Genomic DNA, 72,089 nt, shown 5'->3' with positions numbered 1-72,089 from the left:
GTTTGCTTTGTTTTTCTGAGAATGCAAGCCATAACCCAAGTCTTATTTTATGTTTTTATAGTGAAAAAAAGTAATACATTTATTGTTGTATCTATAGCTAATACATTTGTATTTTTAGAAAGGTCATTTTTCATGCATAGAGAGGACTTATGGGACATATTACTTAGGTGACAAAATATTATTTGAAAAAAACAAAAACAAGATGGTTGGGGTTAAACCACGACACTTCCATTACTGTTAGAAAATCACTGCGAATTAATGGAAGAAAAACTGGAGTGAAGAAAGTTGATTCCTGAGTGATCCCAAAACATTGCTATAAAAGTTGAGAAAAGATTCTTTTAAAGTTAATATCTTTCCACTTGAATTTACATGTCTATTTTTAAAATAAGAGCATAATAGCTGTATGGAATGTTTTTGTCTTATTGCTTAATAAAACATAAAGTATATATAGTCTACTGAGTACAGCTATGCTAAGCTAAAACTGATTAAATTATGAGAAAAACCTAAGTGCTCAGCATTCCTGTATAAAGGAAACTAGAGAAAAACTTAGGATTTTTTTTTCACACAATTCCAGAAGACAGTAAAAAAGAAGACAATACTTTTGAGTCGCTTTGTTATACTAACAATTTAAGGCTAAATCCTTTTTCTTTGATGTTTATATTTTGTGTAGTATCTGTAAATCAAAAAAAAATACCTTAAGCCAAGTTTAGTATCAAAGTATAGTAACAATTTCATAGCCTTCCTTGTTGCCCCATTGACTTCAGCTTGAAAATTGGGTGTATATAGAGAAAGAATTAACCCTAAATCTTGAATACTTATGGTTTCTTTGTTTACAAAATTATTTTCTACATGAAGATCATTATTCTAGCAATCTTTCAAACTTAATAAAATGTCTTTCATAATGAAATACCTAGTTTTAATTAACATATTTAAATGTAAAGCATTTACCAACATATTGCGCCTTAGACATTATGAGCATTGTTTTTCAATTGTAACCTTAATGGTTTTGTAAGGAAGCTGCAAAACATGAATGGCATACACTTTTAATGACAGTTTTACAGAGGGATAATGAATGGAGGTTGTTATTTATGAGAAAGCACCAAGTCAGTTGGTACCATAAACCTTTAGTTATTACATTGTGTGTGTACAACAAAGCTGATTTACTTTCAGACCTCAAACAGACAACTCTAATTATTCTATTTTACTATGTGATGTTTTTCCTTTGCAAAATAAAACATTACTTTTTTTTGTTTGATTTTTGCTTTTTTCCTGTTTCTTGGAAGCCATTCTGGAAGGCAAACTTATAACGTTGTCCTTTTCAGTCTATTGCTATGGCTATTTTGTTGACATCTAGTAGACGTTCCTCCTTCCATTTATTTGGAAATGAAATTTCACAATATTTTTCAATATGTGCAGTTCATGGAAATAATGGCAGACTAGGAAAAATACAAAATGGCTGGATTTTTGTAAATTCATGATAACTGTCAGTTTTGAGTCAGGGCAATAGAGATGATTCAGTATTCTTTACCAGGAACTATAATTTTTAAGTCTAACCTCTGTGGTGTACTTGATCTTTTTATCAGGCTCTCAGGCTCTAATCACAAATGTTGTCTCCTTTTTTTTTTTTTTTTTCCCTTAAATGTCAGATGCAGTTACTTCTTTCATTTACAGTACTGATCTTAGGATATAGTTTGTCAGTTTTCATTCACTGTTCACATATCTGTACCATCCTAGACTGAAGTAATCAACCTGACTTTTGGCATTTTAAAGTGTATTTTAGATACTGTATAGCCATCAACAAAACATGAAAGACTCTTATAGTACAAGAAAATATTGATGGTTTTAAGCAAATGTAACTCTGAGATTAGTAGCAAAGTGATGCAACTGTCACTAGTCAATTGTGCAAGGAATGTGACTGCTTTAAGGATTGTTTCTATATTTGACATTAAATATTGTTTTCAGGATTATTTTTTTTTAATAGCATGATAAGGCTTCAAAAGGGCAAAAAGTGTTCTCTGTAAGCAAGACATAATATAGGAAACAGAAACAGGAATGAATAAAGCTCATTGGGACATGGATAGCAGCTAGCCTGCACAGGCTGAAAGTAAGGCCACAGCAAGAATGACTGTGTTGCACAGACATTAGGAATGGGTTTCACATGGATGATGGCTGGCATCTAGAAGTTGTGAATCTTGGTAAAGCTAGTTACCTAGTTTTTTTTCTACAGCCAACAAAAGAATATAATCACATCTAACAGGGATCCCCTCCTCAAACCATGCATCCTTAAGTGTCTATGTAGCTATCTAAATCTCTCTCTCTTTTTTTCCCTCTCTCTCTTCTCTCTGTAATAAAGTGCTGAGTAAAGGCCTAGCCATCTAGATTTCAGATAGCTAAAATGAAATAAAGTGAATGCCACCCTCAGTGACTAGCCTCAGATATTATTTTTCAACTTTTCACCAGCTTCTTCTGATGCACAGAGGAATTTAGAAGCTCAGACTTTAAAAGAAAGAAAAATTTCTTTGAAATGGGACACAAACTGTGGATCTCTATTATAATTGCGCTGAATATTGAGCTATGGTTTGATCATTTACTTTTCTTGAAAGACCCTCCTAAGATGGAAAAGACTGGACTGTGTTGGGAAGTTAGTCTGATCATTCATGATGTGAATGGCTGCATTGCCTTCATATGTAAGATGATTCAATGAAAAGTCTAAGAGATCAAGGACAAAAGTTGGTTGATTCAGGATATTGAGAGCAGGAGTATTCCAAGTGTTCTGTCACAGTGATTTTTGGCATGCCTTGACACATCATAGAGTCTGCTGTAGCAATTTGTGCAGCATCCGAAGGGAGATCCATGTGCCAGAAGTTTGATTGGTGACAGATACAAGTTTTTACTTCTCTAGTTCTGCATATGAGTTCAATACCATTAGCTTCTCCAGATCCACCTGCACACATTGCAAGTCATTTGGCACTTTGAACAAACAGCACTATATATACTTAGATAGTAACTGATCTACTTTGCAGCTTGAGAGGTTAATTATGAAAAGCTGAAAGTGTACTGACATTATGAAACCCAGAGAGAATTAGCATGTATTCAAAGTGGCCATACAGATACATGAACTTTCTATTATTCATCCTCCTATATATTATCTAGGAGAGTCCACTGCTGATATACGGTTTAGCATGTTTCTTCCAGCAGGGGGTACCACTTGTTTGTCACTATTATTTTATTAAAAATATACTTACCTACCCAGAGATGCAATCAACATCTTTCTTAGCAAAAGGATAGTCTCACTAGCAAGTGATATAGACAATTGGATAAAACCTTTTGCCATGTTGTCATAAAAGATATCCAGAACAGTTTTTGAATAATTATAAAATTAAGAAATCCATTCATACTAAAAGGCAGTAGACATCTGAACTCTGATACTTTATGCAATTATTGAGTCCTGTATGAAAGACACTCATGCTATCTGTACCTTCAGACAGGTAGTGGAAGTATATGGTGAAAGCTGATGGTCTTGTTCGGCGAGAACACGGCAGCTTCTGCTATGCATCCTGTGATTGGGTTACACAGACACAAAGAGCAAAGCACAGAGAAAATCCTGAGATCTCTTGTAATCTGTTCAGGCTCAGATTTTCACTCTGCAATAAAGACAACAGCAAACTCAACTTTAGCTAGTTCCTTCGGTACACATAAGGGTGTATCTTAATTAGTAGATGGAATTTATTGAAAATTTATGACTGCTGCCCTGGGAAAGTGGAATGACCATTCTCAACCATCCATTCCTTGGCCTCCAGAGACTAAAGAAGGCCCCTCAGTCCCACATCAAAGTTTCATACACAGCTACCTGTGCCATCCCCAAAAAGCACATGAGCTTGGAGAGCACCTAGAGCTTAAAATCTCATCCTGGCTTTTGATTTTTTTTTCTTCTGTTTACCAATCTGCTCCAGATCTTGCCTGTTCTCTGTTACAAACTCTGATGCACAGATTCCTCTTCGACTCTACTCAGCTCTGTGAGCTGAACGTTATGGACTTTATGGCACTCTGAAATTTGCCTGGCATCTGATTATGTTGTTGCCTCAAAAGCTGTCATCTCTTTTGCTTTTCCTGATTCTTCCTTTCAGCTTAATATGAGTATGGCATTTGAATATTTTCACCATGAATTTTCACCATGAATCAATCTGTTCTCTAGGCCTCCCTGCCTCTTTCCTGGTCTCTGCAGGCATGTATATAGCCACTGATGCATGCTGTTGAATATACTTGAGTGGTTTTGCTGATTGCCTGCAACACATCATTTCCCTCTTGCACGCTGCCAGCAGTCACAAGATTAGGCTTTAACTCAGCACTGTGAAGAGAGACAAACTAGAACTGGTAAAACAGAGAACAGGCGGTGTCAAAGTGGGAATCTCATGGTATCATGTCATCACAGTGCAAAGACTGGGACTGAAGAGGTGAGGTGGATTGAAAACTGGCTGAACTGCCTGATTCAGAGGGTGCTGATCAGCAGCATGACATCCATCTGGAGGGCAGTCACTAGTGGTGTACCCCAGGAGACCATATGTGGGCCAATTCTGGTTTTACATCTTCATTAATGACCTTAACAATGGGGTGGAATGCACCCTCAACAAGTTTGCAGACAAGGCAAAACTGGGAGAAGTGGTTGATACACCAGATCGGTGTGCTGCCATTCAGAGGGACCTGGACAGGCTGGAGAAACGGGCAAACAGAAAGCTCATCAGGTTCAGCAAAGGGGAATGCCAATTCCTGAACCTGAGGAGGAATAAACCAGAGCACCAATGCAGGCTGGGGCCCAGCTGGCTGGAAAGCAGCTTTGCAGAGAATACCCTGAAAGTCCCAAGGGACGAGTCAGCCATGAGCCAGCAGTGTCCTTGCAGCAAAGGCCAATGGCATGTTAGGCTGCATTAGGAAAAGCAGTGCCTGCAAGCTAAGGAAGATGATCCTTCCCCCCTGCTCAGCACTGGTGAGACAGATCTGGAGTGGTGTGTCCAGTTCTGGGCTCCCCAATATAGAAAAGATATGGTCTTATTAGAGTAAGTCCAATGAAAGGCCACAAAGATGATTAAGAGACTGGAGCATCTGTCATAGAAGGAGAGTTTGAGAGAGCTGGGGTTGTTGCTCGCTTCATATTAGAAGGCAAAGCTGAAGAGAAGACCCAGGGGCATCTTTTCAAAGTGTTTCAATACATGATGGAGGCGGTGAGAGGAGTTAAGAAAATGGAGCCAAACTTTCCTCAATGGTATCCAGCAAACCGACAAGAGGCAACAGGCACAAACTGAAATACAGGAAATTTCACTTAAACATAAGAACCCCCTCTTTTTTTAACCATGGGACTGGACAAACACTGGAACAGGTTTCTCAGAAAGGTTGTGGAGTCTCCATCCTTGGAGATATTCAAAACCCGACTGGACATTGTCCTGGGCAACCTGATCTAGGTGACCCTGTCCTGAGCAAGGAGTTTAGACTAGGTGATCTCCAGCCCTCCCATAATACCTCAACTAATCTGTCCTTCTGTGATTGTGTGAACAGCATCATTGTCATCTTCTCTCTTTAATTTCAAAGAGCAATGGCAGTGGCCAATCTGCTACCTCTGTGTGAAGCTCAGTGCTGCATACATTAGGTTGCCATTACCTAAGGTCCTCAGAGGCTCTGCAGGAAAGAGCACCGTGTTTCTGAAATCAGTTCAGCTAAGGTGTGAACTACACTACTGACCCAGCCTTGTCAACATTGATGAAGAGCTTGGTATACACAGACTTGCAATTTTAGGCAAATTTAGAGTACCTGAACAGCTGTAATAGAATTTCAGGAAATCCACAGTTACATAAAACGCATATCATCAGGATGACTGATCGAGACTTGTTCCCCAGATTCGATGCAGAACTTATTTTAGATTACTAAATCTTTTACTGACCTGTAAAATAATTTCCATTCAGAAAGGGTGGGATGTGAGGGATGGTAAATCTGAGCAAAGATGATTAGGTCCTCTGGGAGGTTAATAAGCTATGAAGTTGGAAACCACAGAGCTTGGTTGAGACCACCACCATGGTTCAGCGAAACTCTCTGGCGTATGGAGTATGAGGATCACAGTGTGAGGAGTTGAATTGAATACAGAGAGGCAGCAGTGTCAGCCAGTTTTACACCTCTTCTGTCTGATGTTTTTCTCATGGGTAGCAAAGTAGGTTAGTGAGTTTGATACCTTTCTGTGTTCCCCCAGCAGGGTTCAGAGGGCTCTGCTTTTGCATTCAAAAAAGTATAAATCAGAGTACATCTTTTTGTGAAATTCATTCTGGCTTAGGAGACAACAAAATTATTATGTTTTCTGGATTTTCTTCTCCCTTTTATTTTCTTCAGCTTCAGTGTTCCTCCTCAATGCACTTTTATTATGTTTTCTGAATAGGAACTAAAATGGTGATTTCTGAAATACCCATCTGATTACCTTTTAAAGGTTTTACTTATAATGCTGTGTGCTTGATGTTTTTTGTAATGCAAATAGCAAAGGATGACAGAAACTCAGAGATGTCTTGTGAAAAAAGTATATTTAATAAATTTATCTTGGTAGGTCGTCTTCATTTTGATAAGTCCTTTGATTTCATGCAGATATTTTGCAGTGAACCGTAGACTGTCCAAACATAAAAGGAATGATTTCGCAAAAGAATAATATAGAAAATGTCTTAAAGAAACATCAACATCTTTCAACTGGGTCAGAATCACCATCCACCAGATTCTTCATTAGGGTAACAAAGTAAGGATGTGACAGCTAACATCCTGTATCAACGTATGACCTTGCAGTCTTGTCAGCTAGAAGGTAAAAGAAAGCCAGAAAATTTACCTGTTCTCTATAAATGCATTCTGGAAGGAAAAGTCAACATTTTAAAATCACAAATGATACTGAGTAACCCAAAAATACAGATTAAGATCAAATCAACTTTATCTAAGAAGAATAGAAATGTCTTATGAGGATGAAAGCAGAATTGTTTCAAGTTTCAATGTAATTGGTTTCTTTTACAAAAAATGTTTTAAAAATCTTATTTATATGTAACTGCACAATGCCCTACCTGCAGCCTCATTTCACAAAAAATACCTAATGAATTAAGAACTATTTAGAACGTATCTTGTGGCCTGAAGCTTGGAAACAGTGAGACAATTATGGTAATTATAACAAATAGTTATGATAATTTTAAAGAGTCTATATAGGTTCTTACACTGCACTCTAAATGCTTGCTATTATTGAATAAAATGGCATGACTATCATCTTGTATGAGTTAGTTGTTCTTTCATCTTTTCTTCAGAAAGAGGACTTTGCATCAGGTTTTATTTTAGTAGGGATTTATTTTTTTCATATATACTGTTATAGATATTGTTACATATAGTTTAAGGGTGTTGCATATAGTGCATGTGTACACATGGTCCTGTATGTATTAATGAAAGCAAGCTCACATGTATGTATGCTATACTTGGAGCTGAAAATCAAGTTGCTTCCTGAAGAAATTAATTCCTTTATTTCCTTTAATTTCCAAGGAAGCACCTTTCCTTGCAAAGGTAGAGGTAGACTTTTACCTTTACTGTAGAAAACTCTGTTATGCAAATTGCTCATTCTAGCTGTTTTGCAGAGTTTCAGACATATTTAGCTATTCCGCACACCAGTTTTAAAGGTAAGAACATGTTTTGAACTTGATAAAGATCTGGTTACTTGAGAAATGTAATAAACCAAAGAGAGAGAAAGAATCTGGGGCACTTAATCAATGGGAAGCAAATAACTGGAATGCAGTGATGTCAAAAAAGATATCTAGTTGACTGAAGGTAAATTGGTCTAAGGTTCAAGTATTATGTGGAGGAGTAAGAGGCTACATGCTGAATATTAAAGACCAGGAATACTGCTCTACATGGAACTGTTGTGAATCCAACAAGAGGAAATGGGAGAATAAGCCCATAGGCCAAGAAAACTTGCCTATAGAAGGGCAACTTCAGTGATTCAGTTATGGAGGGAAAGGTTTACAAAACAAGGACTAAGGGCTGACTGATAAACATTGATGGAATTATCAATGAAAGAACAGTAACATGCTATATATAATGTGCCCACCTATTTGACTGCTGTATACACAGGCAACGGGGACTATTACTCTGTGATAGGATTAAATCATAGGAAATAATAATTTGAAAATAAGCCAAATTGAAGTTAGGCTTTCTATCATGCAGTGATGCTTTTCAAGTGAAGTCTCTGACAAACTATAAAAATGTCACTGTAGAGGTCTTTCTCCTCACCTGGCCATACACTTCTATGAAACTTGTAGGAATTTAATATTTTTACACCTTTCTCCCACTGTAAAATTTTTCAAAGGGAAGGCAGAGAGATACAAAGACAGTATGATATACTGTTAAGTAGTTTTTGTAGAACTGGGTAGTGGCATTCATGTTTTATGCCATTTTTCTACAAGTATCCCAAATTACTTTTAAGGTATTTTTCTGTACTGTCATGGGAATTTTTTCACTTTGGTTTTCATGTCATTCCCAAATGACATAGCTAGCCAAATATTTTAATGCTTCTAGGACCTTAGTTCAATGATTATTCAAATTGTGCTGTCAGATGATTCAGCGGTATTTTCCTTTCATGGCAGCCCGATTTTCTTGAGATTTGTTGTCAAATATCAACCAGAAAATCTTCAGTTAGAGAAAGGGAAAAGAGTTTGTCACAATGTCATTGATCCTTCTCTGGTTTAAACATAGTTACAGAATAAGGTCTGCATTTCATTGGGATGCTAGACCACTATGCAAATACATCACAAGTGTAGTATTCTGCTTCAATTATGCATGCAAAGTCAGTTCACTTTTCCAAATCCCATTACGCAAAGGCAAACCCACTGACATCAGTGGAGATATACAGATACAAACCAGAACAGAATTTAGCCTCAAATGTTAAAGCTATTAAACAGAAGGAAAAGACAAAATTATTTCTGTCAAACATTTGGGTTCTTCCTCATATGGCCATTCTCCAACCTTATCACAGCAAAAGCAGTCTTAACCCTGTTTAGAGAGGCAGTAATTATTCTTTGTCAATTAGATTCTCAATCACTGAACTATAAACAGCTGGTGGTGCATAACCATCATCCCAGTTTAAAATTATAGTACCCTTTCTTCTACTTTTTTTTTTTATTTCCACATGTTCACTAAATTTCCTGCCATAAAAATATCTTATTCTGCCTTTAAAACTGCTAAATAAAACTAGGAGAAATGGTACAACAGTCTGAAATTATAATGATGGTTATGCATCACCAGCTGCTTGTAGCTCAGTGATTTAGTGTCTAATTGACAAGGGATAATTACCTCTTCCCGTATAAGGTGAACTGTGTTGTCAATCTCTCAACACTACTCCTGCCTCTAAATATACATTACAAAATAAATTTGAGGAAATTATTTTATTTTAATAGTTTTCTGTATATTATTGTCCTGAATGTATAAAAATAAACAAATTATTTGCTTGTTTTCAAAGAATATATTATTAATAGTAACTTTTAATGAGATTTTTACATCAGTGTTTTTAAAGTGTGGGCTAACTATTACAAATTAAAATATGCATTTTTGGCTCCGTAGTTTATTCTGACTTTACAACTTAAAAATCAATGTTGATTATTTTACATACTTTTTTTGTAGCAAGCATGGTTTTCTGGACAAGACTGACAAGATAATCATCTCTAGAACTCATCTGTCAAAGCAAACGCAGTGAAAACGCCATGCTAACCTGTACATTCAATACTAGTGGTTAATTGCATTAACTGGGTAATTTTCTAACAATGAGCTGTCATCTCTTTTTGCATTCTGTTCAACTCTCGACATTTCATTTTGAGCAGGAATACCATTTAGTTCTTATTACACATTACTGAGAGCAAGCAAGACATTTAAGCTAGAATTCATTTTGTTGCCTCAACATATACCCCTGTAATTATATGATCTGTACCAGGTCTTGGCCAGCAGCTCCTCCCAGGAACTGGCACCTCATTTCCAGCTGTTTCTGGGCTCTCTCTCCACAGCCCCACCATTTCTGTAAGCACCACAGTGTATGAAGAATGCTGAGAAATGAATCCGTTTCAAAACTGGGTTTTGGCTGCTGCTGCTGCTGAAAAAGGAACAGCATACAACCAGCTCGTTGCAAGAAGTGATCCTGCCCTCCTCAAGCTCAGGTGGGGGAGCTGCACAGCACTAGCCCCCTGACTTAGCTGAAGAACAAGCGCTTCTGTGGATTTCATTTTCAGAAAGACTTTAGATTGGATATTAGAAAAAATTTCTTTACTGAAAGGGTTGTCAGGCATTGGAACAGGCTGCCCAGGGAGGTGGTGGTGTCACCATTCCTGGAGCTGTTCAAAAAACGTGTAGACGAGGCACTTCAGGACATGGTTTAGTGGGCATGGTGGTGTTGGGTTACAGTTGGACTCGATGATCTTAAAGGTCTCTTCCAACCTAAACAATTCTATGAGTCTATGATTAACAAACTGATCTGATTCAGCAAAGAACTGTGGGACTGTTGGTGTCACTACAAGGGAGAAGGTGGAAAGACGTAGCCAGAGGCAGATGGAAAATGGTTGCAGAGCCAATGTAGTCTTACCTCAACTTACGTTGCTTCATGCAACTGATGTTGCTATGAAACCCACAGCTAATACCAGACATCTCTTTTTTGGTGACACAGTCTACTTACCTTAGACATGTAATTTTAGGCTGAGATTAATCAGCCTTTAGAGATTTTTTTTTAATTCATTGCTTCTGTAAAGAACTTAGACTCCCTATGACTTTATACTTTAAAATGCCTGTTAGACAAGCTAAATCTCACCTTATGTGTATATAGGGGTTTTTTTTAGTTTCCTTTTCCTGAGAACAAAATGGTGAAATCCAAACATGTAGTTAAATAATTTTTGGTGATCTGCAACATCCACAGGTATCTAATAAATACCATTTATGTCATTCCAGCTTTGCTCCCTTTTCTTGCTGTCTTCACAAACTGAGTTCGAAGGGCTGACAGTTATACAGACAGTGGTGACCACAAAGACAGAACAAAGAGAATGGGAAGGCAAACTAGTAATTTTTTTAGCCAACCGAAAGAAAATTAACTTGAAAGACCCCTGTTACTGCACAAAAAAAAAAAGGAAACTACTTGAAATGGAGCTTCTTTAGACTAGAAACTATCTAACAAACACAACACAACTTGCTTCATTATACTATCATACCACTGACCCTAGGAGAGCTGGGGATTTTGGAACGCAGTGGAGCACCCAGACTAGGAAATCTAAAATTTCACAAAATCTCAGATGAAAACTTAAAACATAGGATCAAATCCAAGAATAACAACAGTGTGATTGTACCTTTAGAGGCAAAGACACTGATTGTCATATTCCTTATACCAGTTTCAGTGAAGCAAAGTAACACATGTCTCAGAAGCTAATTGAGCTCAAAGTCTGATTGAGGTTTTCATGATTTAAGTAATGTATTTTCATAGAACTGATAACTATAAGACAATGATAAATGTGACTCATTAATGTGATAAAAAGTGAGCTCTCCAGAAAGCTCGCTTCATGTATATTAGTGACCTTTGCACTAATACAGTATTCTGGACTCATGCTCCAGCATTAATAGGAGAATAAACAACTAGATCAGCTTCTCTGAAATTCTTACGCTCTTTCAGACCTTTGCTAGTTTTAAGCGGGTTCATATCAAGTAAGTTGCCTACTCATTTTGGAATCCAGGCTTTACAGAAATAATTAGTTTTCTCTTAAACAAAATACCTGTTTTAACAATAAAACATATGTGTGGGTTTCCTTGTATTTATTTTCTTGTTTTGTTTGCTTTGCTCTGTTTTTCTGCCACAGGATTTTCTCATTTTGACACTGCTATGATTTTCCAGCAGCATTTTTCCCCTATAAAAGATGTAAGGACTGCTGAGTTTTTACTTTAGTTCCTTCTTTTAAGATAATTTCCTGTATCTAAAAAGTATCCTCAAGCTGTGAGCTATCTCAACAGAAATTTCAAGGACTGCATTCACTAGAGATTTTTGTGAAGTAAAAATCTGCTAGCCCAATGCAAACTAGCATGAAAGTTCCTGAAAATAAAGAAATATTATGTTAGTATTCTAGAGTCTTTGGTTGTCATTTCATATATTGCCTTTGAAAATATTTCTTTGCTATTAAAACCTGTAATTACATGTATCCACATACTCATGCAGAAGATATCCAAATACTGCTAATTGGAACTGATGGATTACAGCTGAGGGAATTGAAATGTATTACAGGTCATTGGCTCTGCCCCTTGTTTACCATGAACAGCTTTAATCAGTCTTCAGTATGTAATAACCATAAAGTATTATTTTGAAACAAAGAAAGGATTAAACATAAAAAGACAAGCACAGCAATGTTAACAAGGGAAAAAAATGTTTCCTGGACTTGATATTTTCTTTAAAGTATTCTTACACAAATCTCTGTGAAGTCTCGTATACTCATCTTTCCATACGAAGTAAGAGCATTTTTTTTACCTCCATCATTAAATTTTCCAGACATAAAAATCTATAGATTACTGTGCTTTACACCTGTAGATTTCCCTGTATGCCACTTTCTTCTTGACAATATGTATTTTAGGAGCTGACCCATTCCCTCTGTGGTATAATGAGAGGCATTGCTGTTGAAGAGATCGCCTTCTCACTGGGGAAGATGTGTATGGGAATGCATATGGTTCACAGTTCCTGATAACAACATAGTTCCAATGGGTCACTGAATGGATATGGTCACATTTTTGCAGGTCACATTTCTAACCGCTTCTGGCAATTTTTTGACTAGTGCTGAATGATAGGTAATCTCAAGAAAAGCATAATTCTATCTAAACTATGTACTCTAAAATGTTGTGGAAATCTCTGATACTTTCTTGCCATGGAGGAACAGATACTGCAGAGGGAGTTCCTTAGGAAGTGTTTAGTGGCTCTCAAAACTTCAGGCTCTACTTCAGCCTAATCATACAAAAATATGAAGCTGTATCAAATTTGAAGGAATGGGCATGCTGTGAAATACAATATTTTCCAAATTTTATGACTGTGTAGTGATATGCTGGTAAGCTATTTGATTTTTCCCAGTTTTATAGAACGACATCATGCGAGACGTTGGAATCAAATGATTCAACTAATCATAATGTCACTGTAAGGGTATGTGGAGGGAAAGAGCGTCTGCTCCTTTAAGGGTGTCTGGTCAAGGAGCTTTTTAATGCAAAAGGGATAATAAGAAAAGAGGAAATCCATAAACAAGAACATATAGAAACACAAACTTGATGGACAAATAAGGGAGGCAGTAAAAAGAACCAAACCTGGTCACTCACACTGATCGATAAGTGTATGTGGAATATGGGAATGTTTATTTCATTAAGATTGTCTGATGAAGGTTCCTGTCAAATGGGATACTGAGGAAAAGGTGGAAGCCATAAACTAAATATGCATAGAGACACAAACCTAACAGACAAACATAGCAGAAACAAAGACAAGAAACAAACCTGATCAGCCATACTGATTGATGGGCAACCAAGAAACTGCAGGCAATCCCGGACATCGCAGTTGGCAAGGATGCGAACCTGAGGGTGCAGGATGTTGGAGCTGGGGTCAGTGGCACTACGCCAAGGGAGAGCCAATGTGCAGGGTGAGGAACAAAAAGGAGACCAGACAGATAGGGTATAAAAGGGACTGGTTGCATGTAAAAATGGCACTCTTGTGTACTGATGTGTAACTGATCCCTGGGCTTGATCACCGCAGTCTGTCCTGTCTTCTTATTAAATTCTTCCTTAGTTATCTGTCTGTGTAATCTCACCCTCTGTCCCGTGTGTGTGAGTGTTGCAAGGACTGGCAGCTACTGGGGGACTAGCGTACATGGACTGGATGCCAGCTACTGGAGTCAGACCGGGTGTGTAGGTGCCCCTGGCCTGTCATGTCAGCTACAGGAGTAAATGGGGTACCAGTGTCAGTGACTGGAGTGGGTGGGGGTCTTTAACCTCCAGCCACTGTGGGGGAATGGTGTGTGTCTCAAAAACCAGCTCCTGGGAGGGACCAGCATGAGTGAGGTGAGTGAGGGGCTCAGCACCAGTGGAGCGGGACCATGGGCCACAGTCCATGTGCCTCATGCCGGCTGCTGCGGGGGGGGGCGAGTGTCTGTATCACCCCCGAACTGGGTGTGCGTGGGGGTGTGGTGAATACTCTATACCCAGCAAACTCTAGCTGGACTCACCAGCAAGTAGGAGGGACTGGATCTGGGCAGGGGTATCAGGTGGGCAGAGGGTCTGTGCTGGTATTCAGGGGGATCCGTGGGTGTGGGGTGCCCACGGGACTAGCGTGTGAGCGCATGTGTCTGTCTGCAGTGAGAACCAAGCTGGACCAGACGGCAAGTAGGGGACCTGTGGGGTGGTAAGAGGGTCTGGGGTCTGGGCAAGGGTGCCAGGCAGACAGAAGGGCTGTGCCAATACGTGGGGTTTCCACAACTGTACATGTGCTTGTAAACCTGGAGAGTGTCGTATGTGTGCCTGCACTAGTGACCTCTGCCAGCTCAAGAGGAGGAAAGGACTTGGCTGGCTGTGCTTGTGTCTGGTGGGAGTCCTATATGTAGGTGCTGTTGACGCAGTGCCTTCTCTGTGACCATCTGTGTGACCAGCCATGCCACCGTCCTCTGTGTGTGGGTCTCTGGGGTACGTGCTCGGCTTTCCTGCTGGAGGAGCCTGCAGGTAGGAAAGGGACAGCCGTGTCCCTCAGCCTGGGCAGAGACCTCAGGGCACCTGGACCTGAGTGCAGTGGCTGGGTAGGAAGGAGTCCTGCATCAGGTTTGCTGGAGGTGGTGGCCACGCTTTTAACATCCCTTAACAGTTACAAAGTAAATAAGGAGATTAAATAACCACCTCACTTTAGATATTTACCATATAGCCATCTATATCTCAGCTAACTGTGTCAACTAGCCTCGTGTGTCTGGTGCCAGCTGTTGGGTCCAAGTGTCTGTATCATTCCCAAACCAGGTGTAGTGTGTATTCACCAGCAAACTCTTTATAATCTGTGAAATGAAACAGTCACCTTGGGAAGTTAATTCATCTCACCTTAATGTGGATGTCTAAACTAGCTCAGATAAAATCTTACCTTAAAAGGGCCTATTTCTCTTTATTGACTGTAGGGAGATTCCAAACAGTTCAGCTGTAGCTGCCTGCACTGCAGATGTCTACAGTTAGGTGAGATTAATTTCATCACAGGTACCTTGCAGTATTTAGCTCCATGTACATGATGCTTAAACACCCTACTCAAACATACGCTTCAAACATCCTTGCATTATACAAGTGCCTAAACCATGGTAACACGCTTACTTGGATACAAACAACCTGAAAACTTAAAGAGAACAAATATAAGGAATTCTTCTCTCATGTACATTCTACAAGGTTCCTATGACACAGATAAATGGGACAATTTAATGCAGAATATATATTTCTATCAAATGTTTGAATTTTTTTAGGCTAATTTTGTCTAAACACATCTTAAGTTATCACTGAGGACTTTAATACTGCACTGTATATACCTATTTATGTAAATTCTCAGCTGTATGCTGTCTGTAATCATGTAATTCGCACCATTCGCATCAGCAGGCTCAGACACAGATGACATTTCACAAATATGAATCATCAAATATATTCTGTAACATATCTGTAATTTCTATTTTGTAACTTTAGCAATGTCAACCTGAGAATCTCAAGTTTGCCAAAAGCAACAAAGAGGTTGGAAAGAGGTTTTTAGAAATTACTTTTATTAAATTTGGTTTCTTTAACTTGTGTAAAACAATGTCATAGTTTCAAGAATACTACCAATCTTCTTCTGCATAAAGCATAGAGGCTCGGCCCTGCTAACCATTATTGGAGAGAAATATATATAAATTAACTAAATGTAGAAATGTTTTGAATATTTTTCATGTTTAGCTAGACCTCTTCAAATAACTCACTGCTGATGAAAGAATTTGCCCAGGCCAACTTAGAAATGCACAAGAATTTAAGTTATCTGTTAGGGATAATTCTTTAAACTACCATTCTCTATTCAGACAATCTTTCCATTATGAAGGGAAAAAAAAAAAAAGGCGGCAAAAAACAGTAGAAAAGAGAGGGCTTTATTGCACTACCTAATTATTAACTATGAAGATATACTAATTATTATTTTTAAATGCTCTGAAAATTAGCTGCATCAGTCTTTCTGTTACTGTTTGGATATAGATTCTTAGCATCACTGGCTTTCCCAAGTATGTTGTCCTCTATGCTGTATTACTGGTTTTTTTTACAAAAACACTGTGTAGCTATTTCTCAACACTGATATATTTCCTCCTAGTGTAATTGGCTGAGTGGTTGAACTAAGTGACAAAATTGCAAGGATTTGCATGGTAATGACACAATTACTTTTTAAAAGCTATGCAGTCTCTATCTATTTTGATCACTTTTTGATCACCTCTGTGCTTTGAATAGCCCATGTGCCCAGAATATTTGTCACTAGCAAAGAAGCTATCTTCACCTAGAACCCCTTTGCCTGAAATAAAAATGTCTATGTACCTGAAAGAGAAGATTAAAAAGTACTTTTCAGCTGGAAATTATCGGAAACCTAAAACCTTTTATATGATTCCTGCTTTATGCATTTTTTCCCACTTACTTGACATTTTTTTTTCTCCTTATAAATAAAAAATAATGTTCCAGAATAAGCATCATATATTTGGGGTTTCACTGATTTCTGCATGGATCTTTTCTGTCTCTTGAAAGTCCTTTTAAATTATAAAAACTTCAGTACCTCTGAAAAATGGATTAAAGACACATGGAGGGGCAGTTCCTTCCATCTAAAGAAGGTAGAAAGAGAAGCAGTGGTGTCACAAGCATGCAAGTGAATGCAGAAGCAATGTTATCACAGCTATGATATTCCTTTTTTCTCATTTCTCCTTTCCTATAGATCTTTAATTTTCTTAAAGCACTGGGTGTGAGACTAATATTATTAGCCAGATCATCCATATCCACATGTTTATTGACCTCTTTAAAGAGCTTCAAGAATATTCTGAAGCACGACTTTGCTTCACAGAAGCCATGTTGGCTTTCCCAAACATAAGTCAAATTTATCCAGGTGTCCAGTAATCTTTACAACCCTCCAGTTACTTTGCTGTACACCTCAGGTTTTTCTTAAGGTTAGTGTCACATATGCCATCCTCCAGTTTTCAGACATAAAGGGAATTTTAAGTGAGAGGTTCAAAACTATCTTCAGTCCTAGTGAAATTTTACTGTTTGTTCACTCTTTTGTACCACAACGCTTCCACAATAACTTTGATTTCAGACAGATCTGAGTCACACCCTAACCTCCCCACTACATCCCAAAAATATCGTGCTTGAGAACCTCAAGAGTTTTCTTCTACAATGAACAACTCAGATAATTCATTTACATTCTCTGCAAGGGCCTTGTCTCCTCTGAGTGTCCCTGTAGGGTTCAGGAAACTTAATTACTGATTTCAGGCCTCAAGCAAAGAGCTGGCCATGAAGATTCAGACAATTTTCCTGACTTTCCACTTTCCACTGTGTCTCTGCTGCCTGGAATTAGAAATGAATCCTTCCTAGAGGGATTCTGCAGGAGAACCAGGCAGCAGAGCTTTGCTACAGGAAATAAAGTAAGATGTAAGTGTGGAAAGAAATATGAGAAAGATATGGACATACTGAAACAAATCCAGCAAAGGACCACAAAGGTGACTAAGGGACTAGAGCATTGGTCATATGAGGAGAGGCTGAGTGAGCAGGGACTCTTTAGCTTGGAGAAAAGAAGGCTCAGGGGGGATCTTATCAATGTGTACAAATACCTGATGGCAGGGAATGAGCAAAAGGGAGCCAGACTATTCTCAGTAGTGCCCACTGATGGGACAAGAGGCAAAGGATACAAATTAAAACACATTAAATTCCATCTGAACACAAAAACCCCATTTATTTTTACTGTGAGGGCGGACAAACACTGGAAAGAGGTTGCCCAGAGAGGTGGTTGAGTCTCCATCCTTGGAGAGATTCAAAACCTGACTGGACACAGTCCTGGGCAGCCTGCTCTAGGTGACACTGCTTGAGTAGGGAATTCAGACCAGGTGACCTCCAGAGGTCCCTTCCAACCTGAGCAATTCCATTTTTCTATAAAAGGTCTTTTTGTTGATGTTTTCTTGCTGGTGCAGACTTTAAATTTTACTGTGTAGCTCTCCTCTTCTTTCAAGTTAATAGAGTGCCTCTGATCTCTTTGGCATGAGTAGCAGAAGTAGTTCAGCAGTAGCACAGCATTAAATTCAGGATGCTTGGCATGCTGAGTTTTTTCCCTAGATGACTGTAGGCTGAAGGAGACCTAACTCAACATTTGTGACTTTGGTAGGTTCATCTCTAACTAGTTAGTCTGAAATTATTACCACACAGTCACAGGTCCATTAAATAAAAATGGAGATATAAGCTAACAACAGTGCTGCAGCTGTCTCCAGCAAAGACTGGAGCACTAATGAATTAAACACTACCTTTTTCTTACAGACTGTCTGAGATACTCATTTACATTTATATCAGTTCTGTACCACTACTTATGATCTTATTACTGTGGTTGTTGTTATTACAGTTTAACCTTGCACTTTGTTAGTCACTCAGAACCATCCTAGCAAATAGCCTGAGGAATTCTACCCTAGTAAATTTTCAACAGACACCATAATAAAATATTATGGGAATTATGCTAAATTTCTTGTATCAACAACACTCACAGTTCATTAACTTATGTCAAATAGCTCCTAGTATCAGGGCCAAGTTTCTCTCCGCTCTTTTTTCTCAAAAAACGGATAAAAAAACCCCACAAAACCTTGTTAAGTTTAGCATTTTCAGATTTTAGCCCATTCTCACTTTTCTGTGCACAAACACATTATATTAGAGAAAGTACTGTACTGATGGACAACTTCTGTAGTGACCACACTCCTCTTTATCCCAAGAATCACAGGTTTGAGGAGTCTTTATAGATGACATATCTTAGTGCATTTTTCAGTCAGTCTTTGAGTCCGTAATGCTGGTTTTATCTCCCATTTTATAAGATTTTACTATATTTATCCATTGCTTTGACTTCCCTTAGCTAAGGGCGAGCTTACCTGTAATAAAACTGGTATAATAAAGAAAATGCTGTAATTATAAGTTCATGTTAAAACACCTTTCCCCTTTGTGTCTTGTACTGTTTTCTCTTCTATGCATTTCTGATGTGGTTAAATTTACAGTTATATACATCAATAAATTGTTTTAAACTGTATTTATTATCATTTTTAATGCATTTCAACAGAACTATTTTTTAATCAATTTGTGTGACTCCAGATTAATTTTAAACTTGGCCTTAACAGAATCAATACTTAGAAAGTTTCTTAATCTTTCACAGAGAAAATACTCTTTCCACCATTACCTCAGAGGTAATAAATGCCACTATTATCAGGAACTGAATTCTGAAAGTAGACTTTTCCTTGCAGAGAGGTGGTAGAAACATGAACACATCTCCCCATTCCTTATACAAACATATCCTTATAATCTTTTTATCAAGTTTCAAGACTTCACTTAATACTAACACTCAAGTATTTATTTTATAATTCCTAATGCTTGAGTATTTAAAACATCATTTTTTTTTCATAGTGGCTGAATTACATTATTGTAATTTTTGTTTACTGAAATAAAAATGAGATCTCAGATTTTTTGAAAAATAAAGCATAACAGTGAATGAAATTCCCTTTTTTCTGCTTTCTTAGGATATATTGAAGAGAGGAGGTACATTTACTACCAGAAGATTTGGTTAACAGTTCTTTGTTGCAATATATCCTTCAGGGAAATTATTTTATAAAGCCCAGTACATATAAAAGTCTTTTACCCTTCTTCATTCTACTTTTAATTCTATATCACAAAATAAATGAAGCAAATAAAGAAAACAAAACAAAACATTTTGAGCCTACTGCCAAGGACTTAAAAAAATATTCGTGATATCCAGTCTTTGAAGCTGTTGCCACCATTTGATATTTGATATTCTCAAAGAATTTTTCATTTTATATTCCTCATCTGATATTCAGAAATAGTGGCTAACTATTGAAAAACACATTTTCAGATGTTTTAAGAGGGTGCAAGCATTCATCTTTTAGGAACATACTTCAGTACTCCTTTATATTCAAAGATGGGGAAGTGAAATAATGAGTAATTATAAATGCTTTTAGCAGATGAAGACAAAGATTTATAACATCTTTTACATAATCTTCAGGATGAGATGATGAATTATCAGTAGTGTATTTTGCTCTATGATACAGTCTATAAAAAATTGGGAAATTAACTAGAAGAAAATCACTGATTTTACATTCACTACTAAGCACAGCATTCTCTTCTGCAAGTGATATAATTAAATTTCATATCATTTGTTTTCAGGATCTTTTTACTTTCTCAGGTATTTCTATAACAATTTTCATTTCTATTTTGAAAACAATCAGGCAGATGATAGATTGCTCTCCTATGACTATACAGTAGCAAATGACTTTTTGAAACATTTTGGAATTCCTATGTTTTGAGGTATTAGTGCCATAGAGAAAAATATGCCATTTTTCAACTGAGACTTAATTGTTTCTTCAGTTGAAAGAAGATGTAATAAACTATTAGTGACACATGAAGCTGTAGTGTTACCAAGAGGTTTCACTTCAGCTAAGAGTGAATTCTGGAAAGCAACATTACTCAATTTGCTGTTATAATCAAATGATCTGTGTGAATGACTATGGGTAATGCACTGATACTCATTTGTTGCCTCCACTTCAGTCTGGTTTTTCTCTTTCGTGTTTCCACATTTCTTATCTACAAAACATTCTCAAGTCTCCTATTCCTAGACTGTATGTTAAAATAATTTTTATGGTTTTTTGCCCTAGTTGCATGCTGTCTTACAGCTGACAGTCTATCATGAACAATGAGGAACTTCTTCCTCAGAAACTGCAGCATGTTTAGATACCCATTACTATCTTTGCTCATCCATATAAAACCATGTGTCTGTTCAGTTTTTACTGCCACTGCCATTTTCAGAGTGAAGATGTAACCAACACGATCTTATTAACAAAATGACAATACACTCATATCAACATAAGCATTTGTTAAATTCAATCTTAAATAGCTATCACTGTGTCTGTACTGCATACTTACCTGTTGAAGTCTGGCCATCAAAGTGTCCATATTGTAAGATAAAATAACTTTTATGCACAAGTTTGACTATATGCAGTAATACATTCTGCAGTTTTGGCAGATAGACTAACCGCCAACTACTTTCCAAACTTGCCTTTTGGCATTGCAGGGGTGCTGTAATTATTTCTGTAGAAAGTTTGTAAAAAAAAAAAAAAAAAAAAAAAAAACAAAAAAAAAAAAACAAACAAGGAACAAAACCCAGCAAACTCTTGGTTTAACGCTGCTATATATATTACTGTTGTCTGACATCAGGTCTGGTACACAAGTCAGTCTGGAGAAATAAAACAGCCTTTAGCTAAGATAGATGAGAGCTGATCATTCAGAAATCCCCCCTGGGAATGAATGTCCTTACATCTTCTTTTACTGATTTCCAACTCTTTTTTTCTCACTGACCAGATTTCTCAGTATTCAAGCAGAAGTCTTATTGTAGGACCCACGATAATTTTTGATAAAGCCTCAATTCTCACCTCAGTTCTTCCCTGAAACTCACACTTAGCTCTCCTCTAAACTTTAAAGGCCCTTTTCCACCAGCCAGCAGTCCTTCTGCAATCTTCTCAAAACACTACAAAAAGAAAACACAGCAAAGTTCCTAAGGATCAGAGTCATCTATTTTCTGAGTGTTAAGCCTGAATAAAGATTTTCAGAAAGCTTTAATAAGGCTTCTTGGGAGAAATTCAAGACACTGATGACCACCTTGCTTCAAAACTCTATCCTGTAAATAGTACTCAGAGGTCCTTTGAAGTAAAACTTATTAGTGACAACACATGACAATCATTTATTCTGTGTACCCCGTGAAGTATGTTTAGTTTCTTCCTGCATTTAACACTCACTCACCCGACTTGCAAATGCAAAAAACAGAAGCTTTGATTTTTTCCCAGTTTTACATAGAAAATCTCAAATATTCAAAATGTTTATTTCAGCTGTGGAATTCACTCCAGTCTCAAGACAACCTGAAATGAATTTTTTTTTCTTTTTTTTGAGCCTTGTGTTTAACTTCTAGGGCTCTGATTTCACATGTATTTCTCTTATCTAGAAAGCTGGCTTACATTGGTTTTCTTTCCCCTCATTCTGGGAACCTTGACTGCCCATTCATACCTCTACATCTTCTTCTCCATGTTGGTAAAATTATTTGTCCCATAGTGAACCAGAGTGATGAACTCATTTGAGTTGACCACAACCCTTGGTTTTGGTGTAGAATGGGGAAATAGGAAATTTGCTCCTGAGAAAACTGTCAGAAGAGCAAAAGTTTAGGTCTATTCAGCAAGATTTCATCCCCTAAAAAAAAAAAATCTTTGTGTGCATGCTATCCATTTCAACCTTTCCTTTACTCACGTGACACACAGATGAAATATGGGAAGTTCCTTAAAACAGAGGGAGGGAGAAGGAAAAAGGTTATCATTAAGAGGCAAATATCCCTAGTATTCATCTCAAGATGAACTCTTGTACTATTTTGACTTTAATTTCTATATAGAAAATGCTGGATTTCATATTAAAACTATCATATATGATTTGTATTTAACTTCAAATAGTGTGCACTGGATCAAAATTAGTACTATGAAAGCAAGATGATTCATTTTTAAGCTTTAGCCTAGTAAGCATAAATGAAATAAACACATTTCCTTTATGTTTAGATAAGACCAATTAAGTTTTTTATTAGTCTTTTTATGCCTTAATGATATGTGCAACAGAATCAAGCAGAAGTTAACTAGTGTAGAAAAAAACCCCCATGGTTCCATTTTCCAAGCTTTTTTCTTTACTAAATAGAAATGAATTTCCTTCTCCAAACACTTCAAAATCTAATTCTGCTCTGTTCATTCAGGCAAAAAGCTTCATTGAAGTGACTGTACTGAGAATTTCACTTGCACTGAGACCAGGATTTCAGACATAAAATCTACCTATTCTAACAACCCTATTACTGAATAGTAAAACAGGTAGCTGAACGGAGAAAGTACCAAAATAGGTTCATGGACAGATATGACAGAAGTCTATAAAATCATGAATGACATGAAGAGGATGGTTTGGTAATGATTGTTCTTTTTATATGAGACCTAGGAGGCATCAGACAAAATTAGTAAGAATCAAGGTCCAAAGGAGTCAGAGAGAAATAGTCCTTACTATATCAAGACACTGTGGAGCTCCTTGACTGAAGGTGTAGTAGATGGTAAAAGTTCACAAGGTACACTGAAACTGGATGAGTTCACAGAAGATAAATCTTCTTCATATTGCTAGTACATGAAATACTTAATATCAATAGGTGTCTGCTATTGGCCACTTTTGGTGGCAAGATCCCTTCAAAATATACTTTTGTTCTGGCTTATGTTGGTCATATCTATGTTCTTATAAATTCTGCTGTAAGAAGATCTATTATAGGAAGTTATGCAGGCACAATCAAATTCCCACCTGCTAATACTCAGTTTCCTTTAAATCATGTCACACAGCATTTCTGTTTCATAAGCATCATAGCAAGTCCTCCTTAACGGTAATTTGGCGTTATTTTTTAAAAGATCTCTGCTCATATTTGCAATGAAATGCTAATTTTTCAATCCACTGCCGTTATATACTGGCCCACCATCTCACATCTACCCTTGGAAACCATTCTTCCTCCTCCCATACTAGGTGCACTGCCAGTCTCACAGGTCTTATTTGTTTTCAACATGATCAACAAACTAAAGAGGTGTAATCTAATTTTTTTTACATCCTCTTGATCTGTTCAGAGTGGATAGCAGAGCTCAACTGCCAGCAAAATATAAATCATTTGGACAATTTTTGAGTGTTCTGGTCACCTCATACCATTATTCTCACCTGACCCTGTGTCATCTCACTTTCCTTGGATATGGACAAACACTTTATGTCTTCATAACCTTTAGAGAAAGATTACCTGTCAAGTGATGTTCCTACCTTTCATGCCTGCAAAGGAATTGGACAGAATCTTTCACTTCAGACATTTACTTCATTTTTCAAGAAGTTTTAAAGAGCAGCAACTGTAGCTATGGGATTGTCACTGTTATGTTTGGATTTTTTTTGATACCTGATAATGACTTCTCCAGGGACAGACTATTGTGAATGCTTTCCCTTTAGCACACTACCATCATACAAAAAGCCTACATCCTGCTTGTGTACTATTATAATGTGGTGGTTATTAAAGCTGCTTTAGTGTTTCAGATCCAAGGCAGATTTTTTGACCTGGAGTTATTAGATTTTCCCTCATTTATAATAATGATGCAGTGTCATTTTAGATGGAAACAGCAAATAATCTATTACTGGTATTTACAACAAGCAGTAACTATGTGAAAGAAGATACTGCATGACCTAAGGCATGGTCATAATCCATGCTTTTCATCATTTGTACAATACTTTTATACAAGAGATTACTGTTCTAAATCATGCTATGCTTTCAATCTTGTAGTCCTGAGGGTCACGTTGGAAAAGGTTTGTCAGATCTACAGGATTAGTATTTTACTATTCATCACCTGGATAGCTTAGACCACCAGAATACTAATATGCACTCTGCTAGGCCAGATTTGGTAGACAGTCACAGACAATGTGATGAACATGAAAAGAGGAATCAGAACTGACAGTAATGAACACCACAGCAAACAGCTGCAGCTGCTGAGTAGCAAACAGCCAAATATAACAAATTAATGTTCTGTATGCCCCAAAACTCTTTCAAAAAGATTTGGGAGCTTAGTATCATCCCACTAAACCCAGTTCCAAAGAAGTTAAACTTTGATGATGAAATGCCTTAATTGCTTCCACTGGGAATACATGGAATTGGCCAGATTTGCTAGAGATGAGGCCCTTTTAGAAAGGAAGCAAAACAATCAGAGGTTTTTGCACTGTACTGACTGATTGCGGACTCTGGCTGGTTCAAATTCAGGAGTATGTCTGCTGCTGGATGAGCCATTTCTCTGAGTATTAACAGTCACATGAAGGGCATGAAAGAGAAAATAAACAAGTGAATTCTTGCCCTGTGAGCAGGACATTTACAATGACTAGCATACTGATTTACTAAGCTGTGCCATACTAAGCTGGAAACTTGTTTAATACTGCAGAGTAAGCCATAGCGCTCTAGGGTCAGAGAGAAAAAACTGGATTTCCCTGAGCATTGTGAGAGTTGTGCATTATATTCACAAAATAGACAGCAACGTCTCACTATAAATTAATACTATATTTGCTAGCAGGCATTGGAGAAAACTGAAGACTGCATTGCCTTTGATAACAACCAGAAAGGAATACAGCTTCTCTTAAAGAAATTGGCTCACCAGTTTCAGTGAGCCATGTTTGGAGCTTGCATCCATTTTAAATGGACTATAATCTCCAAATGTGTTTGATTCTGTCAGATCAAATCTCCATGGAAAGCTAATCCAAAACTACATTCTGTTTTCATTCCTATGGCTATACTAGTTAATGAAACAGACCAGGACATGCATCTAAGCAGTGACCTACAGCCATTTATGCTGTAAAATTGGTAGCACATTCCCTGTTCTTTTTTGGATTGGGCCACCTAACTTTTCGGGGCATTATGCAGGCATGGCTCAGGAGGAAGCGTGTGCCAGGGACCATCTCCGGTTGTCTATGTGGATGCAGACTCCCTGTTCTGCACAGTGAGAGCGTTCAGTTGTGTGCGCACAAGCCACGCCATGTCACTTGGTCCCAAGGCAAAAGGATGGTCCTTGAATGTTTTATTAATGTAGACACAGGCTACATGAACAAAGCCCATTTTTACCACAAAAACTTCCACCATCAGGAGTAAAGCACAGGCTGGGTAGCTTATTAATGTTGAGTATAATTTTCAAGGCAATTTTGATCTTTTCAGTCCCGAACTAACTGGCAGCTCTGTAGTAGAAGTAAAAATATTGTCTCTTCTATGTACCTGCATCTCAGTGTTACTTGGGAATCTTGTTTTGCACTCCAACATTTCTTCTATAGTGTCTCCATCAGTGTTGTCTCCCAATCCCCTCTTTCCTTCTCTACACATTGTTGGAAGATTAAGCTCTCCAATAAGTCATCAGATTTTTCAGGAACCTGCAGCTGCATACCATGCCTGGCTATTCGCTACAATCATTATGAGAATACTTAACACACCAGTTAAGTTTTTTTTGACTCCATATCTGTGTGTACTTGCCACTATGGTCTGTACTGAACAAAAATGTTTTCTTCTGCCAAATATAGCCCTGGTATACCTGTGCCATTGGTATTTGATACCACTGCCACTGTTGATACACATAAGGAAAATGAAAATAATAAATTGTTCTTACAGTTCTGAAATATAAATGGTGGCATGGACCATGCTGTCCCATGGCAGTTCTTATAAGGCTGTTCCCTGGGGCAGTGGCTAATCTGAAGTACAGAGGCTGGTCTTCCCTAACAGATCTATGAAAAATACAACAGTGCTTTTACAAGCCTGTCATTCCCCAGTACACAGAATAGCAAGCAATGGCCTGAGAGTCACGCAATCTGGGATAAAAGACAATGTGTTTATGGTACCATCATCAGAAAGTCAGTTCTAGTGGGCTCTTCTTGTTTGCTGGTGCTCTTTTCAAATGTGTTTGCCTACCCATGTGTGAACTTGTTCACAGTGGTATTAATAAGCAATCCAGAATCGTGCAAATCCAACACTAAATGATCAAAATCGAGAAACTTCTAATTACCTTAGAATGTTAAAGGCAGTTTAACATTAATATGTCCAGCTGTTGTGGAATTCAACAAAAAATCCCAGTAAATATCATTTTCCTTTGAAAAGCTATCCCCTGTGAACAACAAAGAAGCCAAAATTCAGTTTATTTCATCCCCATCTACATTTTCATATATTGACAGTAAAAGAGTGATGTTTTATTACTGTGCTGTCTGCAAAGTTCTCTGTGTTCTCGTAAGATCAGGCAAAATTACTCCTATAGTCATGGCAAAGTGAAAAGTTACAATGAGCTCTAGTTGACAGTGAATCCTGGGCTTGATGGTATTCTAGATCCATTATCTTGTCATGCCTCATTCAGTGAGAAAATATTCATACCATATTTCTTTTGAACTATTTTTGAACACATTTTTTCTTTGCTATCCTTTTACGTTCGAGAGAGAAAGAGAGAAAAAAAAAAGAACTATATTTTATCCTACTATGTTCCTTGCTTGCCATTTGAACTTGCTCTCATCCCAAATATTTTAGTAATCACAGAAGTGCTGGTGCTGGCTAATTCTATACTCACTTGACACATTACTTTCAACACCACAATTGTGTTCAGTGTTAAATTTAAAGAATTGTTTAAATCAGCTTGTCATCACTACTATTTTTGCAGTTCTACCTGAATGACTAGTTTTCATAGTGACTATGACAATATCTATATCTAAAAGGATGTATGTTTTGTGCTCAATGATCATCATACTAGTAAGATTTCTTAAGTTCAGGAAATTTATCTTCCCAGTATGAGGTAAAATGTATTTACTATCAATATAAAATTTTCTCTCATATCTGTTTCACCAGACATATAATCTTTTAATTCTTGGTAAATGCATGAACGCAGAAATTTTAAAATGCACAACTATAACTTAAAGTTGACATTGGTATCTCACTGGGTACAGGCTACCGTAAGCAGCAAAATTTTGAATGCTGCATGTACAGTGTAATGTTAGATAATTTGCTTGGTATAACCAAATTTACAGTATTTATCTTCTAAATTTTTCTTTATATAGGCAAGTGGACTTCAATTATAGAATCATAGAATCATAGAATGGTTTGGGTTGGAAGGGACCTTTAAAGGTCATCTAGTCCCAACCCCCCTGCCATGGGCAGGGACACCTTCCACTAGCCCAGGTTGCTCCAAGCCCCATCCAACCTGGCCTTGAACACTGCCAGGGATGGGGCAGCCACAACTCCTCTGGGTGACCTGTTCCAGTGCCTCACCACCCTCACAGGGAAGAACTTCTTCCTTACACCTAATCTAAATCTACTCTCTTTCAGTTTAAAGCCATTACCTCTTGCCCTATCACTACATGCCCTTGTGAGAAGTCCCTCTCTGGCTTTCCTGTAGGCCCCCTTTAGGTACTGGAAGGCTGCTATAAGGTCTCTCCGGAGCCTTCTCTTCTCCAGGCTGAACAACCCCAACTCTCTCAGCCTTTCTTCATAGCAGAGGTTCTCCAGCCCTCTGATCATCTTCATGGCCGTCCTCTGGACCCCCTTGAGCAGGTCCATGTCTTTCTTATGCTGGGGGCCCCAGAGCTGAACACAGAACTACAGATGGGGTCTCATGAGAGCAGAGTAGAGGGGGAGAATCCCCTCCCTCGACCTGCTGGTCACGCTTCTTTTGATGCAGCCCAGGATACGGTTGGCTTTCTGGGCTGCAAGCACACATCATTGCTGGGTCATGGTGAGCTTTTCGTCAACCAACACCCCCAAGTCCTTCTTGACAGGGCTGCTTTCAATCCACTCATCGCCCAGCCTGTATTTGTGCCTGAGATTGCCCCGACCCATGTGCAGGACCTTGCTCTTTGCCTTGTTTTGCTCATTCACACATTGGAACAGCATAACCCTTTTTTTTGTAAGAAATGATATCTCATCCATAATGACATCACAAGATCAAGGGGCCCTGCAGTTGTATTATTTCATCTGTGAACCTATACCACAGAAACAGATCTTTTCCAAGAGATCCTTGGCTTTCTGTACAATCCCTGTAGTCTTGGATTGGAATTCATGATATTTTCCAGCAAAATATTTCACATTCTGTCTTCACAATAGCATGGCTAGAAAATTTTTGTATGAATGGATACTCATGAAAGTTTATGATATGGAATTTCCATTTTAAAAGTATGAAAAAATAAGACTATCTTAGATGAAAAATTCTCAGTTGAACTCTAGCTTTTATACTGCTTTTCCTTCCTTAAAACTTCTATATTTTTATTTTCCAACTTTATTGAAATTGTGTGGGTTGGTGCAGTGTTTTTTTCTTGCTATGCTACACACATACATTTCTTTTCTTCTCAAGATTTTTTTTCCTTTTGTTTTAAAAAGTTATTTTAGTTTAATTAGTAGGTTCAAGCTCTTGGAGTAGTATGGGGTTTTTTTCTTATTTTTCTTTTCTTTTTTTTTTTTTTTTTATCAGCTCTGCTGCATGCTGGTTAAAATATTTGAAAATTAACCTGTATTCTGCAGAAGTTACTTCTGTCTTCTGCAAGTGTTACTTGCAAAAATTCTTTCTCTTTTTCGGTGCTTTTGAAAAAGTATCTGTAAATAAATTTTGGTTTAGAATTTAAAATTACATTTTTTGTTAAATTTATTATTGAGAGACTCATGGTAGGCTTATATCGTGACTCTAGATTTTCACTCATTTTTCTTCCTAAACTGAAGACCACCCTTCCTCCCCTCATTTCACTTAGGTTCATTGGTGTTTTCAAAATATATGAAATGTGAATACTGTTTTATTCCTTCATAATTTTGATTTTTGTTTTATTTTCTCCTGCTTACTGTAGTCCATCCTAAAAATGTTTGGTTTCTATACTCATACTAACCATTCCACTGCATCACATTGTTATTTTATGTAAAACATTTATACTGACCATGCTCTGTTGTCAGATGTTTAAATGTCCTCATAGTTCTGTTATTTCACCTTTACTGACCAAAAAGTGAATTTTTATTAAAAGACATTTAATAGATATCAATGTTTTTTTTCCTTTTTTTTTTTAAGAGAATTTTTTATTTCTTATGAATTAATGTCATTTTACATTGTTTCTAATGATTCAGGTAAAAGGATTTTATGAGTTTATTCAAAGTAATAGGCTGGAAGTATTGACAGCATCATTCTTTAGCTCATGATCTTAAGAAATAAAAGTTTCAATTTCTGCGTTAGTTAATGCCTTAGAATATTACTTTGATGACATATATGCCAGAAGCCTGGCAAGTCAGTACCATTCAAGAACAAAATTAATCACAAAAATATTATTTAAGAAATGTTATTTCACACTAACAAGAAACATTATCTCATTAACAGTCTAATAACATGACATGTTTGACTTGTCTCAGTAACATATACAATGCCTTCAGTTCACATGTTTTAGAAAGGAATATTTGCAAAAGGAGAAAATAAGAATCCTCCCTCTGCTTAGATTTATTACTAAAAGTATTTACCAGTGTTCTTGGGCATCTTGATCCAATGATCGGAACAAAGTATAACCAAGAATAAGACCCAGTGAGTCAGAATAAGGTATGCAGAAGCAAAAAAGTTGCCATGTTTAGCTGAATTAGTAAATTGCAAGCAATGGGAATTACGTCTCTGTTATTTTTGCAATCATTTGATTTATGTTATAACAAACCAGGCATATAAGTGAAAATGTCCTGTGACATGATAAGGGATCAGTTTTATAAGGAATATCCTTTTTTTCTTTTCATACTCATGCATTCTCCCTCCTACTTGCTATTTATAATAGACAAGACATAGGAAGTTTTAATAGTGGATGTAGGGTGAGCCATTGAAGGTGGACTACAAGATACAATAAAACATATGTTGCTTTTTTATCACAATAAGACAGAAAAATAAACATGATAAACATACTGGATGAGGTCTACGGTGTGTATAAATCAGTTCCTTCTGTGACTTTTTGGCAGATTACCACCTTAAATCCTAGCTTGTTTACGTGAAATGATATGGAAATGGACATTTAAAAGATAAAGAAAGTACAAAATAGGGTAAAATGGAACACCAAGGGATTAGATGTTCAGCTTTCAAGTTTAATACAGATGGAGAATGAAGCTGCAGATTTTGTCCCAACAGTGATGAATTACAAAGTAGGACTGTTTCTCATGTCAAAGTTACAAGAACACTAAATGGATAATGACGGCAGATAATGGATACAGTACCTGTACAGATTAATTTGAATGTAAATTTAATTTCATACACAATTGAGAGGTGAAATTTTCCTAAACTATATCCCTCATCTGTCAAGCAAGACAGTCTTTAAGGAGTCACCTTTATAGATTTGAAATGCCATATTAAGATCAGTGGGTAGGATTCCTCTTTCTAACATTCCTCGCTCTATCATCCACAAAACCAATTGTGCCTTTCCAGGGTTATTTGTAACAAAATTATGAGCTAACTTCAAAATCATAAGCTATAAAAATTTCTTCTCCTGTTTGCTTACCTGAATGTGTTTTCCTTTTACCTTTGGAAAACCATTTGCATTCCTAACTGGAATGATTTGGCATAATAAGATAGAGAAGAAAAAGAAAGAGAGATCATTTCTGGTGAAGGATCAAGACAGAGCAATTATGTCTTAATGTTTACACCCTAAATAATTAAAACAATGCCCCAGGCAGAAATCCATTAGTCCAAGGCAACGAGGTTATCTCACTGAATAGCTGCAAGTGTATAAACAGAAAAAAGTATTCAAGTGTCAAAGGATGCTGAAGATCTACATCAGCTGAGTTATAAATTGAACAATTCCAAAACAGCACCTTGTGCCTTGGATCCTAAGGGTTAAATCTCTTTATGAAATTATTATCAAACTTGTGTTGCTTCAGGAACTTTTTATACATTCTAGATAATCCTCTCAAATTTTTCTAGGGGATTTCTGACATTCATGGCTTAGGAAAGCAGAATCCCCAACATTTTCTGTTGGAGGTAGAAGTAGTTTCTTTTTTTTTTTTTTTTTCTGTTCAACAAGAGTTTGTCCTACATAGGAGAAAGTGGGCAATATTATTTATTTATTTCTAAAGATGCAAGAACAGTAGAAAATGAAAATATTTAGGAAGCTCAAACTCCAGAATATAACTAGATAAAGGAATAAAATAACAGGCTGCTTAAGTTTTGTTTTATTTTAGAAGTACAACTTGTTACGTATCGCAACAGAGCTGTTCAGGCAGACAAAGTAATGAAAGACATAAAAGAGTCCTGGATGACACATGCAGGTAATAATATCATTCTGCTCCTTCAAGTGAGCCTATGCCTGTGTCACTTCTTCAAATTGCCTTGTGCATTCACTGCAACCTGCCATCACGATTTCTTTCTATCCACATGGTGTTTCAGACAGATAGCCCCCTTTAAACCTCAGCCTTAGCTAATCATGGAAGAAATAAAACAGCTGCATACTCAATGTCAACTGAAATAGAGCCATAGAGTCAAGTGCCATTAAAGAACATCTGGCACTAAGAGACAAGCTATTTTAGTACCTCTGCTAGTGAATGTATAGACACATTAAAGTCTTTCTCCCTTCATACCACACTGTCATTGCAACTATTCTGCAAAAGATCTGTCCACATTTTGCACACCAAACAAATACCCTACGGGATATTGTTAGCAATTTGCTTTTCTTTCCTGAAAGCACAATATCATTCCTCCCTATAAGACTCTGCTTTTCATTTATTCCTTCAGTACTTCTGCTTTTGCGGGGTGGGGTTGGGGTAGGGGAGAGGGGGGGAAGAGAAGATTATTTTTTTCTGATTGCTTTTTCTTTAATTTAGATGGTTCTCTTGATCACTAGACACCAGGTTTGTCACTTTGAATATCAGTCTTCAGCATCATACTATTAAGCAACACATTTATTTGAGTTCCAATCTTTTCAGGTTTCCATAGTAACTACTGCTTAGTACAGACCCTTGTAAACTGATTAAACAAAGCCACCATAGCTCTGAAAAAAATGACACATCTGGATTTTGTTTTATTATTAAAAATGTATCTTTTTATAATGTATGTTATGGTCAGATGTGTCAACTCCAAAAAGTTAAAAAATGTATACTTGTATATACATTAATACATATAATTATAGCTGTATGTTAATATAATACTATATATATTCAAAAATGTTAACTGTATATAGCATATTGTGTGTGATATATATGCTATATATTGCAAATAATAATAAAGAATAAAAATACAAAGTATACAAAAATATTCACTATGAAGACCTGTCCACTTCACCAATGGAGAAACAAGTTCAAGAGAAGTTGCATCATTTTCTTCTAGAAATTTAGGGATTCAAAGGCCATGTTCTCAGTTGTCACTGAGTCTGCTGCTATTCATAACACTTATTGACAAAAGAGCTCCAGCTATCTAATATACCCACACATAACTGTAAGAAGGCATCTGTGAACTTTATCCAACTGATTTATGACATATATGAAAAAATTGGTGAATGTCAGTTCAATTATTTGTGCTACCACCAGGAAACATGTTGTATCAGATTCCCTGTTGATTGCCTTAAAACGTAGCTGTTGTAAAACTGGTACAGAGACCAAATTACACTCTTGACCTCATCAAAGGTGAGACATAAACCAGAAAACATCATTAAACTAGCACATCAACCTTTAATGCACTCACTCATACAATATTCTGTGAAGTTCAGTTCTCACTCTGCAAAAGGGAAAGAGAAATTAAGTATGGTTACCAAGAATGGTCAGAAATGTCAAGACAGACGGTGCAAAACTACAGTTACTCAACTTAGCCTGGCAAAGATGAAAGTGAAGGGAAGTATGACAGCTGTGTATAAAAGCTATGGGGTGTCCAGTGAAATGAGTGGGTAGCAAGTTTAAAATTAAGGAATAAGTTCTCCCCCTCTGCCCCATTTAAATTGTGATGCTCACTGTCTCAGGCACCTAAGAAAATTAATACTATCTCTGGATTCAAGGGGGATTAAATAAATTCATGGAGGAGAGCTTCATCTGCCACTGTTTGATCATAGAATCATTTAGTTTGGAAAAGACCTTTAAAATCATTGACTCCAACTGTAAACCTAACACTGCCAAGTCCACCACTAAACCATGTCCCTAAGCGCTACATCTACACATCTTTTAAATACCTCCAGGGTACCTCAACCACTTCCCTGGGCAAGTTGTTCCAATGCTTGACAACCCTTTCAGCAAAGAAATGTTTCCTAATATCCAATCTAAACCTCCCCTGGTGCAACTTGAGGCTGTCTCCTCTTGACCTATCACTTGTTACTTGGGAGAAGAGACTAACCCCCACCTTGTTACAACGCCCTTTCAGGTACTTGTAGGGAGCGATAAGGTCTCCCCTCAGCCTCCTTTTCTCCAGGCTAAACAACCCCAGTTCCCTCAGCTGCTCCTTATAAGACTTGTGCTCCAGGCTCTTCACCAGTTTCGTTGCCCTTCTCTGGACACGCTCCAGCACCTCCATGTCTTTCCTGTAGTGAGAGGCCCAAAACTGAACACAGGACTCGAGGCGCAGCCTCACCAGTGCCGAGTACAGGGGGGCAATCACCTCCCTGCTCCTGCTGGCCACACTATTTCTGATACAGGCCAGGATGCCGTTGGCCTTCCTGGCCACCTGGGCACGCCACTGCCTCATATTCAGCCGGCTGTCAACCAGCACCCCCAGGTCTTTCTCTGCTGGGCAGCTTTCCAGCCACTCTTCCCCAAGCCTGTAGCGCTGCATGGGGTTGTTGTGACCGAAGTGCAGGACCCGGCACTTGGCCTATTGAACTTCATATGATTGGCCTCAGCCCATTGATCCAGCCTGTCCAGATCCCTCTGTAGAGCCTTCCTCCCTCAAGCAGATCAAGACTCCCGCCCAACTTGGTGTCATCGGCAAACTTACTGAGGTTGCACTCGATCCCCTCATCCAGATCATTAATAAAGATGTTAAAGAGAACTGGCCCCAACACTGAACCTTGGAACTGAACACCACTTGTGACCAGACGCCAACTGGATTTAACTCCATTCATGACCACTCTTTGGGCCTGGCCATCCAGCCAGTTTTTTTACTCAATGAAGATTACACCTGTCCAAGCCATGAGCAGCCAGTTTCTCCAGGAGATTGCTGAGGGTAACAGTGTCAAAGGCTTTACTAAAGTCTAGGTAAGCAGCATCCATTGATACCATGGTCCAGGTGCAACCTCTTTTTCTCCCAAAACCACTGAGGAAGATATATTGTTTATACTCTATTTTTATATTCTTTCCTACATTTTTATTATTTACTGAAGTTGATGATGAGATAGTAGAGTTATTAAGCTGAATGGACAGTTAGTTTGAACCAGTAAGGACATTTTTATGTTTTTGTGTAACTAAGCTCATGCTAAACAGGATTTCCTGTAACCCCAGCTTTGATCATTAATTTCACCAGGTCATCAGTTTGTGACTATGCTGACTGTGTCTGTTATTGACAGGTACACAGTGAAAGGTTAGGTGATTAAAGTCTCATTTCCATGAACACAAAGGAGCCCGGAGGCCCCAGGGCAGGCAAGGGTGCCTGAATACCCCACTTGGAGATGCAACCCCCAGCCCAGGTCCCCCCCAGGGCTGTTTCAAGTAATCCTCAGCCCCGGGGGCCAGGGGACACCCCACACCATGAGTCAGCTGTGGCAGCTCTCCAGGGCATCTCACAGACTGAGGGGCATCTGTCCTCAAGGGCATAGGGCTTACCAGAGCATTTGAAGATTGTGCAAGACTGATTATGGGGTGTTCAGGGGAGGAATGAAAATTGGGTAAAGGGATTGAGGTGGTTTCCTTAGGAAGGAGCATGGGAAAATAGAGAGATAAAGGGATAAAAGGGGCCAGCTGCTTATCAGCACACCCAATCAGTACAGTCTGGCTTGTGTCCTGATTAAACACCATTTTTAACTCTTCTCCCGGGTGAGGGACTCCCTATTCTGGGGCGGGGGAGCTAACTGCCAGCAATGGGAGTGGGACCTCAGACCATAGACATTTCTTCACACAAGCCTAAAAAACAGACATTTTAGGTAGGAAAATGGATAACGATGTCCCTGAACATAAGTGAGATAAAGACAATTCCACATCATTCCTGCAACCAGCATGAGGCAGATAATTCAGGAACTGCAGCTTCTCGCCATCTTGACATTACTTTGCCTGTTGCTTCAACACTTTCTGACTGTAGAAAAAATTTCCATCTTTTTTTTTTCCTCTCGTGTACATATTATTAGCAGAGCTAATGAAAAAGGTTAATTCAAATTTCAATAGTATTCTTTGTTCTATCAGACAAAATGATATTGAAGTCCTAATCACCTAAAAACTTTCATTTGTCCCCTTTTGGATTGAAGGCAACTTCTAAGCTGTTTTGAGAGTATTTTACATGAATGTTAAGTTAGGAAAAAAGGCAAGAAAGCTGAAGGCCAAAGAATGTCCTCTTTCATTTATTAAGATCATTAAAAGACAAATAAAACCACATCTAGAATCCCAAATTTCTCTATGTGGTCATAAAATGCCATATCTTCTAGGTAACAATCTAAATTTAACACGTATTCTTCTGCTGCATTTCTTGACCCTCACCTGTGGAACACAAATTACTTCTGTGGGTTATTTCCTACAAATCTATAAAGAAGTTGCAGAGAAACAAATTTAGACTTCAGTTAGATCAACTGGACTTGCAAAATGATCAAATAGGGAGAATTCAAACCACAATTTAAAAATAATAAACATATTAAAAGGACATACATAAATCCATAAAAATAATCACCTGTATTCTATATATCTAATTACCTTTTTTCAGCTTAGCATTTTTTTCTTTGAGCAATTTCAACAAAAGTCAAATAGGTAAAGCATTAAAAGTAATTTGTGTTAACACATTAACCATCAGCTAAATGAATAGAAATTAGATGTTTTGAAGCATGTTGCCACACTATTACATGTATTAGTAATGGAAGTTGCCCTAACATATTTTGATATTTTTCCTATTTGCTAATATTAGTAAGTTATGAAATAGAAAATCACACTTTTGTCAGTCACATTGATCTTTCAGATTGGTATAATACACACAATGAAGTGAACTGGGATCCCTCAAGCTGGACAAAAAAGCTAACGAACATTTAATGTCATAAATGGCTTGACAGATCACATTTCCCATTTTTATCTTCTGTGGTAAATCATTGAATCAGAATTCAAGTCATTTCACTCTTGAAAGAAAATGTTTTTATTTACAACACTAAAGTGGGTGAAGTAATAGATACACCATTTAGAAGTATAAACAGAACCTATCAGTTCATACTACAGGCAATACAATGAGATCACTAAGGTGCTGAGCCTGCTTAAGTGTTAATCTCTGCATACTTTTGCTTCCATTTAGAATGAACAGCAACATGTTGCCTGCATAATTCATTTGTTAGATAGTTAACTATATTTCAAAAAATATGACCAGTTACAATAATTCATAACCATTTCATTCAATTTGTAATTGTAATGGCAGGAGGTCAAGGATTCCATTAGAAAATTGAAAGATAAGCATATCTGAATATCTTTTCATACCATGTTGAAATGCTTTCTGAATAAAGGTTTGCAGAAGAACTGAAGGAAAGAAGAGCAGGAGAATGGGGAGTTTACAAAAAAGAACAAAATTAATTTTCTATTTTTGAAACTTATAGGAATTACCAAATTCCAAAACCTGTTAATGAGATTTGGTGTTATTGCAACTAACAAAAGATTCCAAATATAATCCTTAGCGAAATCTTGCCAGTTCTCTAACTTTAGAATAAGTACTTCACACTAAAGGAAACCCTGAATCAAGATGGTATGTCAAGCTTCTGAGCACTTCTAGTGTTTTGAGTTAAATTGAATTTCTGGTGAACTAAATTAAAACATGGATCCTAAAACCAAGACTCAGATCTTCAAAATCCCACTTTTTGCAACCTGAAAGGACCCAAGTTCTGTAGTCCTCTTGTCTTTCATCATTAATGTTCTCTAGGAACCTGAAATTTTACTTAAGTTTGTACCTGAAGTGTCTCAAGCCATGATATAATGATACATGGGACTTCGGCAGCAAAACAGCCTTGCAGAGTCCCATTCACCTGCCTCCTATAAAGACTAGTCACTTGTTTCTGCACAATCTATTTCCCCTTTATATATGAAAATAAGACGAGTTCCTTGAAGTGATATCCAGTGCGGTTTCAGTATCATGTTGACACAACTGAGAGAATGGTATGTTGCATTACAGGTGTGAATGCCTGACCATGGTCAGGCAGTTTTGCTGCTGAATTCTCCAAAACATCAAGGTGCATCCACAGATTATATAGGCTGAGCAACTCAACAGGAGTTCATGACTAAAGCTGGATGGATTAAGTCTGTCATTCCCTATCCTGGTGGCCAGAGTGGTGACTGGACTGCACAATGGATTCTGACCCCTATGCCAAAAACTGGACATGTATTTTGTAGAAAGACCTATTCACACAAAATCTGTAATCAGGCTGTGGAACAAAAATTGGACCATCTTGTCCCCATCTTCCAGAGGATTACTGTAGCTACTGCACACTGTCATGTTCACCCTCGTTCTCCTTCTCTGGCCAAATTAGTTTTCAGTTCTTTTATATAAAGTAGAACAAATTCAGTCAAAATCTATATCCTTTCTGTAATATGTAACCTAAAGATGAAAAAACTGTCAAGAAAATGAGACTATGGTTTTTCAATCCCACCAGAAGGCAGAATTATCAGCAGATCTTCTACATCACAGGTAAGTGCTCTATCTACTAATTCAATGTTTAAAACTTTAACACTATCTCCATTAAAAAAAAAAATAAAAATTAAAGATAACTTAACATACTGGTTATACAAAACAGACCTTTACCGCCCACTTAGAGTTTTCTTCAGTTTGAATCTCAGTGTCTGCTAAAATCGTATTACATTAAATCAATATTCAAGGGGCAAGATGTACATCTTTGCCTGTGCATGCTCCCAGCACGGTAAACACAGTTCTGAGGCAGCCAATTTCTCCCATGCATTTCTCCAATTTCTCCCAGTTTAGACATTTAATTAAGGTCTTGATTTCCACTATGGGGGGTCTGCTACCTAAAAATTAGTCTTTGCAGCATTCATCACTGCAACGTTTGATTTTTGGATGCATGCAGAAAACACTAAGGATTTGAACAATTATGTGGTTAAGTATCTGCCTAGGATACTTGGCAGTATCTATGTATACAGTAACTCAAAATTCTTCCTAGCTATGGAAAAAGCTGTGCTCTCTTTTACAAGTTTGTTTGGGTTTTTTTTTCCATTCTCCTATTTCCTGTAAAAATACTTGAATCTTCAAAATTTTGGAACAAAATTTTTAAAAAGAAATAAAAAAGAAAATACCCTTGCAAGTATTCTTTGCAGCTGATTTCTACTTTTTCTTCACTGTAGAGGCATTTTTGGAAGCCAAATACATTGCAAAACAATCTTTCATAAAGCTATGAACTTAAGCTTTCTTTATACATTTTCTGCTAGTTTGTACTTTGCAGAGCTATTCCCAGTAGTGTAAATCCTGATTACTACAACTTGCCTATTAGAATGTATCATAGTATATTGCTCTGTTAATATCAAGAATCTCATCACACTCAAATTCATGTAGATTACAAAAACTTCACACTGAGAAGTTACAAATGAACAAAATTGTGCACCAACACATTTTTTTCTGTCTTTAAACACATCCTTAGATTTGGAGTCAGATTTGTGAGTCCTGCTCTACAGCTAGAAGTGAAACTTGTCTATGTCATACTTGTCACAGGTAAATCTCAAACTGGGCAATGAAATACAGGGCAGCATTAGGGTGGGGGAAAAGTGCAAGATAAAGAGAAGAAGATGACAACAAAACAATGACAAAATTATAGCAGAAGTGAAGGAGCGAGGTGCTGTTGGAATTTACAACAGCAGAGTGGAGAATTAAGGCATCACGCTGCAGAAATGCAGGCGTGGGGTTGTCAGGGAGCAGCAAGGACAGACTGCTCCTCAAAGGAAGGCCAGCTGGGAGCAAAGGGTCACAACAAGGCAGGCAGAAGCAGGGTCCTCATAACGGAGGATGTGGTCCCACCGCACCTGAGCAAAGATAGAATGTCTAGGGATAGTAACCTGAATCAGACGCGGAACAATAACAGCCAGACAAGTCCATAGTGGTAAGGTAGGTCTGAGTTCAACCTGAGAAGTCAAATCAGCAAGTCAAAATTACAAAATCAGCAAGGTACATGGCCAGGAATAGGAACACACAGACAGCAGCCCGGAGAATGAGTAAAGGTGACAGTCTGAGCTCAGCTGCACCTCCCGAGGGAGGTGAGGGGGCCCTGGACAAGGCTTGTCACAGCTCTCTCCCACAGCTGTCTCCACCGCAGCCTGAGCCCAGGTGACACAGCTGTGTCGTATAGAGCTGACCCTCGGCACAGAGCAAACTCCCGGGAAGGGAGGAAAGAGGTGGTAAAGGCTGTTGCTGCACTTAGAGTCCTGGCAGCTGAAGTTTCATGGTTTTGAAGACAAGTAATAGAAGGTGAGAGGAGGATAGCGCGTGATAAGGAGTCAATGCATAGAAAGGGTAGTTGTAGGGTTAGTGTTATTTCAAAGGTGGAGGAGTTGAGCTGATAAAGTACTAGTAAAAGCTGAACTTCTTAAACTGTGAAGGCATGAAAAAAGGCGAGCTAATTTATTTTATTTTTAGATCCTTCAGATCCTGTCTTGTCTGCTTACATAACTGAGATGAATTTTAGACAGCTGTCAGTCCCGTTTTACAGGTTGAGAAAAAATTAAGAAAAGCAGCCTTCCATGTAAGTTGTGGTTTACCTGTATGCTAAGTGAGAAAAGCAGTGTAGTAGTTGTGTGATGTGTAAATATTCCAGTTAAGCACAAGAAAGATAATATTGGTAATCTTACATAGACTAGAAGGAAAGGGTAACATGGAGAGAGTTCAGGAACAGAGTGGCTGTATCACACACCACTATTTCAGTTATAAACTGAGGTTACAAACTAGTAGAGATTTAGAGATGTTTATATACCCAAATATCTACATAGCCTATTCGCATTCAGGTCAAATGTTCAGGCTTTCTGCAAAAAGAATTAATTTCACCAAAGAGGTCTGCTTAATCTGAAATGTAAATCAGGTCTGTAAGTGGTGCTATAGCTCAGAAACTTATGATTTGTTAGTCTTAATCCTGTGCTCAAATTGGTAGCTCACATGATATAAATATACATTAGTAATTCTTCCTTTATTTGTACAGGTAATGAACTAACATTATTTAAAACTGACTTCCTTTCTATCTCTTTCCTACTTATCTTCTCTCTTTTTTTTCTCATGTTTATTATAATTTTGTTTTTCCCTAGTTTTCTAATTCTCTAAGACAGCAAAAGAGCAGCACTTTAATGTTTTTATTTTTCTCTGCAACAAGAAGGAAATCTTATGATGAATGAAGATCGGAGTTTAATAAAATTCAGGTAGTGATTTAAAGAATTACTTTCTACTTTATTTTCCCTTACTTTTTAATAATCAATCACAAACTGCTGCTTACTAATTGCTTTTAAAATGTACGTAGGTATTGATTTAAAATTAAATGGGGGCCTAAGTTTCCTACTGAGATTATTTACTGTTTAAGGATCTATTCAACATGAATAAGTGCGTTAGAACCAGACTCTAAAGAATTAGAAGTTTCTCTTCAATTTCTCAAACAAGAACTATCCATGTGTGACTTTCTCATTTTATTTTGTCAACAAAACCCCTAGTTCTTAGAGAGAAAACTAGCAGGAATTATCAAATGAGATTAGAATGTGCTTATTTACTGTTCATTTTGCATTATTATTGAATAGACAACACTTTTTGACCAGCCAGTGAATCTAATTCATCCCACTAATGTTACCTTTAAAGTTGTGCATGTGGCATGTGCATAACAACAAAAGGCTTTAGGTCATTGTAGGATGACAGGGATATGGGTTGCTTTCTTATCATGCTATGGGGAAGTCTCACATTAGTTGCTCTTAAAAGGGTGCCTGCATCTCAGGTCTAGCAGAGATCAGAATCCAGTGGTCTGGCCAAAATTCTAGTCAGCTGAGTTATGAACTCAGTAATAAAGAAAGGTGGTATAACACAAATTTCACCGAAGAACATTTTTGGCAAAGGCAATCTCAATACCTTGTGTTGTGTTTTTTCTCTTCAAAACATGGTGCAAATGTTAATTATGACAGATCATTAGCAGAAAAACAAACCTTTCCAACCATTCCCTTCAGCTTATTCCAGGATGGAAACTTTACCGTGATTTCAGAACTGTGTGCTTTCAGCCTCCGTGTTACTCCTTCTGAAACAAAATTTGAGCTATTAAGGTTTGTGGAAAAAAACCCTCAGTGGCTCTTCACGCAGTGTATGAAATCCATTTCACCCCCAACCTTGGCTATTAAGATCCAGTTTATACTATTCCACCAGAATGGTGGAATGGAGTCTAACAAAATTCTGACAGTAATTTAAAGAATTAATTTCTACTTTATTTCCCCTTGCATTTTAATAATCAATCACTCTCCATTCTGTAATGGAGAGCAGACATTAACTTTCAGAAGCTACACTAAAAACTTCAGATACGCTAAACCAAATGTAAACTGAACAAAAGATGTTACTGAATAGTCACATTCTGATGTGAAAATGAGTTCTTAGCTTTAACTAAATGCGTTAACCTCAGAAGTCATAAATGATCAAAACCTGCTTGGTAGTTAATATGATATAGAAATAGAAATGAGCTGTATTAAGATAATGTTAAACATATATGTGTGCATATATATATATGTATATTCTTTTGAAGTAAAGATGTTTGTTATTTCGCCATGGTCTGCAGCTTCTTTTTCATTAGATCTTTTCCTTTCAGCTTAAAAACAAAGAAAATCCTGTATAATTTCTTTAATACTATAAAGCTAAAGAAGCATTACTAAGAATTTAAATAAATGCTTTCAAGAAAAGAAATAAATGTAGATTACTTCTGTATATTTGAACGAAAATAATTTAATTCCAATAATAACTTGAATTTAAGATTTGGAAAAGAATATTTTTTTTTCAGTGCTCTATCATCCCTTTAAAATTGCTTTTAATCTTTTTTGTGTTTACTAGTGAATCAGAAACTACATCCTGAATTAAAATGATGTGATCTAAAAGCCATCTGCAAAAGTGTCAGCTCTATTAACATTCTGATCTTTTCTCACTTTAAAAAACACAGTGGAAATTCACAACGTTATTTACTGTTTGTGACAAAGGAACAGGTATGACGTGTACTTGTAAGTGTGGAGTAATTTCTGAAAGAATAATAGGACAAAAATCCTCCGATTATTAGATCTGAAACACAAATGACAACTAACTCGGACCCTTTTCCCTTTTCCACCTCTTCTAGTCAAACAAATCAACCTTGTGCTTTTCAGTCTTCTGGGAAAGTTTGTTTAATGCAACCAGGTATCACACAAGGCAACGGGATTCCTTCAGGGTATGTTGTTGCCTGGTGCTGGAATCTTCACAGAGGATGCAGTGTTCTTATTGATGAGAAAGTATCTTAAACCCATCTGGCAAATAAAATGAGCTTGACCGGTCTCTTCTCTCAATTCAATGTCCTGCAGCATACAATCAGTGTGAGGTGCAGGCATAAGCTAGTGTTAGTTTTGTTAACAAAAATGTCAAATTCAAGGAAAGACATGTTGCTAGGCTACGTAAGGGGTCCAGCTCAGTTGCCCATGCCTTGATGGCTAATGCCATTTGAATGCTTTGTGGTAGCCAAACACCATACACGTGCTCTGGCAGGTGTTACGCAGGCCGTACATTTTTCCGGAGCTGTAGCTGGAGGACAGTTAGGATAATCTAGGGCACTTAGCATGACGTATATATGTGTAAACTACTGAACTGAGTCCTAAGTTTCTGTCAATATTTTAAACAGAAGAAAATGGGAGAGGCGTTGACCAATGAAGGCGAGGCAAGAAATGGCTCCAAATTAAAGCTTGCAACGTTCCCATGGGTGAGGTGGGCAAAAGTAATGGATTTGCACTGTTAAAACAAGATTAAGGTTAGACATCAGGAAAACCCTTCTAAAGGGAGAGTGAGTTATGAAGCAGAAAAGTCTTCTAAGCAAGCTGTAGGATCTCACTGTGGATTTGTAGGATCAGGTTAGACAGAGTCCTAATGGTAATCGCTCGACCTAACTTAGGAAAAGAGGATGGATTAGGTGACCTCTTTGGATTTGCATTCCAAAATTCTCATTGTTTCCTGGTTGCCATTGGAAATGAGAGGAGAAATAATGGCATAGCTTTGCAAATTATTCTGTGATACTATTTAATACTTGTGTTTATTTAAATTGTCAAAAGAAAGATTTTTGTAGTGGTAAAACATGTAATTATCTCTGCAAGAAATTAATACTAGAAATAAGCAAAAACTTCCACAAAATGGTATTTGATCTTTATATGATCAAGGCTTGTGATATTAAAGATCAATACATAACAGTGTGATTCTTGTAATTAAATGTCACTAGAAATAATAGTGTCATAGCATTTCTTTTTTTTTTTTTTTAAGGTGAATTCTGTGGGGCATAATACAAATTCCTGTTTTCAAGTGTGCTAGTCCCAACTATGAATTTTGAAATGCAATGAATTGACAGTTTCAATTTCAGCCTGGTAAAAATTAAAATGCTCTTTGTCTTACTACTACCTTCTCTCTGGTTCTGTCAGTGACATACAGTCCTATTCAATTCTTACTTCTGAGACTGAAAAGTCTCTCAGGAATTCCGCAGAAAGAAACTGATTCTGAAGTTAGAAGGCTCATACATTTATGTCATAAATCACCTGCAATTTTGAAATATATCACTAGGCTTACTCATGGAAAACTTCAGACTCTCTCCTTCAATAAATGAAGGCTGCAGAGGCTGTAGGATTACTCCATGTGTTTTAGACATGTAGGCATAAGCAGAATTCACAAATATACGCAGTTTCAGTACATTGATTAAGCAACAGATTCTAATGTTCCTCTCTGTGGATTTATATCTATTCAAATTAATGAAAATATTTGGAATTTGCATTAATGTCCAAGAGGTCAAATATTGCATCTTTTGTGTCTAATGCATCTTATTTTAGCAAAACATTGTTTTCATCACTGCTGTGTATGAACATGCACACTATATGTTACATGTGAACTGTGTATAGTTCAGCCGATCTTAAATATAATGATACAGGTTTTGGCTTAGAAATATGTGGCTGGAAACTTCATGAATCAAAGCTGAAAAAATAAATGGAAGATTTCGTGGTATGTGGGGGTACTTTGTTTACTGTATTATGTCTAATACAATTTTCATTATTTCATTGGAGAGCAATGCACCATTTTTTATCTGAGAGCACAAATTAATTCACCAGAACCACACCTGAAATAAGATTTCTTTCCTTCCTATTAGCAGAGAAAAGAATCGAAGCTTGTCAACTCCACAGACACCAGAATAACTAGAATTTCAATCCAATCTAGGACTGTTTTTACTGAATTTCTGATCATGCCCCTAGAGCTGAAAAAAGTTTTGACGTTTTGCAAAGTATTAGGCAGCAGACATTGATTTCCCCATGCTTGGGCACTATCACACTCTTCATGGCAAAGTAGAAGGGGCTACCATCGCTAGCTAAAAACAACTATACTGGTCACAGGAATTGCTGTCCAGCAAGGAAGGTTAGCATCTGTACAGGTTTTGTAGGGTTGGAGACCGTATATAAACGCTTCGGTCAGTAATGGCTTTCAGGTAGGAAGGAAGGAAGAGAGGAAGAAAGAGAGGGAGAAAGGAAGGTAATGGATTGTGCAAGCATATGTACGTGTCGTGCTTTAAAATAGTACCTGCATGTGGTCTCAAAGCTTAGTTTGTGCTAATCTATAGGGTAAAGTCTGGGTTAGGTTTGCTGTTGAGATGATATCCTGTTGAGGCTGTAACACGGTACATAACTGCTGTACAATTGCTTATGAAAAGATAGGAGGTTTAGCTTGTATTTTAAACACGTTTAAAATGAAATGTCTGCAATTTATTGAAGGACTATGGGGGTAGTAACAGCTCCCTTTTTAAGTGGCTTGGACTCCATATTGCATCATGCATTCACAGAGCCAGACAGTCTCCCTTTGTAAATAGGGGCTGTTTGGGCCCCTGATGGCATTCTGTAAATAAATTTTTGTTGGCAGTAAAGACAAACTCATCTGAAAACTCTGTGTAGCATAGCTGCATTTCATCTAGTTGTCATGTTTCTGCTTCAAAAAATATTTCTTCATCCTGTGGTATAAGATTCCTTGATAGCTTCTGAACAGCTGTCAAGTAAAATTTTATTACTAGATATCTCCTTCGCCTGCCAAATCAACTGTTGATTCCCACCTAGTGGGAGCAGTATATGAAATATCTCATACTCTTAGCTATGTAGAATCAACAAAGTCATCCACCCAGCTGGTGTACTGGTACCCATAGTCAGTGATGAGCAATTGGAACTCAGACCTGGGCTTATATTAATGGCAGAACATGTCAAATTGAAAGGCAGAATCAAATCAGGTAATGAAAGAACAAACCATGCTGTGGCAGTAAACATACATAGGTAAAGAAAAATTCGGTAGTAAGCGGTGGGATTCTGCCTAATGGACGAGCAGAAACTTTTGAAGCCAAAATGCAGGTTCAGAGGAATAACAGTAAAATAAATAAATAAATAAAGAGAAGAAATAGGCGTGCATAAGAAACAAGTTGCTGTTACGTACCAAGCCAAGATGTTAGCTATAACAGGGTATCGGTCACAGGCAGGAGCAGTAGACAAGAGCAAATCATAGTTTCAGCGATGTGGCAGGCTCAAAAGAGCTGAAAGGCAATAGTCACCCAACAGTCAAATTAGCAAGTGCCCTAAGGGGGAAATCCAAACTATGACTCTAAAATCTCAGTCTTTCTTGGAAGAAGAAACTAAGTCTTCACAGGGAAGGTTTAACTGAATGCCTGAACAAGCTAAGCAAGTAAAATTCTTGGAAGCTAAAATAATGAGAGAGCCTGGGAAGATGAGGAAAATGAATCTGATGATTCTTAACCTCCTGTACACTGTAGGTTGTTATTTATAGAGAAAAGCATACTAACACAGGCTTTGAGAAAGGTAAGTTTTTATCCTCTCTTTGTTGGGAAACAATTTATTAAATTTATGTGTCAGAAGCAATCAAAGCAAAGAGCAGAAGAACAATACTTCACATGGAGTTCACAGATCGGTGTGGATTTCCTCCAAAGTCATGACTTGTATGTTTAAGAAAACATCCAAGATATATGTGAAATAGTTGTTACTCTTTAATCTCCAAGCTGTAAACACTGTGAACAGCTTATAAGAATACTTCCGTGCAACACAACCAGAACAGAAAATAGTCATGCCTAAACTCTTATAGGCAGTTAAATATGCATATATATATTTAAGTACATACGTGTATGCATATATTCTCACTGAAAAAAATCTGGGTATTGTTCTGGTAACTATAAACAGACTATAAAAATATAAAGGCACTATATAAATATAACTTAATTGCCAGTCTTACTCCATAGTATGCAAGTTTCTGTATATATGTAGAGAGATACAAGATACAGGAAAGTAGTTTAATTAGATTTTATTAACAGCTTTATTAACTCAGTGCATGTTCCCTGACAGCAGCTCCCAATTATTGCTTTAACCAATTACATTGGTTAAGGCCTGTGTCCATCACGACGTCAGCTGTATGGGCATATACTTATCTGAAACCTCCACGTAGCATGTCTGCATTTCATCTGATTGTTGTGTTTCTTCTTCAAAAAATATGTCTTCCTTGGGGTGTAAGATTCCTTGATAGCTTCTGAACAGCTGTCATGTAAAGTTTTATTAGAAATCTGTTTTTTCTGCCAAATCAGCTCTTCATTTTTGCCCCACAAGCCTCAATGGCTTCTGTCAGTCCTTTGTCCTGCCACAGCTGGTCCCAGCCTTTACTGGAAAGTCACAGTTCTCTAACCATACATGAGGGAGGAAGCAAAAGATGATATCCTGTTCCCTGTATTAAAGTTTCAGGATTTCCCCTAGATTTTCTGTGAGGAAGATCTTCCAATGTTAATTTATTTTAAATCAGCCCCTCGAGAAATGAGTATTTCTGTTAGATGGCTGCCAGCTGATGATAACAGCAGGAAAGCTTTCAGCCTCCTCTGTCTCTTTCTTGTTAACACTGGTCAAAAATACAGTTGCGACAATAGGAGAGATACATCATGAATAATTTGAGTACATTACGTAACTAATATTTTTGTTGATGAACACACAAACCTGGATCCAATCAACTATGAACAGAATATTGTGCCACAAAAGCATCATGTACATTAAATGTAAATGATATATTGGAAAATGATAGTGTAGAGTTTTCTTGATATCTCACCTAGAAATTTAAGCCTGGATTACAGATCCTTTGCCTTTATAACCTGTTCTTTAAAAACTCTGATAATTGCCAAGAACCTCCTCTTCTTGGCAACCTACGTCTATCCTGAGCTGTAGAAAAAGAGGAACACAAATTTCTTCTGTAGCTTATGCATCAGACTGCCCTTTGCTGACCTATTAGTGTGGGTTTAATTTATCATAACTGATAAAGACTGGGAGTTAGCCATAAGGAATTATGCTTGCTCATGCCTCAAGTCAAGCCAAGATTTCCCACTGTGCATTTAATTAATATTTTAATGGATGCTTTAACACAGTGGAAATTCATCAAAGCAGGACCCAAACTTGCTGCGAATAAAAGCATCTGTCTGCCGCCATAGCAGTAGAATGAGAATCTCCCTTTGACTTTTTGTGCAGTAATTTCTAGCAATTTAGCATGTTTTTATAATTAAAAATAAACCATGACCATAAAAAATAATTCAAGGTGGAGACATGAAAACAGAATAGGCAGGAAATATTCCTACCACATAGCATAAAAACCCTTTGCCTTTTCCAGTCATTAATGACTTCCTCTCACTAATCACCAACAATAAGTCAGACAAGGACGATCATACCTCCAGTATAAATCATTCAGTTCAAACACTCCCTTTGGTTTAGACTTCACAAACTAGCTCAGGGGATTTCATTTGATTAATTGTGCTTACATCATTAGTTAATTTAAAATGTATATATTTTGTAGATTATGTTGTAAATCCTAAATTTAACAACCCATTCCCTTGCTTGTCCACCCTCAAGAGTTCAAACACAGTTTAAGCTGCTAGAATTAATGGAGAAAAGTAATACTGTCAAAGAAGAAATAGTCATATAGGCCAAACTTGACCGTGCTCATTCTGTCATTCTCTTCTCTCTCTTCCATAACTATAAAACAGCCTAAGACATTACAGTGCAAAAGATTGCTAACAGAACATAGATTTTTACATATAAACTGCCTAGTGTCCAGAAACTCAGAAATTAAATTTGTTTTCTGATCGCCTTCATTTTCTGCCTTTTCCTTCATCTTTTCCTTCCAAATATAATTTTGCCCCTTAGTATATTTATTGATAATATAACAGAATTTTTTAAATCTTGCTTACATGTTACAACTCACTTATCATGTTTCTTAAACTTTTTAATAAGACAGTAATGTCAGTACTGTTTATCCCTTAGATTCTTATCCAGATAACATAGAAACAATAATTTTTATTGATATTATTAGTATCGATTTCTGCAAATAGTATTATATATAAAATGTTTTGAAAGACAGTAAAAGATGATGTGATGTTCAAAAAGTATATGTAAATTCAACATATATTTACTGTATGTTTTACAAGCATTAGTAGGAAAGTAAGAAAGAGGTTGGAAAGTAATATTTTCCTTAAAAATTTCATGTGCACTTTGATGTAACACAGGTCCTTCACCTTGACATAAAATGTGAAGAAAACTGCAGTAATTATGAAGATATGGAGGGAATAGAGAGATGCTGTCTTACAGAAATGAGGCTATCACAAAATACATGAGAAAATAGAATGATTATAGCAGATATAACGAATTACAGAACACAGACACTACACTGTAGTCTAAATGTCTAAATTATCCCTATTTCCAATGTTTTACCCTTTTTGATTACCTACAATACAATTGAAACTCACTCTTTTTTTTTAATCAAATGTAAAAAGTGAAATGGAAAAACTCTTTGAAAAGACAGGACCAAAGTGGAAAGCAAAATAATGGGTTAAATATTCCCTCAAGGTTTTTTGTTTTGCAATGCTGCAGAATTTACCAAACGTATCTGGTGCTTCCACTCACCAGGCCTTTTTCCTGAAATGCCTGTTGTATTTACCACACAGGTATGCTACTGCCAAGTACAAAATATGCTTTGGTTAAAGACAAGTTATTGGTACTGCGACTGTAACTGAGTGAAATATATTTCACTACGATACATATGAATAGGCAGTCAAGCAAGCTGATTGAATGGTTCTTCTAGTCTTAATAAACCCATGAACTTGCTTTTCTCACTTTGTTCATTCTTTTACAACCTATCTAGCATTGAATGGTTTTCTAAATAACGGAATCATAGAACAGTTCAGTTTGGAAGGAAGCTCTGCAGGCCATCTGGTCCAACTCCTTACTCAAAGCAAGGTTACCTTCCAAGTTGAATCGGGTTGCTCAGGGACATGCCTAGCCAAGTTTTGAAAATCTTCAGGAATAAAGGTGGCACATCTCTTGACACTCTGTTCCAGTGCTTGACCTCACACATTACATAGGAATTTCTTTTGCTGCAACTTGTGACCATTATATCTTATTTTGCTCCACATCACTGAGAAGAGTGTGGCTCCATCTTCTCCCCTACTATCAATTATATAGTTGAAGACTGTAATTAGATTTCTCTTTAGCCTTCTGCAGGCTGATAAGTCCATGTCCCTCAGCCTCTCCTCATGCGTCAGGTGCTCCAGGACCCTGACCATCCTGGCGGCTCTCCACTGGCCTCTCTCCAGTTTATTAGTCTCTCTTGCACCGAGAGTCTTCAAATTAGACAAAGTATTCCACATCCTGCCTAATGAGTGCAGCAGAGGGGAATAAGCACTTCCCTTGGCTACGCTTTTGCTAATGCAGCCAGTGTGTCGTTAGCCTTTAAGGCAAGGGTGCATTAAGATTGATGTTCAGCTTATTCTCCATCAGGACCCTTTCTACAGAGCTGCTGCCTAATCAGTCTGTTTCCAGCCTATGCTGTTACATTGGGTCCATGGTGTAAGACTTCATATTTGTCTTTGTTGAACTGCATTAAGTTCTTGTTGCTCCGTTTCTCCAGACTTTTGAGGTACCTGTGGATGTCAGTCTTCTTCCAGTGTACCAGCCTTTCACGCCAATTTGGTCTTATCTTCAAATGTGGGGAGGGTGCTTACCACCCCATTGTCCACAGCATTGCTGAAGACGATAAATAAATAAAGTTTTCAGGGTTTTTTTTGTTGGTTTTGGCACAGGGCCTATAGTTGAAACAGAAATAGTATAAAATAATAGTGAATTCTTAGAGCAAATTATTTGGACTATATCACACACTGGCACAATTTCTAAACCTACGTGCTCTTGTACTGTATTAAAGATGTTTCTACACTTTCCTACTAATTCACAATAATCTGTTTATCGCCTATTGTTATAAGATTAGGCAATGAAGAACCCAGAACTATATAAGAGTATCAAAAATGTTGGGTTCAAATTTATTCTTTAAGAGAAAGGAGGGGAAAATTACCAAAACTATTAGAAAGGTAAAAAATTGGATAAAATATGAAAGTCTTATACCTGGATTATTTCTAAATATTTAAATATTTTGTTTACAATGTTTTTCGCTGAACAATGCTACATTTTTAATTTGAGGAGACCTATGTTTTTTCTGATGGTGGTGGTTAATCTCACGTCCAAAAAGAGATACAGGGAATGAATATAAGAAAATTTTTTCTCTTATTACCTAATGCCAGAAAATACTATTTTTGGTGTAATAGTGCAATTTCATTTTGGCTGTGTTTCCAGTTCCTTTCATGTCTCTTTATGAACTTTTAGAGTTCCTATCTCTTAGCAGCACAGCAAAGTTTGCAGCTTATAACCACAAGTAATCAAAAAGAAAATCTTACTGTTACATGTCCATAAAACTTGTGTTTTCCTTTGGGACACTAACGAAAACTGCCACCAGTCTGCTAGCATCTTGAAGGAAATGCCAGCATCTGAACTAGTCTGTAGCAGTTCTGGACAACAGGAGAATAAATCTTAGCAAACACTCTGCTATTCAGTTGACAAATAGAAAACTGTGCCAACAAGACTAAAACCATCACATTTAAGCTGTGGACCCTTCGTCAAGCTGTGCGTTAACATAGCACGAGGAGCGTTGTGAAGTCATACCAAAAAAGCTGTCACTAGAAGCTAAAAGGACTTTAGGCTTCAGTGCTTGCTTCTCACAAGGATATATGTAAAAGGTTACTGTCAGCTCTTGCTTCAAATTAAATAAGGAATAAGATTCAAGCTTGTCTCCTGCTGTTCCACTTAGAGCACTGAATATCTGCAAGCATGAGTGCATCTTATGAGTGTAGTCAGAAGCCATGGGAATTTAAGGAGATCTTTCAAGAACTGTTCTTATACAAGAAGTCAAACAATAACTGACTGTCTGCCAATATCTGTTTTTAAAGTTCTTTCATTAAGTATAAGCTGCCTCTTCAACAACTGCATTGATAATAACCTTCATGTAGTTTTAATGTAGTGTTTTGGAGACCTGGTCATACAGTATTTACAAAGAATATCTGGTTCTTTCCCTCTGTTTTCCATCATCGTCTTGGGGAAAAGCATAATTTACCTGATTCTGAAGAAGACCAATTAATTGAAGAATATTTTAGTTGTCTTATTTTTTTTTTACCACTAATACTTATTCGTAGTATAGTTTGTATATCTTTCTTCACACTGATTCAAACATACCTAAGACATTTGCACATGCAATTCTCTGCAGAAATAATAAGTGTTCTGAACAAAGTATAAGACTTCAATCTGTTAAACTACAAGTATATCTTTAGTTCATTTGATGGCCCCTTAAGCGTATACATAAATCTTAGTAGGATGGGAATTAAACTTGTATTACAGAATATTATTGCAGATACTAAACCAGAATTTTAGTATAAACACTATTTCCTCTGCCCTTCCATATTGCCTATAGTAACAGAAATGGGACCTAGCCTATAGTGTTGGTAGCACCATTACCATTTCTTTTTTCTGAATCTTAAAAAGAAAAAAACTTCATTGCATGTTGAATTATATGCCATTTATATTTCCTTTTCAAAAGGTTGATTTTTAGCAGTCCTTACTCACGCAAAACCACCTTTGAAGTTAATGCATGTTTTGCAGGAAGAAAGACTATGGGATCAAATTCCAAATGCTCTGCCCCAAACTTTCATGCCAAAATACTGATCATACTGAATAATCCTTTTGTTATTGATAATGTATTCCATTTTGATGTACTCAGTTCCATCTTATGGAATTGTGTATGAGCTCCAGAATAAGAAAAAACCTTTATAATAAGTAATATTTTTCAATAATTCACAATGATTATTAGATTATATACTTGTGAAACTGAATTTACCTTTTTAAAAGGCTTTGCTACAACAAAGATGCTGCCAACCCTCTGAAGTTCCAGGCACTACTTATACAGACTAAATTGGGAATTATTTCAGCTGGATAAGATATTACTATCCTACTACATCAGGATAATGCTGTCTTATACTACACTTACATTACTGTTTTAAAGATGTTGAACCAGTCATATAAAGCCACAGTAGTGACTAAAGTACAACCTACATTATTATTTAATATTCTGAGCCTAATAATACTATTTAAACTTTTACACATGCACTTTCTCCTTCTTCCCATTCACTTATCTGCCTATTGAGCTAAGAGGACACCGACACCTAAAATACTGCCTATAGAGTTGTCTTGACACCTATGTTTGTTCAGTCATGGATATCCAGAATTGTTGTGAGTTTAACCAATGCCTAGGACAACTTAATGTTTTTCACTCTCCCTCACGTCCACCTCCCGGAGTATGATGCAGCTGTAATGCTTGCAAGCCAGCCTAGCTGCACTCTTCTGAGCAGAAAGCAGAACAATCACATTTATCACTGGAAATCATTCAGCCCAATCATTCCTACCTTTGATCTAGTAACCCAGTGGTTACAACACAGCACAAGGACTAGACAATCTGCTTTCTAGGTCCTCTCCATCCCCAACTTTATGCATTTTATCCAGTCTCTCCTTTAATGCAAAATGTGTAAAAAAATCCATGAAGTAGAGACGAGAACCAAAGACTCTTTCCTCCCAGAGGATTGCTCCACAGTTCAACCATGTCAACTGCTTTTTTGTTTTTTCTCTGTCTCGTTCTGTTTCTTTAATATAACAAACTGAGCCAGCTGGTAGGTGTGCTATTACAGTCCACTGAGTACACACGGTCAGGTGTTTTAAAGTTGAGAATCCCCATTAACGTTTTTCAAGGCTGTAGATATGTACATACTCTGTGAAAGCAATAAAATTTTGCTTAGCCCTCTTTGCTGAACAGCTTAGGCCTGAAGAGAGGGCATCTCTCTCAGTGTACTGGATTTTATGGATCCCCTTCTGAGGCACCCTGAGTTCCTCATTCTCTGTGTATTATACTTAGCCCTTAACTCAGCCTTTCAAATTCTATTAAAAAAAAAAAAAAAGTATTTTGAAAAGGTTTTCTTGGGGTTTTTTGTGGAGCTAAGCTTCAGGGATCTGACAAGGTGGGAGGGTTGTCTTTGAGAAAGTCCTGAGTCACTGCAGGGACAATCAAAGACTTACATGTAACTGGGTGCTGTAGCACAAAGAATTAATTCAGCCTGAAGAAGAGTTTTTCAAATTATAATGAAAGGCATAAGCTAAGAAATTTCTGTGTTGAAAGCAGTATCTTTTCTGAGAGGCAGAGCAGAATAGAAGATAATGCATTAGACACCAGTGCCCATAGGCTGTCAAGCTTTAAGTATTGCATATTTGGACTACACCTGGAGTGCAATGTTATACAGACAAAATATATGTAATTACTCCCATATCCATAAAGCAAGGTGGGAGAGGATTGTACAGTCATTTACATTAGACGCTGCAAGAAGGTTCAGCTTTATGAATAAGGATGTCTGACCCTTGTTCCTGGCCTATAGAAATCATTCACCAGTAACTTATCCTTATGTTGGCCTGGTTGCCTGATGCCTGATTATTCTTTATTTTCTCACTCCTATTCCTCAAGTGTAACTATAAACACTTTGCTCCAGCTCTCTTTCATTTCCTACTCAACCTAAACACAAGAGATTCTGAATCTCAGATAAATTTCGTCTGACTTGAGAAGACTAGATTTCAGTATTAGAAGGGAATTTTTTTTTCAGCCTTACTTGCAGTGCCAGCTAAAGAATACAACAGTAGTTTAACATCAGGTTACATTTAAATCATTGTGCAGACTCTCTCCCTCATAGAGGAGGCTACTTCCATTCTTTGGTAGACTTTGATGAGAAGACATTGAACCAATTCCAATTAATGCATCTGTGCTAATTTGCTAATAATGTTTATCTTCTGAAAAACTGGTACTTCAAGGCCAGTAGTTGATCTCTCCCATTGGCTCTAAAAGACTGCTTGCTCTTTGGTTTGATGGGGTCAGCGATGGTAGTTTTTTCAAAATACCACCACCTCTGACTGAGAAAGGCTGCTTGTTACTTAGTGAGTGAAAGGCATGATTGTTAACTCTTGCTTATTATGTTAATGGTTCTGCTGATGTTATATTTAAAAAAAAAAAGCAAAAACTTAGTATCAACACATGACTTTAAAAAGCAGTTATCTAATCTGTTGCTTTTTCATTATTTTTTTTAACCCAGAAAAGTGTACATGCAATGACTCTTTCCCCTTTGAGTTTTAGCTGACACAGTCTAATCACACATGACAAGACACAACATATGCTACTTCTGCAATAGAACTTCAGATATAGCTTCTGAGAGAAAAAGTTCAGAGTAAAAGCTGTTGTTGGTTTTCCAGCTGCAGACAGTGTTTGTCAAGGTTAATATTTAATACCACCTGCTCATACTGCTCTATTAAAGTCTTGGCAGACTCATTAGAAATAAGGCATTATGGTAAGTAAATAATGCACTCTATCTATTCGTATCAGCTCTGCCTTTTTGAATTATTATTCAAATTACAGGATGTTTATTGCCAATATAATGAAGTATTTTGTTTGTTTGTTTATTTCCATCTGGGCAGCTGTCCAACAAAGATCTGAGATGTGTAAGAGAGAGAAAATTACATAACAATTATAATTTGGCTAGATATCTTTTCATCCCTAAATCTTTCTAAGGAAATCAAAACTCTTCTAAAATCCACTGTAAGGAGAGTTACGTAACAGCTGGGTTTTGGTACAATAGTGACAAGTTCTAGGAGCTAAGCAGATGTTAGTCTGCAGAATAAAGCATAGAGGAATACGATAGCTACTTTCAAAACAGTAATATCCTATGAAAATGTGGCTATTTGCCTGTTACTGACTGTTTTATAATAGTAAAGTCTGTCCAAGGTGAATAACTTGAAAAGATTCTACACTAATTTTTGAAAGGAAATTTTTTCTAAACACATCTTTCTCACTATGTTATCTGCCTGATGAACCTGGTAGGTACACTAAATATATAGTTTATTAGTAGCAAAAAATAAATATACCAGAAGAAACATAAATAGTAAAAAACCCCTTAGTAGTGTATGATGGACAAGCTTAGAGGCTGGAAGGGTCAGTTTGATGTTGATAAACATATAAGCATTCTCAGCTTATCTAAATGTCCAGACCCCTGAGATCTTAAAAAATATTTATAATGTTTCATTGAAAGTATGATCTAACTTATCAAGAGGGCAGGCACAGCACTTTTTAACCACCTAAGCATACAGCTCAGTCTCCATCTACTCAAGTGTCATCAATTACCCTGATACAGGGCATGATTAAGGGGCACTGACAAACAAATCCCGAAGCACACAGGTTCTCCTGGTTACTATTGATACACACATTGGTCCAAAGTCCAAATGAAATCCTCTTGAACATTTTTCAATAAGCAGTCCAGAATGCAGGCAGATCTGCGCACACATACAATTAGACATGCTACTTACCTTCTTCTATCCATGTATAACTTCTGTTTATAGCTACCAAAAATGCAGTCCCAGGAATGTGAGGCCAATGCAATGCACTAGCTGAAACGAGCCTGGTAGATGAGATTCCAGCAATGAAATGTGACACATATATCACCAGGGCAATTTCACAGTGTGGCAGTAAGGCGTATTTGCTCTGATCGTGAAGAAAAGCAAAATAAACCAGTATGTAGCCCATCTTCACATGATTGCTGCCATACAGAGCTACAAATGTACACTGTGGCAGAGATAAGAGATATTCCTTATGTATTCCTAACAGCCTCATTGATGGAAAGACAGCTGAAAACCTGTATTGCCAACATATTACCCAAACTTCTCTTTTCTGACAAATAGAGCTGGGTTGGTACACTACGTGTGAATGACAGGTGCCAATAATAATGAGCAGTGAAATGTGAATTCCGTTGTAGCTCATGGTGTCAGGCACTGAGTGTCCAACAGCAGCAAGACTGGACTGATACTCAAGGGAAGGTGAGCAGAGAGGAGAGGGCAGCAGCAAGGCTGACACGGCTCGCGACCTTGCTGGTTCAGCCAGACCCTTGGGTCTGGAGCAAGGAGAACAGTGATTGTATGATGGGTCAGCCACAGTCCAGTGATTGCCAGGCAAGTCCACAGAGATGAGGCAGGTCCAAGATCAAGCCAGGAAGTCAAGTCAATGGGTCAGGAGGAGGTGGGTCAGGATGAGGACCAGTGAGGTATATGGCCAAGCACAGGCATGACTCCAAAATAGCACAGGCAGGGACCAAGGGGGAGGGCCTGAGCTTAAGTGCAGCTCTTGGGTGAAGGAGGGGCTGACAAAGCTTCTCACAGCTCTCTTCACAGCAGCCTGATTACTCATTGAATGGCTGCACTATGTCAGAGCTGGCCTTGAGCACAGGCAGCCCAGCCCCTCAGAGAGTTTTGAAACCCTGGACTCCTACAGCAGTGCAAAAGGTGTTAATCTAAGAGTTCCATAGGATTATAAAGTGTGACTGCTTCTTGCAGTAGCAGGTAGGTTTGTGCAAGGTCTCTAGGGTCTTACCTGATTTAGCATGTTTTAGATCCAGACTCCATAATCTTCATTTTAATCCTTTTCACACCATTTTGTTTGGAGCAGCCTGTATGGTTTCATTCTCCTAAGCATATCTTGAATCCCTCAGAAATGAGTGTTTATGGGACTCCTACAATACTCACTAAAAACCAATGTATATTCATTGTACTTTGCTTACATAATAAGAATTAGGCAAAATAAAGAGTCTACAACTGGAAAGGCAACCTTTGGGCTTGAAAACTCTAAAATACCAGGAAAAGTGAAAGCCACTGTTTTCTTCATTTTGATTGGTACCAACACATGAGAAAAAATATTAACCATTAAGTACATTATTTTAAAGTAATTTGAAATATGCAACAATATCTATATAAAGCTGTGTTTATTAATTAGATGAAGAAAAGAAACAAAACTATACATATTTTCAGTTTTCCATGGAAGACTTTATGTGTAGCTCCATATGACACAACAGCAGTCAGAAACAGAAAAACTTTAAAGAAGGTAATGCCAATGAATATCACATTCTGCCATCATGTTGTCTCAAGAAATAATAACATTTGTCATTATTCAGAACTGGAACTTCTTTCTTCGTTTCTTTTTTTCTAGAATTCATTCAAGCTAGTGTGGAATTTTGGTTTTAGTTTTTGTCCTGAATCATGACCTTTCACACACTGCCACAGCTGCAAATTATTTCCTTGGATATATCCATTATAGACAATATCCTGAATCTCCATAGACTCTATCAAACTGAAATGAAAGTAATGCATTCATACTTCATGCAGGATTCACTCCATCTTCCCCTGAAAACATAATGTCCCTCTGTGCACATAATATTTAAAGTAATGAACAGAAATGCAGTGAAATACAAATTCTGGAAAAAGACACCAGCGTATGTACGTCTAATGCATTTACAAAGTGAAGGGCAATATTTTAGCTTGTGCACCTTTACAGAGTAATTTTCATTGAATCTTAGCTTATATACTTCATTATATTCATGGGGCATTTAACCTGTAGGGAAAATAGACATGTCAAACTGGAAGTCTGAAAGGCACAATTTCGCACTTAAAGGTATCTGTAATAATTGTAGATTGCCAAAAAAGTATTACTGGAACTACCTGAACTGAGAGTTCCTATCACGTTAGTGACGGAAGCAGTTCTCAGAAAAAGTTTCAGTGAGTGCTCTCTAGGTCTTAGTAGAGTTTGGCTCTCTAGGTCTGTTTATTAGTGTTTGAATTTATCAACCACCAGCTTCTGTATTCATAAAGTATCCAGGAGAAGCCAGGACTGATTGAAGGAGACTGGCTGCTATTACGTAGTTCTTCTAAGAAAGAGAGAAAAAAATAAAAATCTGCAAATGGGCTGCATGACTGCCTGAGAAGGATCTGTAAGACTAGAGTAAGGGTCAGGATGGTTATGTTCCCTACATCCTTCAGACTGTAGCCTATCTTCTGCGTGGGTCCTACATCATGTGGAGTTAAGTGGATAACAGACACTATGGAGGTGGTGAAGTCATCATTTAATATTTAAATGAAAGAGAACTTGGCATAGCATTCGTGAATGAAATGGAGCCCACATTTACTGTTTTCATAGGCTTTGACAGATCTACTCCAATGGCATTTTTGTTATCTCTAACCATTCTCCTTTATGCTATGAAGAACTCTACAAAACTGATTGAACAGATCTCTGATGATATGAGGTACCTAAGTAACTCATAGGTATCTCCAGTGTTAACTGCTTTAGCAAGAAGGGAGGAACAAATTCCATCTTACTTAAGACAAGGGCCATAAATTTTAAAACAATTTGGTTATGCGTTTCTGTTGTGATGATACTAATTTATAGCATGATATATTACACTTTTTCTCCTTTTCAGTTATGTTAAATAGTTTCTCACTTTTATGAGCTTGTCTTAACTATCAATCCTACCAACAGCTCACCTTTGTTGATGCAGTGGGTTGACTGTGGCTGGACACAAGATGCTCACCAAAGCCATCCTATCACACCCCCTCCTCAGCTGGACAGGGGAGGGAAAATATAATGAAAGGGCTTATGAATCAAGATAAGGGCAGGGTGAGATCACTCAGCAATTACCATAATGGGCAAAAATTACTCGACTTGGGGAAATTAGTTTAATTTATTACCAATTAAATCAGAGTAGGATAATGAGAAATAAAACCAAGTCTTAAAACATCTTCCCCCTTCCCCTCTCTTCTTCCTGGCTCAACCCCACTCCCGGTTTTCTCTCCCTCCTCCCCCCGGCGGCACAGGGGGACGGGGAATGGGGGTTGGGGTCAGTTCCTCACACCTTGTCTCTGCCGCTCCTTCCTCCTCAGGGGGAGAACTCCTCACTCTTCCCCTGCTCCAGTGTGGGGTCCCTCTCATGGGAGACAGTCCTTCACAAAGTTCTCCAATGTGGGTCCTTCCCATGGGCTGCAGTTCTTCACGAACTGCTCCAGCGTGGGTCCCTTCCACGGGCTGCAGTCCTTCAGGCACAGCCTGCTCCAGCGTGGGTCCCCCATGGGGTCACAAGCCCTGCCAGAAAACCTGCTCCAGCTTGGGCTCCTCTCTCCATGGGGCCACAGGTTCTGCCAGGAGCCTGCTCCAGCGTGGGCTTCCCACAGGGTCAGGCTGCAGGTGGAGATCTGCTCCACCATGGACCTTCATGGGCTGGGGGGGAACAGCCTGCCTCACCATGGTCTTCCCCAGGGGCTGCAGGGGAATCTCTGCTCCGGCGCCTGGAGCACCTCCTCCTCCTTCTGCACTGACCTGGGGGGCTGCAGTGCTGTTTCTCTCACATATTCTTACTCCTCTCTCTGGCTGTAATTGCTGTTGTGCGGCAACTTCTCCCCCTTCTTATATCTGTTGTCCCAGAAGCACAGCCACCATTGCTGATGGGCTTCTCCTTGGCCAGAGGCAGGTCCACCTTGGAGCCGGCTGGCATTGGCTCTACCAGACATAAGGGAAGCCTCTAGCAGCTTCTCACAGAAGCCGCCCCTCTAACGCCCCCGCTACCAAAACCTTATCACGCAAACCCAATCCAGTTGAAAAGCCACAGTAAAAATATTTTCTCCTTTGCATCTGCATCTTAATTTCTCCTTCCCTCTCACATTCTTAACGTAATGCCTGACTGAAGTGATTTTGGATCCTTGTTTAGAATGTAGGCTTTATTAAAGATATTATACAAAATACTGTATTTTACCAATCAAATATTCCATGAAGAACACTTCTTTCCCCCATCCTTTTTTGTAAAAGGACTCTAACATTTAAATTAAACACTTGATCTCTATTCTTAACATTTGAGAGTCATTTGGTCTAGTGACTTTCTCTACAATCATCCTTTAATCTATTATTGCCAGCTAAGTGGTGTAAAATGAAAGGGTAACAAGAAAATGTATTATTATGTTAGCTGAACCATGTATATTTAGATGGATGTATATAGCACAATCATTCTGGTTTTTAGATTTAGTAAGTTATAGACTTATTGGTGTAAGTAAGTTAGCGGGTATAAGTAATGGTTGGCAAAAGTCATTGCAGCTCTATTGTTGCTTCACTGATTTATACATGTCAGGATCTGACCTAGTATTTTCAAATTTTGAAAGACATTTCTTTGTGTGGTAATTTTATTTTTTAAAATATGACATGTAGAGCAGTGCTACTTTGCAGTTCAAATGTAATATGATATATATCCAGGACTATACCTTTATCTATTTGCTTTCTCTGCATTATCCTGGAAATGAATGAATTCACAAATAAAGCATCCTGTACAAGACCACATAAACCACAATGAAAATGTGATGGCTGCTCTGTGTATTATATTGTTTATGCTCAGTTTTGCACAAGGAATTTTCTACACAAATGAAGAGCATTTATTCTTGTTAACACTACTTGTCTGTATATTTTAGATATACATATACATACATACATGTATATACTATGGATATATATATAATGGATATATGTATGTGTATATGCATTATGTATATAATTATGCATATGTATTTATATACAAAATACAATGCAAAGTTTAATAAAGGTACTATAAATATCTCATTATAGACATATGAAGCATAATTTGGAATATAGGTGTTGCAGATGAGACAAACAATACTTGTAAATTAACATGCTAAATGAATCAGTCATGCCTTGTTTGATGGAGAGGTGTTAACATTACAGAGAGATCCAACAGAACGGACAACCTAGTTGGCAGTTTCCACAAGATGACCTAAAGATTAAATGTTGGAGGACAAACACACTTGCAGATGCAGAGCTGGCCCCTTGGAGAGAAAGTTAAGACAGTACGTGGCTTGTGTGCAGAGACTTTGACTGTCACTACCCAACTTGTATTTTCTGTGTCTGGAAAATAAATGGCAGATTTAATTTCACAGTTGTGTCAATCCTGCATCTTTCATAAACATACAGCAGAGTGCTTGAAAAAGAAGGCTGTAGGGAAGACCTAGAACAATTCACTCCAGGATATTTTGCTACTGATTTAGGCAGAGAAATTCACAGCACTATGTAAACTAAAATCCATCTATTCTAAGGGCATATATTTAACCATAAAAATGTTACTGGTTGGATTAACCATTCCTGATATTATTTTAACTTGAAATGACACTGGAGAACGAAATTATTAAGTAGACAGTCTGACAAATCTTTAATCAAGGTCACTGCTTGCAAATTATACTGACCATATCTCAATGCTGTCTGCATTTGTCACTAGATACTATGACACACTTGAATATAAACTGATCTTGACAGCAGAAGAGAGTTCTAGCTAAAATCAACAAGGACAATGGTGACTGGAATAACAATCAGCTTCACACTATCAATCGTTCATTTGTTAAAGCTGAAAATGTGCATCAAAACTTGATATTCTCAGCTATGGGCAGAAGACTGTAAGCATTCTTTGAACTTTTACTTTGCAATTCTTTCACATTTTTTTGATTGCTTGGGCTATTACATTTATTTTACTCAGCTCCTTTCATACTAATATTTACGTTTTCTCCTTGTTCTAGTAAAAGGTGCAACTGCCATCTAATTCAATAGGAGCAGCATACACTTATTTCATGTGCATAATTTAAATATGTCTTGTAACTACGTGTTTTCTATGTGTCTTACAGAAAAGGCTTGAGTGCATATTTGGTAGTCCTGCCATTAATAACACTGGAATGAAACTCTTGAGTTCTGGTTCTGTTTCTCTGTGACTTTAGGCAGCCATAATTTAGGCTTTGGTTTTAGTTGCCTTGTAACTTTTTTTCCTCAGTTTTATCACCTGAACCTCATTAGCCTTGAGAATGTGACCTGTATATGTGATCTGGCTATGTAAGGGGCTCATGACACAGAAATTCTTCATAGAGATGAAATCTGCTCAGCATCTAGTTCTCTGAGATATTTTCAAGGGCTGAACATGGTGAGCTGTGGTTTTAAAATAGAGGATTTTAAGAAAATCCAAATGTTTTCCCAGGCAGGGATTTTCAAAAACCTTGAAGATTTTAGGCACACATATCTCATTAAATTGAATAGGATTTAGGTGTCTAATGCCTTCAGGCTACTTAGAAACTTCAAGAATTTTTTATTGGTGAATTTAGGTGGGTTGCATTACTGTGGTTATAACAAGAGAGCTGTTGAGGATGGAGATCCTTTAATAAATTACTATAGCACATCAAGATTGAGAGACAGATTTTATATTAGTGTAAATAAAATAAAACCAGTATATAACAATTTCATAGAATCAAAGAATCATAGAAGAGTTTGCGTTGGAAGGGACCTTCAAAGATCCAGTCCAACCCCTCTGCCATGGGCAGGGACATCTTCCACTAGAACAGGTTGCTCAAAGCCCTGTCCAACCTGACTTTGAACACTTCCAATGGTGGGACATCCACAACTTCTCTGGACATCCTCTGGGCTGACACATTCCAGTGTCTCACCACCCTCATCATAAAATACTTCTTCCTTAAGTCCAATCTAAATCTATCCTCTTTTTGTTTAAACCCATTGTTCCTTGCCCTGTCACTACCGGCCTTGGTAAAAAGTCTTTCTTTGTCTTTCTTATAAGCCCCCTTTATATATTGAAAGACCACAGTAAGGTCTCCCTGAGACCTTTTCTTCTCCAGGCTGAACAACCCTAACTCTCTCAGCCTGTCTTTAGAGAAGTGTTCCAGCCCCCTGATCATCTTTATGGCCCTCCTCCACACACACTCTAATAAGTCCATGTCTTTCTTGTGCTGGAGGCCCCAGAGCTGGATGCAGTACTCCAGGCAGAGGCTTATGAGAGCAGTGCAGAGGGGGAGAATCGCCTCCCTCCACCTGCTGTCCACATTTCTTTTTATGCAGCCCAGGATATGACTGGCTTTCATGGGCTGCAGGTGCACATTGCCAGCTCATATCCAGCTTCTCCTCCACCAGTATCCCCAAGTCCATCTCCACAGGGTTGTTCTCAAACAATTCATCACCCCATCTGTATTGATATTGGGGATTGCCCCAACCCATGTACAGGACCTTGCACTTGGCCTTGTTGAACTTCATGAGGTTTGCATGGGTCCACTCCTCAAGCCTGTCAAGCCTGGATGGCATCCCTTCCCTGCAGCATATCAACCACACCACTCAGCTTGGTGTCACCTGCAAACTTGCTGAGGGTGCACTCAATCCCACTATGTCATTAATGAAGATATTAAATAGTATTGGTCCCAGTATGGACCCATAAAGGACACCATGCTTTACTGGTTTCCATTTGGACATTGAGCCATTGACTGCAACTCTTTGGATGCTGCCATCCAGCCAATTCCTTATCCATCTAACAGTTCACCTATCAAACCCCTAACTCTCCAATTTAGCAGCAAGAAAGTTGTGGGCTACCATATCAAAGACCTTGCTGAAGTCCAGATAGATGACATGAGTTGCTTTTCCCTTATTTACCAATGCAGTCACTCCATCATAGAAGGGCAACAGATTAGTCAAGTATGATTTGCCTTACACTTTAGGTTAATGTGCTTTTGGGCTCATGATCCACAAAACAGAAAAAGCATAGCTGAAGAGGAATAGTGAGGACTCAGAAGAAATATACAGTGGAAGAGAGAGACAGGGAGTGAAATACACACAATATCTGGAGGATATCTGAACATACAAGAAATACTGAATCCTCAAGAGAAAATACAATATGAAAAACAATGGTAAGAACTAAAACAGATGGAATTAGTTGCACAGTAAGTAGCAACCTGCTACTGAATTGGAATGGAGGAAATACAGTGCACTGGAAAACTTGAGTATGCTATCGTACCTAAATTAGACAGTATTTACATGCCTTATGGTTACAGCTTGTTAAAGCTAAACTGTTATTTGCATAAGAATATAACCTTAAGAAATGTTAGCTGCTTTGGAGATCATCAGAGGGATATGCAAATGAAGAAATGGCTAGTATTGCTCCTAGTCCATCACATCAGTCCTGGATAGACTTTTGCAGGGCCCTTCTAGGTGTAATCGCAGACCTGTCAATATTTTGAAATTCAAAAAGCAGGCCAAATTTCTGGATATGTGTCTGACTGGTCTGTTCTTAAGGACCAGGATCCCCCCATATTACCATCTGGGAACTCTCAAACTTAAGGCTGCTTTTGCAGACTTTACCAAACAATTGATCTGTGTAAAGTACAGTATGTCCTAACGGTTCTGGTCACATCAGACTGATTGCAACCCCATACTTCAAGTCTGTCATGTCTAGGTATATCAGACTTCTCTTGTGTGTGCTGCTTGGTGGATCTGAACCCAGGTAGAAACTCATATGACTGGGCCTCTGATTTGCTGCAAGTGAGCAGATCAAGCACATAGGTAGTTGGTATGTTCTGAATGCATGTGATTCATAGAGAGTAAATCTTCACAAATGAATTACCGTTGACTTAGCTTGGGGCCACTCATCTTGGATTTCTGGACAATCAGTAGTGTGGTCTAAAAGACTGACAGTTTCCACCCTAGCTGGACCACTAGCCATCTGGAAATCCCAGACAGATGGCCAGATTTCTGGGTTTTTTTCTTGCAAAGTTAGTAGAAAAAATCAAAAGCAAAACTTATAAGGTAGAGGTCAAGGTGCAACATCAGTTAAGGCTTGAAGTTCACACATCAGCCAGTTAGTGCCTGTACTTATCACCTAGGGAACAGATTGTATCCAGCTATAACAGTAGTAGCCACAACACCAGTGTGAATAACCTTATTCCTAGAGTTTCCTTAACTATTTTGAAGCCTTATCATCAGCCTTCATCATCATTCCTGTCCTATCTCAGAGAGCAGCATAGATAGATACCAGTTTTATAATAATTACAAAAGCTGAGTTACTCATACCGAACTGAATTACTTAATAATCTAGAGAGGACAGTTACACAAACAAGCACATCCTTAGTAAAAATATAAATTTTACTTACAGTACTTGAACGAACAAGGGAATGTCAAAAAATATATGTTCACTTAATTAATCTAGTAAACTGTTTATATACAGTTTATAATCATCAGGATGCATTACACATCCTTCTCATTATACTCTGTTTTAGGTTGGCAGACATTACAGAGACACTGGGTGACATATTTTAATAAGTGTGAGCACATAAAGCTGAATATCATTCACACCTAGAAGACCTAGCCATTCAAAAGCCTTATCTTAACTCTTAATATAAAATCCTAAACAAATGTGATAAAAATCTTACTTTCTTACTTGCATTGCTCTTGAATTAGGGAATGATGTTGATGGGTATCTCCAGCTTTATTTAATCTAATCTTTCAGTGGTATGTTAAACTCCATTATAGTCTTTGCATGTTCCCATCAGAAACATGAATATTTCAGACTTTGTAAATATATCCTACTTAAAGTGCCGTTCTCACTGCAGCTTTCATTATGAGAACACTATTGCTGCCTCTGTTATATGTGTGCAAAGTATAAATAAATATTCTAAAAACCCGAGTCTGATCTCACTTATTCTGGTGTAAATCAGAAATAACTGCACAGAAACCAATGCAGTTTCATTAAGGACGATGTTATGTATCTCCTAGGCTGAAAGTTGTATACCTGCATTATTGGGAAGAAAAGAAATAAACAAATGTGGTTTTATTCCCTCTCATGAAGAAGATTATGCACAAAGTGCATCAATATGTGACTATTCTGAATTTCAAGAGTTTAGCAAGTGTGTACCATAGCTCATGCCTTATTGTAATCTGAAAGTGTAGTGCTTATTTTTAAGAACTAGCACACAATTTTACACATTCTAACATGAACTTCTGAAATGACAAACAATGCACCTCTAATGGAGTCTGTTTTGAGAACATGATGCAAATAAGTTCACAGGTATATGTATGCTACTTCTGATCCATGCCACAGTAGAACAAAATGCCCTTAATGGTTGGTGAATGTCTTTTGCTGAGTGATATAATTTCTGTGTTTCCTGGCACAAATCTTTATAGCAATAATACTACTTGAATTTCCTCCTAAATTTAGTTACTTCCAATATATATCAATATAATTTTTCTATATTTTTGAACAGCCCTTATTTAGTATATGGGAATATAATAAGTAGGGAAAATAGACTGATTTTCCTCATCCTCCCACAATCTAAACCCAGCTTCTGAAGTAATGCTTTGGATGCAGGTTTCTCATAACCAAATGAATTGGGCTGATTTTCTTTCCTGCTGTATAGATGGAGTCTTACATTGAGTTCCTCATCAGAATATACTAGGGAGTGAGTAAAAGAAAAGAACGCTCATACGCCAAGGAAATAAAAATAAATGCATATGTGTAGGGGAATGAAAAAAAAGTCCACGTTTAAAGCTGCTCTGAGGGACTATTCCAGTATCTACTATTCTGCACAGGTGAATATACCTTCTTTTTCATCAGTGCTAATTATTCTGAACAGAAAGTTAATGCTGTTTCTGGTGGCTAAGCTAAATCATTCAAAGTTAGTTCAGGTGTCTCTGTGTGAGTGAATAGTATGTATCTTGTAGGCACAACCTGCAAGAGAGCTCTCCTTTATGTCTGTCCCTTAAGTTACCACATGGGCTACATTCTCTTCTCTACTACCTGCTCTGCATGTACATTCAGACCACATGCTGGCCTTCAGGGGATGACTAGCTGTTAAATGTAATTACCTGATTTTACTGGTTCAGATATTTCACACTTTTTTGCTAAGCACTCTGTACTCCTACAGGTTTATTTACTTAGCAGCTAGTACCTCCCCTTTCCACTGCTTCTAGCTTCCAGAGGATTGTTTTGTCAAATCTCACTTTTTTTACAAAGTTGACCTTTTAAATACTTAACTTCTGATTCTCATCTCACTTTAGTGTCTGCCAAGGAAATCTAACTCATTTCAAGTGGATTAAATCGGCAGGGCAGACTTTGTTCCTAGATTTGGATTTGTAGAACAAAAGATGGGGAAAGAACAAGAGGTCCTACCCCAATTATATACTATTGTTTTCTATTCTTTCGTTCCTTACAGTCTCTGCCTTTAACATCTGTCACTTGAATTACTCTTTTTTGTTTGATTCCCTCCTTGTTCTTTGTTCTTATAAAGTAAATGAAAATTCAGTAACAGAAAGGCACCGGTATCGCTTAGTAAATGTCTTTTGTACACATCTTGAAGAGGAAATATAGGAGGCAAGAGAAAAAAGGGGGGGAAAAAAGGAAGTGATAAAGAAAAGAAAAAAAAATAGTGGGAAAAAATCTTAGGAAAAGGCAAGGACAACAGGGAATGATGAGGTAGTTGTCCAAGATGAAAATGTACTGGAAAATATAGGATGGGGAAACACAGTTACTGAGTTTGAATTAATGAAAGGAATCCAGTGCACCATAACACCAAGTTTTCCTTTAGACAATTTCAAGAACTCTGAAATTATGAAAAAGAAACAAGGAAAAATAGAATAACATGAAATAGACTTAATTTATGAAATAAGTTCCCTTTTCTTATTCAGGTATTTCTCACCAGTTTTGCAACTTGGTACACCTTTCTACACTTCTCTTTTCCTGAGGTCTGGCCTAGATTAGTCCCCTTCCAGGCTTTTTGAGGTTGTTTGCTGCTAATAAAGAATACATTGCATCACCTTGAAATGCTCATTTCATCTTCTGAATAGTAAAATAAGGCAAAAGAAATAACTGAAGGGTCCTTTCAAATGTTTCAGTCAATGTGCATTATAGCTCACAGTTTATCTCTAAAACTCCATTCATGTATAAAGGCAAAATTTTCCAGAGTGAATGCACAAGTGACCTGTAATTCTTTTGCATTTGCTGTCTATGGGATTACTGAGGACACTATGCACTTTAATATGGTACTCATAAGCCTGTGTACAAAAAGTCCACTTCAAATCTATGTAAGTTATTACATTTAGGAGCTTCAACACTTCCTCCAGCTGTTCGGCTGAATATTTAGAGCACAGGAAAAATAGGAAGGAATGAGATGTAACTTTGGGAAAATGGGGTTTAGTCCTCTTTTATTACATATATTCCCATATTTCATCATAAAAAAGACCAAAAACTTTTTAGTGTAGCAAACTCATAGGAAGATCCATGACAAAGTAGGGTCTGTCCTGGAATGGGCAAAAGAATTTGAGGAGAAAACAATCAAAGTAGTAGCAGGAGCACAGATACAAGATTAAGACACCTCCTTCTTCCCCGCAGAAAAATGAAAATACCCCAAACCACCAAAACCCAGAATCCAAACCCAGAAAATCACAAAGAAACCAACCAACCCTTTTATTTCAATAACATCTTATCTTTCCTGTCAAAGAATAAAGAATGGGAGTCCAGCACAGAAGCAAGAGGACATAAGTCCTTTGAACACTCCTTTGCTTCTCATTCCCGAATGAGAACCGTTTCCTCCACAGAGTGAGGATTACATACCATAGGGCTATAGCAAGAATCTGCAATGTCTATACAGAGACAAGGAACTGACGTGAATCAGAGAAGGTCTGGAAGGTAAAGACAACAGGATGTGGAACATAGGTGAAAAATGAGAAATCTTTTTTTCATTCTTATGGTCTGGAAAGCATTCTTGCAGCATAGTTTAGAATTAGACAAAGCTCCACAATCCAACTCAAGGCAAACCAGTTTCAGCTAACAGCTTTTATGCCAGGAATTTTAAGTTGTGCACAAGGGATAGGTTTTGGAAGGTATAGAGATGCCTACACCATACGTTATCATCAGTGTGAGTTTTTGAGGTGCCTTTCACATGTTGTTGACTGTTCACTGATAACCTAACAGGAAATAAAAATTCAGTAAAATAAAAACTGGAGTAGAATAATCACAGTGAAAACAAAGTACCGTGAGCAGAAACACACAGAAAACACAAAGTCTAAAATGAGACTTTCAGCTGTGTCTGATCTGCGACTTCACAAATTCCCTGGCACTCTTAACCAAGTTCTGCAGATTCATGACTTCTACATATGTGGAAATTCCAGTTCTGAGTTTTATTGCACTTCCTTCTAATACATATTTGCATTATTTATGTAACCCATCTTTAATCTAATATTAACATGTATTATTAATAGACCCAATTACAAATCTAGGAGTCAATATACATCTAGTACTGTCATTTATTTTGTTGTAAATCAATGGTCTACCTCCTTCCATTATTTATAGATGGATTTTGTATTTTGTATTAGGAATCCATTTAAAGAATTTTCAGATTCAGTAAAAAAACCACTTGCTGAAACTTCCAAAAGAAGAGAGAAAGAGTAAAAAGGATCCTTCCAAAAGAAGATGGAAAGAGTAAAAAGGATCCTTGGAGGTATTAATACTAGACAGAAATCCACAGCCTGATGGACAGGAAAAAAACAAGTATTTTATATAAACTACTAGTACAAATGTATAGTAGATGAAGCACAAGTGGCAAATCTATGTTATTACCATTATGAGTTGTAGGGACATTTTTATGTTACATTACTGATCAGTAATTGCAAGTATTTCCAAAACTAATGGGGGTGAAAGTATCAGAAAATCAGTCAGACCTAATCTGTTTTTAATACCTAAATATTTAAGATGCTTTTGCATTAAAACACACTCAGTTGACTGAGGCAAAAATGTGATCTTTCCATTTGAGTCTTTAAAATATTTCAAAATAATTTTCTGGATGAAAATGAACACACTTATCTTTGCTATGCTTATGTGCTTTTGTAATGTTGATCTGTGGCTTTAGCACTGTTTATCCTACCTGTTAAAGGAGATGTGAACTGTGTTCTACTCAGTCAAATTTGGCTTTTAAATCATTATTGATATTGATTAACTTTAGAATAGCCTGGTCTTCCAAAATCCTGTTACATCCCAAATAACTAACTTGCTTCCATTGCAGATTGAGACTGCTTATATTAAAAGGAACAAATAGTGGGAAGAATTAGATATGCAATCCATTTATTTATGCACATATATGCATTAATATTCCCAAAATACAAATTTCCCATATACTGCAGGAATCAAAGAAAAGACAGAGATGTTTGTTAACAATCTCAATTTTTTTTTTTCTTTTTTTTTAAATGCTGGGGCTCTATACAAACATTTTCTCTGTTTTGTTTTTATATCCTGTTAATTTTGTGATGCTGAACAGCACGGATACTCCTGGCTCAGTTCTTGAATGGCTACTCCAACCCTATTTTATTTACTACAGATGTACAGCTTAATTAAAAAGAATTCCAATTCTTCAGTGATTGTATACACATAAAAACAACCACACTGCTTATCTGAAGTCTTACTTCAGCTTCATCTTGAAGGTTAGTAATTCTTTTAATGCCTAGTCTTATGCAAAAGAGCTGTCATGTCCACCAGCCCTGTCCATACTTAAAGATACATTCTTGGATAAGGGCTCTTACTAAGCAATAAAAATATGAGCTGAATCTGGGAGCAATATGTGCCAACACAATGAAATAATAAGAGGTTAATCATAAGTATAGCCCTTGTGCCTAATGAAGTCTAAAACTGCGTAAGAGAAATCTGAGACATACTTGAAATACCATATGGAAAGGTCAACTTGATATTTCTGTGATAGCACAAATACATCCTAA

The sequence above is a fragment of the Aquila chrysaetos genome, chromosome 15, assembly GCF_900496995.4.
Source record: "Aquila chrysaetos chrysaetos chromosome 15, bAquChr1.4, whole genome shotgun sequence".
Classification (NCBI taxonomy): Eukaryota; Metazoa; Chordata; class Aves; order Accipitriformes; family Accipitridae; genus Aquila; species Aquila chrysaetos.
This window is presented reverse-complemented; position numbering follows the sequence as displayed.